Raw genomic sequence first — 72089 nt, forward strand, 5'->3', positions numbered from 1 at the left:
ATTGCAAGCTGTTGGACCTTACGCCGGCTCAGCACAGTGCTCTTACCCGCTCCTCAGCCTGCAGCATCTTTCCTGATACCTGCTGCTTAATTCCGAGCTTGGGCGATCATCTTCCTGAAGTCGCCTTGGCAACTTGTCCAGGGTTTGATGGGTTTTTCCCCTTCCCTTTTTCTTTCCCTCATTTCAGGCTTTCATCTTAATTTCCCTAAGCCAAGTGTAAATATCGAAGTTACAGGACAAAGGAAGGAACTGTTATAAACGCATGTTAAGGATTCACACTGAGGAGAGAGCTGCAGCCTGTGGGTGGGAGGGATGCACAGAGCAGCGGATCCATGCGGAGGGACACGTTGGGAAGGGCTAGAGGAGCGAGGAAAACAGAGGTGGACGGTCTGACGTAACTGCCTGTGGGTTTTACTGAGAGATCACCCCTCCTGTTTACAGTTTACAAGGGCAAAACTGTAAAAGCATGGAATATTTGATAGTTTAAATCACGTCTTCTTGTTCTGCCCACCCTAAATTAGAGTAGCTTTTGCTACCACATTTGCCTCTTGGAGGAGGGCAGGGGAGGGGAAGTGTTGTTATCCCCAGGGGTAACGATGGCAAAGAACAAATTGCAAAAGAGCAGCTGGTAAATCAAACCTCTTCCTGGTCACAGCATGCAAGAAAGAGAAATTCATCTAGCAACAGATTTCTTACATTTACAAAGCACGTACAGAAGTGAGAAATCATCATGCACTCAGCAGTAACACTTCCATAGAGCAGCATCTATTAGATGATCTCAAACTCCTAAAAAGATGCGCATGAATGAAATTGAAACAACCCTCCATTGCAGCAGAAACACCTTGTGCAGAGAGGCAAATGCATCCCTGATCAGGCCGGGCTCTGCCCTCGGGCAGGTGATGTGCCTCCGAGAGCCCAGCATGAAGCATCTTCCAGCTTTTCGTACCTCAAGATACCCCAGAGCTCAGGAATGCCATTACCTTGTGCTCCCTCTTTCCCAAACCACTCTCCATCTTTCCACCTATTTCTTCATTCCCTAATTCCCCCAGCCCCTCCCAGCTCTTCTCCCTTCCCCTTTAGCTCCCACCTCCCTTTTTATTCTCCCTCTCCAGCCCTCTCTGCTTAAGCCACTCCCCTGCTTTTTCCCATCTACAAATAATAATGCCAATCCCTCTGAAGGTGCATTAGAAAAGATTAGAATTTCGTTATACACAAAGAAATATTTTTTACCTCTTTAATTTGTAACTCAATTTTCTGCCCCTGGTACATTCCCATGTAGCTTCCCCTTAGTAAAATATCTCCTGTAGAAGTTGCTTTCATTATCTCGGCTTCCTATACTGTATTTCTTATCAATTAGATAATAAATCAAGTCTCGCACAGTGTTACTTAAATGGAGTTCGTGCTCACAGTGACTCCTGAAGAATCGAACAAAGTTGATCCATCCTGGGCAGTCCTGTTTGCTCCCTTTAGCTGGAAAACCAAGGGACTGGCATTGTTTAACGCTCAGAATTTCTGACTATATCCCAAGGGAAAGTGTGGAAAAGAGGGGAAAGGATAAAATTAGGACCTTGCTCAACAGAGACTTCTTCAGAATAGTCTGAGATTTGCCTCAAGATTAATCACAGCGTCTTCACAATCTTTTTCCTAAAAAACTCATTTTTCCTATAGGCAGCCAAGCCAAAGTCTCTTAAAGTGAAATAAAAAGCAATTGTGTTAGAAAGGTGATGTCACTACATCATCCATCGTGAGAGACTAATGCCACCCATATTTCTTCCTGCCTACATTTTTTCTTTTCTTTCAGAGGAGCGTGCTTTGCAGTTGCACCACAGTCGGTCAGATGTACGTTCGCTAAATTTATGCGTCTGTACTTTTTTCCACCTTCCATCTGCGACAGTTTCCTTGCTCGCAGGTTGTAAATATCTGTGACAATCGCTGAACCTTGCAGTGGTGAAGCTCTTGATATAGTGAAACGCTCTCAGGACTAAAAGCCATTTGCTATAGAAATTTTTTTCCCCACCTTTTCAGGAGACAAGATTGTCTGAAGCTCCTTTTATTTTCCCCTGCCTCCCCACTCTGTAAGAACATAGTGCATTGTATTGCTCTGCCTCTGCAGTCCATCGGGCTGGGCAGCCGGGGCTGATTTCCATTGAAGAAATTAAAACTTCTAGAGCAAATTGCAGCTGTAGTAACTTTCATATGGAAAACTCTTGCTATATGTGGAGATCTGGAAACAGGAGGAGGTAAACAGGGTGAGCCAATGGGAAAACACCAGCAACCGCAAAGGTGCTGTAAAAAACCCAACATATACCCTAATATGAAATAACTTGTACAAAAGAGAAGTTTATTCTAGCAAAAGACATTCCCTAGCTGACAAGGCTAATAGGGACTCAGGGTTTAAAGTTTTATCCTCTCGGATGTACCTTTGGACGTTCCTCTTCCACAACTGTTCTTCCCCGAAGGACGAGGTCTGTGTAAGGACGGCAAGATGCGGCTGGGGCTGGCTTACGGGCGTTCCATCTGCAGGTATAGGCCACCGATACAGCTGGCAGCAAAATCAGTATAACAGACTGCTTTAAGAGGGTTGCATGGCAGACTATAAATGGTTATACCACGGAAACTAAGCTTTGAGTATGTTCATGAGCACCAAGCAGACCAAACTTAGCCCCTCCTCATCTCCAGAGGACAGAGCGGTTAGTCTGTCAGACAGCCACGGCGCACAGTTTATCACCGCGTAGCAAGCTTAACCTCTGCTCAGCAGAGCCCAGGACTTGGCCATAACATTCAATGAATTACCTGCAAGTCCATGTTAAGCAGAGTGATATGATGAACTGGTGTGACACCTGACCTGTGGATATAAACACAGGGCTTCATGCCACAGCACTTCTGGCCCTTAATCTTCAAGAGCAGAAAAATGATCACCTCATTCAGAGAAAATAAAGGCCATTTCTGTGCTCAAAAAAACCCCCACCCTGCCTTGACGTATTCAGAACATCCTGCATTGCACTGAAAATGTCACTTAAAAGAAAATGAGTTTAGTAAAAGCTATATATAAAATTAATGAATGGCTATCAGAGCAACTGATGTAAAATATCACCTAAGGGAAGAAAATCTTTGTCATCGTTTTAGTGGTTTTGTTCACTGGAATCATACAACAGCTAAAAGGCCCATGAGAAATAATTTTATTTACCTCAGGGCGTTTTTTTTTTATTATACATCTCTTGCCCTCAGAGAAATTCTGTATTCACTGTATCAGGCCCCTACCAGCCAGAGGCCATCAAGTGCGTAAGTACTTCCAGGGAGCCTTCAGCGCAATCACTCCTGTTGCTTGAGCTGGGCTGATGCAGGAGAGCAAAGTTAAGCCGCTTCCTTTCAATGCACTCAGCAGAGACGGTCCTGCTCTAAAGTTTCCTTTTGGTGTCTTAATTTCCCTCTCGATGACATGGCCATGCAGAGGCCACGCTACGAGGGAGACTTTGCAGCCCTGATTGCCACCCGCCATTCCCCGCTGATCTTGCATCTCTCCCAAGGAAAAAAAAAACCAAAACAACAACAAAAACCCAAAAAAGACTTCAGTGGAGGGGGAGCATCCTTCATGATGAAGGAGGCAATCTGCACAAAAAGCTTCCTGAGCAAACAGCCCAGGCTCCCTGGGCAGGGGTGAGTCAGGCTTTCGCGGATGGGTCTCTCGGGGGTTTCCACACTTCTGGAGACCAAGTGCTTCATCCAGGCTTCATTAGCACAGAAAACGCTCAAAAAAGGAATGAAGTCTCAGTGCTGACATGTTTTAGTGCTTATGGTTTTGACTTTGGAACCTGAGTCGTTTGTTATTGATTGGGTTTCTTTTAAGCTGTTAAAAATTGACAGAAATTCCACCCTGTAGGTGAGATGTGCATTTACATACACACATTGATGTACATACACACATTGATGTACATACACACACCCATACACACAAACATCTCGATAGTCCTGATGTCTACATGCATACACACACGCACACATGTACGCAGGTGGGTCAGCACCAAATCTAGAACTTTCAGATTCATCACACGGACACCACCACCGTGCACTAATTAATGCAGTCATTAATGCAGAGGAAGAGAGGTAAAACTTGGCGATGAGATCACAGGGAACTGCTGGCAGCAAGGGAATGACGAGGCTCAGCAATCCTCTATTCCAGTCACACACCAGGGGAATCCCTCCTGGAAATGGCAAAAACACTGAGAAGAAGCCATTTTCTCTGTTGTGTCTGCTGCAGGTTGGTGCAGTCTGTGTTTTTCCTTCCAAGCCTTTGCTGCTTTCTCTTTGGGAGAGGGGAGCATGAAGAAGGGGAGCTATTAAAAGAAGACAATTATTTCCTGCATTTCCTCTTATCTGTTATTGAGGCAATTCCGACTCAGTCCCAGGCGTGCACATCACCTGAAGCATGAATTCTTATATAGAATATGTAAAAAGCAGTAGGAAAAAAAAAAACAAACGTAAAAACAAAAGAAGCAGTAGGAAAAAAATACATAAAAAGAAAAAAAAGCAGGAAACATACTGTCCCTCCCAGAGTCATCATATCCAAAAAAAATACCTATCCATAGCAAAATACCAATATTGTATTACTTAGACAGGAAAACATTCCATCACACTGCTGACAAAACCCCTGCTTTCCCATGCATGCTTCTCCCTCCCTGAGAGGGTAAATCCACGTGCTTTCTGCTCGTTGCAAGCATGCTGTGACGTTCACCATCAGCCGGTGACGTCCTGCCATACCCAGCGACCGGGCACCGCAAACAAGCCACGCGGACGCATGCATGTGTGCGGGAGGAAGAGGAGGAAAAGAGCAAGGCACAGGCTGCGAAGGTATCGACTGGCCTCGTCGGAGGGAATCGGCTCACGCGAGACGTGGGCAGTGCCAGGTGACCGAGTTAACGATGGAAACCTCACCGCATGAACCGAGACGTGGCCACTTTGTTTTGTTTTCTGCTCCTGCTATTAGGAGGTCATGTCCTACAACAAACTTCCAGACACTGTTACCAAGTGCTTTGCTTGTTTTGCATTACTGTTTTGGTATTTAAGGGGCTGTTTTTCCTGCAACCAAGCTCCTATTTGTCAGATATCAGCAGTCTGACAACCCAAAATAACAGGTATGTTTTCTCAATCTAATTAGTCCGTTTGAACACAGGGATTCAGCACTACGGTAACACTTTTTCGTATTTCTTGGACACAGAGTCATAAAGCGGTTTAGGCTGGAAGGGATTTCAGGAGGTTTTGGGTCCACTCCATGCAGGGTCACCTTCACACAGGGCGCTGGATCAGAGATCCACAACCTCAGAGCTCATTACACAAGCATCCGAATTCGCCCTAATACATTTAATATTATAAGAAACTGTTTTGAGAACTTAACTTTCAAGAACTGATTGTTTCAGGGAAACAAGCTTTCTTTGCACATTCTTTCCACTACTTGACAGTTTCCTGGAAATTCAGGTAACTCTAAAAATGAGCAAATATTTTGTTTTTAAATCATTCATATGTGTTTTTTAGCAAGTATCTTATTTTGAAAGCCATTTAAGGAAGCCTAATGGGGTGCCATTTGTGTGGAAAAAAACACATATCAGAAGTCTGTTATTCACCAAGAAAACCTACGTGCAGCTGAACCAAAACACACGTTCGGACAAGCAAACAAAGCTGATTAAGTGACTTGCAACATCTAATGAAGTTGTACCCATAACAGCTATTTCAGCTGGACTTGGGAAGACCTGTGTAATGAAATATAAATAAAGATACCACATACCGGATTTCAGACACATCAGTATCGTAGCTCACACAGATCTGGAAGAGGCTGCTAATCAATGAAGTAAAACGCGCTTGATGCTCATAGCAGCAATACTGCCAAGCTCTGCCTTGCCTGGAGACAATCCACCAAGGGTAAAGAGTTTGACCCAACCTTTGTCACCGCAGCCACACTGGACCTTCACTCTTCGTACAATTCCAGTGGGTTCACAGTGTTGTATTGCCATTTCCCAGTAACACGGACCTTTCTAACGATACCGTGCCCTTCCTTCCACCATCTCACGCCTTTTCAGTTACTGTGCCCACCCGGCAAGAAACTTCTATAGGGATAACTTTATACCACATCACTTACAAAACTACCTCTGCTTCTGGGCTTGGTGGGCTCCTTTAACTATGTTTTTTTCCCTAACAAATACTCAGTTAATAATTAGGCCTTATTTAAAAACGAAGGAGATAATAAAACCTAGAAACATCAACCAACCAAGGCAATTACAGCTTATACGTCTCCCTCTAAAAAGAAGGAAAGAAAGAAGCTTACAAGAGCAATCAGTCACACTGTTTAAATGGGAGGTTTTCAGATGCTGCAATGACAAGAAAAATATGAGGAGAATTATATAAAGACTTGAGAACAAAGCAATAAAAGGATCATTTGCTTAATTCCATCATTACCAGAGGCAGGTGTCCTCGGGTTTAATCAGAATATTAATTTGTGGCATTTTTTTTCCCATTGCAAGTGGGAAAAAAAGACAATAAATAGAACACCTTTCCTGTGGTTTTATATTTTTAACCACCGTTACTGGTTTTGTTTCTAGCACCCAGTGTTAGTAAATCTCATTGCACCCACCCCTGTTCTGCCCATGGGATTTCTGCAAGCTCAGGGAACCACTAACATTTGTTCTTGATACCTTTGGTAGGCTTGGTTCAGGTCCCTGACGGGTTCTCTTTAGCTCACATTTTCCAAGTTCACATTCATTTCTTGACTTTGAAACTAAAGTTTTGCAGCACTGAGTTCTTAAAAATTTTTATAAACAGAAAAACTGAATGACTGGTGCAATCCTGGATTCTTGTTGGGAGAAGACACGAGCGTACAGGCCAACTGAAGAAGTTTGTGCCAGGGTATTGGCTTAGAAATTTGGAATATCCTTTTGTTCTGAAGACTTTCCTCCCATAAAAGTAAGGACACAGGTTTGAATTGACCCTTGCATGCATTTAAAAACAACCTTAGTAAGGTGGTTGTAGTCATTTATCAGAAAATTCATTCCCTTGAATGAATCTGATGATGAAAAGCTGATGATTTGTCAGCCACCGTGCAGCAGTGACTAATCAACCCTGAGGTGCACCAGGGCTGCAGAGTTTTGTGAAGTGCATCATTCCAGGGTAAACTTAGTTTTAAGTTTCTTTTTCACAATTCCGCTATCAGTGAGTGGATTTAAATCTTTCTGTCCAATTTTCCGCCTGCTGGCACTGAGTTTTGACAACACACTTGATGGAAATTATCTGCATTGCTGTGAAACTTCAAAGAAAAAGGTTTCCAGAGGTGATCAGGCACCATAACTGAATATTAAGAAAATTAAGAAAATAATGCCTGAATATCTAATCTAACATTTACTTCAATGTTGGCTTTCCCCTGCCAGCTCTGTTAGTGAGGGGAAAGGCTGGAACGACACCGACATTTTCCTTAACTACAACTGTAAGAATTAAATTTAGAGCAAATATTAATAGCTCATCCAGCCTCTGCAAGTGTCTCTGGTTCCCAGCAGGAGAATTCAAGATGTTGTAAGGCCCATTAGCTGCAGCTACACACTAATTTTCAATTTTTTTTATGTTGCCAACTGCTTTGGTAAGATGACATTTTTGAGGCTCATCTCTTCCTTTCAGCCTCCGCAGAGCTCATAAATAGCCATTTCCTTAGCTCTGCTAGTATAACAAACCAGCTTCTGTACGGAAGGAAAAAAAGAAATCAGAGAATTAAGACCTCTTTCACCACAGGATAGAGTACTTGTTTCTGGTACCTCCAATGCAAGACTCGAGAGAACAAGCTGTTTTCATCACAGTTTAACTTTCCAAGAGCTTTTACTAGGAAACCTCTCCACATCCCTCATATTCGAATTCAGGGTTTCCCCTCCTGTTGTTTCTGATAAGTCTCCCCAGCATCACTAACACATTAAACGTTCAACAGAAGGACAGCATGCGTGGGATAAGATGTCCCAAATTATTAGGTGTGTATCAAACCTACTAATGAACAAGTTTGCAAGATCAACACTGAAACAAATTGCCTTTCAGGCACCTGGCTGGGACATTACGCTCATCAATAGGTGAGCAAATACAAACATTCTCCCAACTCAGAAACTCCAGAGTTCCAACATATGATAAAACAAACCAAATTTTGTAACTCTCTTAAAAGACATATGATACTGCTCCTGACACAGTTTCGTTCTTACAGCCTTGATATTTAAGGCTCCGTACAGCTCAGTGCTTTCTTGCTTCTCCAAGCTTTTGTAGCGTAATACGAAGGTGCATCACCACATTGACTTTCTCTCAACCTCTCCACCAGAGAAATTGTTCACTCTTGCATATGAATAATAATTTAAATCCAACAGAGCAGCGTAAATAACAATGTTAGCAATATATAGAAAAAGGAAGAGTCACAAGTAAGACAGGCACAACTCATTTCAAGCTCTGCAATTGGAGAGAAGCATGAATTACCGGCTGTCGTTTTGATCACCCTACATAGATTCCTGGTCTCTGCAACGCAAACCCATAGTCCCTTGAGAAACTTTCTGGATTTCTTTTTTTTTTTTAATACACTTTCTGATGGTATTCTATGAAATGAGCCATCTGTCAATGACAGATATAAGCAGTTTACGTTTCTGTACCGTGTGCTAACAGCTCAACGTACTGTACCAGATCGCCATAGTGTTCGTGCATGGCCAAATTGAGTTGATGAAATTGCTCTTTGAAACAGTCACTTTCACACACTTCTGGCACCTCGACAATATAATTTCTCTTTACTTCTAATTTGCATAGCTAAGAATTTGTTTGGACTGAGATTTTAAAGCTTCATCATAGAGATGATTTTTATGCCCAACTCACAAGCCCTTGGAACTAACAGGTGAGTAACTGCGCACATGAACTTCACCCGCAGTGATTTGAACAGCTCTGATGTGCAGCAATTTTTAGCACTGTGATTTTATTTCCTCTTAAAAAAAATAGTGTCCCTCAGGTGGCCACAGGAGCAAGCCCTCAGGACAGTACTTGGAAATGTTTATTTGTGGCATTTGATATCGCTCTGGAACATACATGCTCTGCTTCACCACTTGGTTAAATTTTAAACCCATGTTTAAGGCAGCCCGTGCGTATGTGCTTTCCTGAAACACCATCATTAAAAAAGCTAGAAACAGCCAAGAAAGAAATGAGGGACAAAAAGATATGCTCCCGGGAAGAGGATACACCTTTCCTTGTTAGATGAAAGACATTTTCAGTTCTACTCTTACTTCACTTAGTGATTAATAGATAAATAATGCAGATGTTTTTCCTAGGCTCTTTACATACTTAACCGTGCTCCTGGTATTGCCGCTCTCCTTTTCCTACCTGACACTTTAACAAATCCAGCTGACGCGTTCATGCTGTGTATGAGGATGACATATCAAAGCCTAATGCTCTGACACGCGGGAGCGCAAGACCAATGCTACATGCCACGGAGAGCTCACAGGTTACGGAGCACACGTGGCTCGCCGCAGTGACAGCCACCTGCCACCATGCTCGAGGGATGTCCCAGCAAATGAGATAGAGAGGTCATGGGGAAGATTACACATAAACTTGACGAGGATTTGATTTTTTGACAGAGTATCTTTGTTTACTATCTGCATGTTACAGAAACCTGTGTCAGAAATACAATTTTTGTGACATCCTTTTCTGTACCAGCATTTGGAAAGTGCCAGTATCTTCCCAATGGAGAGTTCCAACTGTCAGGTGAGGTTTCTGCAGATGGGACGCTGGGGCCACGGGTGCCAGAGGACTTTTGTCACCAAAAAAAGGCAAATATAGAGGGCTCTTAATGTCACGCTCTTTTGCTCTACTCTTTACCTCACCGTTTTCTCATTTAAAAAGAAGTTCAGTTTTTGCTTCAGCTGCCACATTGCAAAAGCCTGAATAACCACATAAACCCTTGAATCCATTCATACTCGACTCTGCACACCGTTCAATTCAATTTTTTGGACGAGACCCTCGCTCAGCCTTCAGCTGTCTGATGTCCGCCAAGGGCTGGCGCTTTGAGCCCTGATTTTTTTTAATTTTGAAGCAGAATTGCAACGCAATAAGAGGTCCTCTTAAAGGGGGTACCTTAATCACCTTAACCACCAGGAGCTCCAGACTGAAACAGTCCCTTCATGAATTTTGATATTTTTTTCCCCAACAGCACCTTTCTCTCTAAAGAAGCTGGAAATTACAGATTTTAACCCAATCCACAAACCGCCACACCGTGAAGATGACAGCCTGCGCGTGGCACGCCACAGCTCGGGCAGGAGCCGGTTATTCTGTCTCACTTACCCAGCGAGACGCACATGTAGATGCTGAGCTCTGAACAGAATAAACCCTCAGTAACTATTCTCCCGTGAGATGCAGACCTTGGACCAGCTTTAGCTCAGGCTCCGAACAAGCCCGAGGGTGCTGCCAAGTCCCAAAACACAACAGATTTTGCTCCTCACTGCAGTGCCACAGGCAATGCCGGAGCATTTCCACCGCGGGTGCATCAGTTGCCCACCCACTACACAAGATGAGCCGGGTGCTGGAAAAAGAGATTTCCAGCACATTTATGGGGCATAAACAACTGCCTCGGCTCTGGACTTCTGGGATCGAGGCCCCAGTTTCTGCTTTTTCAGGTCTCTTGTCTCTAAAAGAGGGCCAGGACACCCCTGCTCCTCAACACGCAGCAAGAATGGATTAATTAATGTTTCTACAACACTTTGAAGATGTGGAGTTCTGTACAAGTGTAAAGCAGATAAGGTTGCTATTTTTATAGCTCAGAGTAAAATTAAAAGTTAAAGGAAAAGGCAGACAACAGCCTGGAAAAAGACATCACGAAAGGTTATTTCAGCAGAGGAGTTGTTATCACTGGCTGCCCTCTTTGCTCAAAAGCTGCATTTGATCATATATTCTTCTGAATTATCTACTGCATTACTTGAATGCTAAAGGCAGAAATAAATACAGGATAAATATTAGAGGGCTCATTTCAGATTGCACTGATGCTTGAAGCTTGCAGTCTGTAATTCCAGCTTTCTGAGTAAGAATTAATTATTCAGTGTTGTAGGAAAAATTAATACAGGTCACTCAGAGAGTATATATGAACGAGAGCTACACTATTATTTTTAAAAAAATATCTCGCTAGTATATTTTGTCTACAAATAGCTTGTCAGTGTTCTTTTGCTTGTCTGCAAAATTTATAGCTTTGGCTGTCTCTCGCTTATGAGGCAGAAACACTTGTGTGTCACATGCATGACAGGGCTTCTCCTTCCCGTCATCCGCCTCAGCAGCAAACTCCCAGCTCCGCTAGAGCCTGACTTTTCAAATGCAATAACAGTTTATCTAGATGCGGCTTGTGAATCCTAAACAGGGGAGGAGTTACAAACTCGCTCGGGGGGGAGGGATCTGCTCTTGTGGGAGCTGCAGAGGGTCCCGCTGAGCATTTGTCAGGGCTCTCTCCTCTTTTTGCAGGCTGATGGACACCCTCAGCTCCAAAAGCTGCACTGATTCATCATGGGGGTTTGTTCTTTTTTTTTTTTTAAATCACATTTATTTGAGAAACACCTTTCTTCAGCTGCTTGTCTGAGAGGCAATGCACGCTGCGGCAAAGAGCATCTCCCCGTCACCCCCTCGCAGGCTGCCCGGTACCCTGCCACGGGGAGCAGGGCTGGACCAGGGCAAGGCAGGAGCGGTGGCTTTCCCCTCTGCCAGGACAGCTCTGCCTGCACTTTGACTGGCACGGCACCCATCTCACTCAATAAACATATTTAATTTCCAGTGAATTATAGTTGCTCGTCATTCCCCAGTAATTGCCAAGCTCTCAGAATTACCACATTTATCCCTCATGACAGGAACAAGTTTCCTCCTACATTGCTAAGTAGTCCACCTCGGTGAGAGGATCAGCTTCTCCAGCGTCTATGAGATTCATAGAAATAAAATAATAAAATAATAATAAAAGCCCTGTCAGAACCAGGGAAAATCCATATATATGCTGTATATTTTCCATCTTCTCTCCTCAGCATTCTTTCATCCCCACTGTGATCACCCTGAGAAGCTGTGAATGCATCTGACAGCCTCTCTATGTTGTGAGCATTGCCCATGAAATATTCTAAAATCAATACAAGTTAAAGAAAACCTGTGCTTTCTGAACTATATTAAATATAAAAAAAAATGGTTGAAGAAAGACTAAAAATTCTTAACGTGAAATATTTCTATTAGACAATCTCCACTGCCAACGTATTTACATTGTTCTCCAAACTGTAAAACAAGTTTTTGCTATTTTCCCCGTAACGTTGCATGCAGGGCAAGAGAATCCTGCTCTGCCCTGGCCACAGCTCCTCTGGGCACGGCAAAGAGCAAGCTCGGCAAAACTACCACAAACAGTAAAAAAAACAGGGAAATAAAAAGTTCACCTAAAATTAGAATAAATATAAACATACAGCAGGCTTGAAGAAATAGAAAAATACACTGGATACTTTGTTTCTTCAAATTCCTAAGTCATTTACAGCCTGTTCATTGTACTGAGAGAAAACACAGTGAATTCATCATCTGCTTTCCTCTTAGCCAAAGTAATAGGAGTGTAAACATTAATATACTCAACATTACTTATTTCAAGAATTAGCGATAATGTCTCTGAACAATTTCTTCATTGCTTACGTTGGTATGTTTGACTGGCTGTTTGTAAGCAAGTACCACATTAAATAAAAGTCAATTACCCTAACTGTATAATAATTATAGTGTGTTCCTGTCAGTATCTGAAAGAAACCCTGAAAATTAACTTTGCTCTGGCATATCTTAATTAGAGCAGTCTCTTGGTATTCTTCCCTCAGCTCGCATGCAGAAAAGGAGTTTACAGCAAGCGGAATAGCAGATGAAAGAGTAGTTTGCTCTCATGAGAGATAAACCAGTGCAGTTTCTGCAGAAACAAGGCGATTAACCGACACAAAAAGAAAAAGCTCCTACCTTGGGCTTCCTTGCGCAGTCCTTCAGATGTGACACTTGCAGATGTACAACCGTAGATAGAGCAGTTTGATTGAGCTGGCAGTGAATTTACCTATAATTTCTCATCAGGCATTTTTTCTGAGATAACATTTTTATAAATGTTTTAGATTTTCATAAACATAGGCATTAAATTTTTCCCTAGGCTCATTTATAAGCACAGTTACCGTAGATCCTCCAGCATCAGCCAAGGTAAATGGTTTTGCATGTCCCCAGCAGCACTGAGACCCCCCCGTCACTGCTGAGCCCGGCGCTCCCCGGGTTGCTCCCTCAGCTCTCAGGTGTTGTCCCCCAGTACATCAGGTCTGACTGACGCCGCACGAGTCACAGCCCAAGAACCTCTCATTTCCAGCCGGCTTTAAAGTGCTGTTACTAAGTTGGCACATCCATCGTGATTCGCAAACCAACAGGTCTAAGGTACAATCCTAAACGAAGACAACAAAAATCACGAGTTGAGAAATTTGGAAGGAAAATTTTCATACACAAGAAGCCAATATTGAAAGAATTCTTCTCCTAGGACCATACCTGACCATCAAATCGAACTGTTTGATGCACATACTGAGGTATAGCACGTCCCTCAAAATCGGTGCTGGCGGAAAGAACTCCCATGCACAGCTGATGCTGAAGCTGATGCTGGCCCTCACCCACCACCAGAAGAGCCCCGTCCCCCCGTTTCACCCATGTGAGGGATTCAGCCGAAAGGGGTGGAAGAAACCTGAGGCCCCCCAGTATTGTTTGAATTGTCATTTCATGCTCAGAGACGTCTCAAAAACAGACCATCCAGGCAACCCTAATAGTTAGCCCCCGTGCCAATTGCAAGAAATGGTCGCTAGACAAGAAGGTTAACATTCACTTGAAGGCTATGCAATTTGTATAACAGAAATTAGTAGCAATTAGTATGTCAATTAGTAATCAACACAAACATTAACCTGTTTTAGCGCTCTCATCATACAAGAGGTCTGCCTTCAGAGACACAGGCGGGATTGTTCAGCCACGAAGGCTTTTTTCCCCCTCAGACACTCCGGAATCATTTGTCAACCATTTTCTTCTTCCAGAAAGGTGAGCACCTTTAAATTTTGTCATGGAGGACCCAACCCAAGGTGCCATGGCAACTCCGGGAATTGCTCAGCTGGGACATGGCCACAATTTGCAAGAAAAAAGGGAAGGAAAACCACTTTGATCTCTATAATTCACAGACTAGTATTTCTACTTTTTTTACATTAAGGATATGTGGAAACAAATACTGTGGGGTTACCTAAGGTCAGAGCCATAATCTAACAACTATAATCTAACGATGTCTAATGAGAAATCAGAGGGAGCTTGGGAGGCGGCTGGGAGGGAAAGGTGAAATCCCATAGCTGCTGTTAAAATTTAAAAAAAAAAAAAAAAAAAAAATCTCTTTGACCGGCTCCTCTGCTTATTTCAGAAAATGCTGTTAAATTACTGCATTCACTCTGAATTTGCCAGGGAAAAAAACATCTAAGAGCTGTGTTCATGAACTTGCAACAAGCTTAATTGGTTAAATACTAATTATCTTCCAACTCTTCAGCCTGTATCTGAGATATTGCAGCAGTAAGACTAATTAGCACATTATTGTTAGATTATCTCTCAGCAGTTCAGACTGGCAATAAGGTATTGATAGTAAGAAATGATCATTTTAACTGGGGCGAAAAAAAAAAGTAGTTGCCAGAAAAGCTGTTTATTATTATTATTATTATTATTATTATTATTATAAGAGAAAGTAGACACTAACAAAGCATGTGTGCTTACCTCTGCTCCCTGATTCACAGGAATGGTCCAGAGAAGGCTCAGGGAGGTCCTTAGCTACGAACAATTTCCATTTGAGGTAGGGAACTGGTGTGTAAGGCTGAGCCCTAAGTTCAGCCCAGGGCTCCCGCCCCGAATGAGACCCGATACTTCTTCCGATGGCAAAGCCTCAGGCTGTCCGAGGCTGTATGTCCAGTATGAGAGCCCAAAGGTGTGCTCCAGTGGGAACTACTATGAACGTTTTCTATTTTAAATGGACAACAATGAATTTCTTTATCTTAATTTTTAAAAAAAAAAGTTACACTTGTATCCCCATGTAATGGCAGCAAAGGATTACTGAGCAGTGAAGGAAAATTTTGGAGCAGCCTACAAAATTTAGGAAGTCTCTCAGCTGCAAAAGGAGTCAGAGCAGCTAAAAGCTTGCCTTGCCATATACTTTTTTCCTATTAAAAACTTCGTATTAATCAAACTGGGAGAAGGACTCTTATGGCAAGAAAAGCCAGTGACATACCTAGGATTACCATGTTGCCTGAGGATCTGTTTTAAAGCATGGCAATTTATTTTTTTATATTCTCTACAGATACCGGTGATAGGGCTGTTGAGACACACTTCCACCTCTCAAGAAGAACTTAGAGAAAAAAATGTTGTCAGGAAAAGTCCTCTATTTGCACTCTGAGGTCAGTCAGAAACCTCCGGAGAGCTCAGCCCCGGTGCGTCTTTGTAAAGTATTGGGGTCTTCCAATTACGCTGTTCAACTAGTAGTCTCACAGATTCGGTAAAATTAACATTATCCCTTTTTCCTCCAAACTGATTTCAACTGCTCCTCTCCTGACATTTTACACTGTTAAGTAGTCATTCATTACCACTGTTGTTTCGCACCTTCAAGAAATGGAACACGAGTTTATCAATTACAGTTACAGCGAGCATCCCTTTTGCTTCTTTTCCTCAGAGGCGTATCTTAATCAAATCACAGAATTGAGGAGATTGTGCCATATTTTCATAACCTTTGTGTCTTAATATGCATAACAAGCACACTACTGATTTAAGTAGCCTTTTTTGTCTTTACAGAAAGACAAAAGCAAATTCCATTAAGCTTTCATTATATTCACTTCTAGTATTTTGGAGCACAGAGCGATTTGAAATGAATTTCATCATCTCACTGACCGTTATTCACTAACTCAGCCAATTTCACTTTGGTTTGGAGCTTTATTTCTTTGGGTTTGTTTCACATTAGGGTTCGGTATTTTGCGAACTTTTTTCAAAAATTAACTTTTTTACACGGATTGTTTTACTTTTCCCTATGTACTGCGTGGTAAAGCGACCAATGATATTAGAAGCAGCTAGATTTATATCTGTGATCCCTTGTGCAGAAAACTCCTAAAGAATCAAGGGACAACATCCCACCCAAAGAAAATTACATACACATTCCCCAAATATTTGATATAAATACCATGGTTTGCAATTTCCAGGAAAGGCGTTCAGGTTATAGTTACATTTTCTTCTTTTACTTCCGTGAAGCCTTGTAAGTGGATAAATCTTTGGAAGTCCGCAGCATCGGACCTGGGAGGACACGGGGAACCGTGGCAGTGAGCACGTGCCCTGCAGCCCAGCACCAGCAGGATCAAGCCCCAGACCTGCAATTGCCAAACGTAACAGAGTCAGGAAACATCACCTCAACAGCAGTTATTTATAGGCGTTACGCCGAGCGGGTTTGTGCAGCAGAGGTATGAGTTTAGACCAAAAAAACCTGAAATAAACCCATAAAATAATACCATGCTTTTCCTTTTTTAGGAAGAATTTAAAGTTTTTATACTGCTGTTCTATAACCTAGAAAGTATAGGCAAATGGCATCGGAGATCAGACTGGGCAATGCTGAGAGCATGGCTCTCCACGCATTTCACTCAAAATATATAAACAATATTTCCAATATCAAGTAGGGAAATATTAACAGTTGTGTATCCGTTTCTTCCTGTCCTTGTGCTGTGAGCTTGATAAACCACATGAGGAGAGGCTGGTCTGCTTTAAACCACGTGCTCATCTCAAATCCCCAATGGCCAGTGCGAACGGCAATGGTAACGCTGGGTTGCTCCTGCCAGGGTCTCAGCCCAAAAACCTGGCAAAGCACGAGGCAGCCAGGTTTGGAGAGCGCACAGGGCTGGGGCAGCACTTAGAGATCCCGTGGCATGAGAGTGGGCGTTCTATTACCGTTTTTGTGGGAAATGCCACCAATTACTCTCCGCCTACCTGAAGCCTTTATTATACCCAAGGTTGTCATCGTTATCGAATGGAGAGAAGCTGAAAGGCGGCAGCAACAACTGCCAAGCTGCTGTACAGCTTCTTCCATGCCACTGAACAGCTACAGGTTAGCAGAGAGACAAGCAAAGGGACTCCCAAACGGAGCTGTAGTGCTGGGGTACTCTCAAGAACAGAATAACCCCCTATAAATAAATATCCTATACAAAAGTCAGAATTAACTCCTGCAAAATATCATCATCAAGGCAGAGGTAGAACTGAAGTTCAGGAAACCTCTCGTTGCTCTCCGTCTACCCGCCAGGGCAGGAGGATGCTTTCTTCCACATCTCATCCCTTCGTCTCAGCCAACATTAAAACAGAAAAAGATCAGGCAATAGGTTTATCAGTTTCCTTTCTGTTAATGAGGTTTTACAATACATTTTCTTCAGTTTGAATAATTGGGACTGTCAGTGGGATAGGTCATCAGATCTCCCATCTGCCTCAGAAGGTTCCCTGTAACGGCCCCGAGACATATCTGTTAAAAAGTTAATCAAGCTGAAATGTCATGGAATGTAATAGCTACTGCAGAAGAGGTTTTAAGTCCAATATACCACTAATTATGTTATTCTCCAACAGGAAATATGTCTTATGGTAGTTAGACCAAGTACTGTTTTCAGTTATACTTGGCTATTTATTTTTGTTTATCCCAGTTTTGCTCCTTTGCCAGGTTGAGAACAGCTCTAAAATTAAGCAGGCCCTTAAAGTTAATCTAATTACATATACACATGGCCTTGCCTCAGGTGTTTACTTGCCTCCTTACTCTCCCCAATTCCCCCTTCATTATGAGACTTTACTTTCACCCCCCACAATGTCTGGCGGGTGGAATCTCTTACCTTTCAACATGACATCTGAGATAGATGACTAACGGCAGCCACTGACATTTATAAGTATTTATAATAAATATATTTGAATAAAATCAAAGCACAAGCACAAAGACAGACAGACTGCAGCGTCTTTAAGGCAGCAGACATCATAAAATGTCATTTCCAACATTACCGCTATCACACAATAGCAGGCATAAATGGTTTCTGGCAGCTTTAAAACACCAGAGAAATGTTTCACCGTGAGCGTACTTTTAATAGGAACCAGCTATTCACAGGCAAGTGTGAATCCCGTGTGGCTTTGTGAATTTTAAATGACTCCATCTGATGTACGGAGCAGAGTCCGAGCCAACACTAAGCATGTGCAGTGTGGGTACGAAATACAGGGCAAGAAAGAACACAAAATCTATATCCCATTGATTGGAGTTTCCATGTCAAACACGTTATTCTACAATGCAGCACAACAAAGTTGTACCTTTCTTTTCTAAAAGAAACCCTCAATGCAAAGCATAGCACTCAGTTTGAACAGATATGAGTAGAGCGTTACAGTGCTGACCGCAGAACAATAGTCAATTATCTCATATGGGCTGTCGGTGTTTTAATTAAGCAAGAAGTACAACACAGAAGAGACACTCCAAGGCAATAAACATTTTTTACCTGGCGAACCAGCTGGACAGCAACGCAGCCCTTTCTGCCACCACCACGCGAGAGCTACAGAAACCATGGCAGGGATGTGAGCAGCAACGGGCAGTGCCCCGGGACAGCCTTCGGCCTCGCTACCGGTGGTGGATATCTTCTTGGAGTACTTTTCCCTTGTACTTTCACTTTTAAACAAAAGTCTCCAACAACTTCTCCCCAGGCTCTGTTCTACAAAAGTTCAGCTTTTGCCTAAACCTTCCTTTTCTTCATCCCATCACACACGGGTACGTCCCTTTCACTCTAAATCTTCTTTGCTGGGATTTTACTGCTGTTACACCATGCTCCTCCTCCGTCTTGTGCCTGCTGTTAGGATTTGTATTTCACATGAACAGTTGGGAGAAATATCTACGACGCGAGGAAAGTCATGGTCCTGAGTACATGTGTTTGCACCAAGCAAGCACCTCCTTCCTCTCATCCCTGTCATGGGGTGGCCTACATCCAGTTCATGAGCGGTCATTGCAGCAGAGAGATCTCCTGAAATCAGACACTGCATGCATGATTGAGTTTTAAGTCTATTTAATAGCATGCAAGTCTTGCTTTTTAGTCTTTGGGCCATTCAGTTTAACTTCAGCTCCTTCCCAAATGCTGGAACAACACTTTGCCAGCAGAAACACCCCAACCAGGAGACGAGAAACAACCAAAATGAGTTTGTCATCAGTAAATTCCACCAAATCAGCCCAATTTTCTCCTATGACAGAACAAAAGCTCTTGTAGGCGGGAAGGAGACAGCAGGTCTCCATACTTTGACTCCAGGAAGATTTTTGACACTGCCCCACTTCTCAGGAACAGGCAGGGAAACACAGTCTGGATTACTTGACCAAGGTGAGGGCAAAAGTGGACTGAGAATTGGAATTATTTTAAATTTGGGGATGGCATTAAGCTAGGAAGAACTGCAGGCAAATCATAATGTTGTCCATCAAACCCATGATATTCCCAGATTCCCTGACTACATTTCCTTTGTTTTTCTAAACTCCGTCTCCTTTTATTCCTTTCCCCGCACTGGCACGCTGCCTGCCAGCTCCCTGCTTAGTAACACCGAGCAGAGTGTTAACGTAGCTGTGTGCTCTTTTTCCCTCTTCCATGGCGTGAACACAAGGCAGGTAAGAGCAGGCAGCACAGCGGGGTTGGTATTTTCTCCCTGGCTGCTGCATCCCTCATTTCATCACTGCTGTAGCCATGAAGGAGCACGGCGTGACAGCGCTCCTGTCCCAGCGGGGTGCATGGGCTGCGCGAGGTTCCACGCGATACGCAGTCAGCATCTAAACACTTTACGTTGCAGGAACAAATTACCAGATTTGTCAGTTTGTTTGTTTTAAAGCAGTGGAAATTGCTTTCACCATATTTGACCATGAAGAGGAAAATGGCCCATGCGTTCACGTGAATTTGTCCTGCAAACTGCTACCGATGTAATTCACCTCCCGCCTGCCTCACTAGCAACTCTTAATTCTCCTATGATGTTTACCATTAAGCTTTTCCTCCTTTTTTCCTAAGTCTTTTGGATTTTCTCTTTGCTGTGCCCATGTACCTCAGGTGACAAGTTAAATTGTTCTGTGTTTGTGTTTTGCCAAAGCCTAAACTTTCCATGGAGAGAGTTCTCATCTGCTCCAGGGACGCTGACGAGAAAAAGCCTTTCAAAATCCCCGTTGCCTGGCCCTCAGCCGAGCACTCGTGTTTGGCCTCCAGCTCCCACCCGGTGCTTGGAAAGGGTGAGTGAGAATTCAGAAAAACCTCCTAGCTTGGAGCAAAGCCTCCCAGGAGCAAAGGACAGCAGAGGGAAAGTTTCCGTCTCAAGTTTCTATCAGCTGTAAGAATAAAACGATATTGCTGTTAAAAGCACAAATCCGAGGGTGTGCCTCAGTCCTGCTGGCAGCTTCGCTTCCCTTTTAATTCATAAAGGAGAAAAAGAAACAGCCAAGCTAAGACCTGGGAAGCTAGTCTAGGTGAATCTGAATTTATCCAACCATTACCCAATGGGCAAAAGTCTCTCAGCATTGCTTCAAATGAGTGGGACCCCGCAGCTAAACAGGGATTGCTTCCTCTTGGCTCCTTTTATTTTCTTTTCAGGATCAATACATTATGGAAGACAAACCTTAGAATACTTCTAAGGTACCTTGAAGCAATACAGGAACAATATTCCTTGACATCTTAGGAGTTGCCAACATTTTTAAGAGGTTTTCTATAACTTAAGTACATTTGCATTATAGGAATTTTTTTTTTTTTTTTAACTGGAAATATGAACTCCAAAGAAATCAGCAAAAAGAGATCTACAATTTATTTGATAGCTAATGAGAACGCTACCGCTTAGCACAGGCTGAAAATCGTGGTTCGAGGGTCAAGGGATGAATCAATAGGATGGTCATGAGCCGTGCCCTCTCAGTAATTGCCAGCTGAGAACAAATCTGACACGACCCCAAATGCCAGCGGAGGCCTATCCATCTCTCACAGGCGCCAGCAATAACTTTTCACTGCTGGGCAGTTTACAAAGTTGCTTAACTTTTGGCATAAAGCAGTTTGCAAGCATGCTTCTGTGGAAATCCACACCAATATACTTATTTATCTGAAGGAAATTACCACTCCTCTCCTTTGGAGTTTATTGGACATCACCCAAAGCACAAAAGGAATTCTTAATGAACAGATTATGGACATTTTGAGAAAATTCATGAAATAATTTGCAACGCAAATGAAAATCTGCTGGCAAAGAATGAAATGTTTGGGTTTTTTTTTTAAAGAATGAGTTTGTTATTTCCTTTAATAAACTTATTAACTTATATTCAAATTAGCTACAACACTGGGAATCTCAGCAAGCATTGATTGCCAAAATTCCCAGAGCTGTTGCTAATTCATCAAACAAGGCTGAAAAGTGCTTTTTTTTTTTTATATATAGATACAGGAGTGCTGAGCTACAACAAATTAACAGACCATTGTGGATTATATCTATGTTCTGACGCAAATCTAGGGCTGATAAATAATCAAAGCTGCTACGTAACATGCATATAACACAATATATTAAAGGTAGGCATCTACAACAGCATTTACCTTGCAGTCTTCATGCTAAAGGACAATATACTCCAGCCTTACCTCTGCCTCGCAGGACTTCCCCCAGCTTCTTGGCATACCAGCTTTTCTTTTTTCTCCTGCTGATTATCCGGATGAACAAGGATGAACCCGCAGCAAGTTCGTAAAGAGAAAAGGGAATTTAAATAAAGTGATGGACGACCGATGTCTGCGAAGAGAGAGTCGAGGGAAACTGAAGAGCCTGGCTGAGCGTCTGCTGAACCCAGCCGCAGTCTTCCCCTCGGCTGCGGGAGGATTTTACATCACCTCCTAAGTGCCTCATGCCAAAGGTTATTTTGCTGCTTGCAAACTCTAATAAAGATTTACGTTAAGCTGTAAAGCAAAAAAATGTTAGTACGTGATTATTATTCCCTTTACACAGTGTCTGGCAGGAGACTGTAAATCCAACATTTACATCAGAAAAATTGCTGAAAATGGAAACCAATAAAATCCCAAACATCTTCATAATCAGGGCAACTTCACGCCCAGGAATCCCGGGTGTATTTTTAAGGGGAAAGGGTGAATCTTGATATTTGCAAGGAGAAAGTATTAAGAATATGACTGCTCTTTTTAAGACCATTTTAAACTGCAGACAAGGATTTCTTCAGATACTTTTAGGCTCAGATTCAGCTTAAGTTTCAAGGTTAAAAAGTCTCATTATTCCTTGTGTGCCGTATTCTATATGCTCAGCGTAGACCTGCTCAGCCGGCACCTGCAGAAGTGCAGAAGAGCTTCCACGTACAGCAAGCCTGGGCACTGAAGCCAGGGGACTCAGCAGCTCTCTTCCCAGGGACCAAATTATTGTAAAACTGTGTGCACTGGGCTCACACAGACTCTGAAATTTCCACAGGCTGAGGGAGACAGAAACACACCCGAAAAAAAAATATCACTCCCTTTGACCTTTATGGAGAGGCCGAGGTTGATGTCCCACATAGGAGGGTGCTGGATTCAGGGACCTTTCCCTTCGTGCCTGATCGAGATAACAGTTCAACGCCATGATAAAAACCCTAGTTCTCCTCTTAGTGCCAAAGGAATGGAGCTACATCGGTATAGAAGAGAGCAGCAGCAAGTCTGCATTAAATTTAACAGGAAAATTGTTTCCTACAGTATTATTTCCTATTTTTCCTGCATCTCCTCTCTTGTTAAAGGGTGAACGAGGCGGCCATGGGCTGTATTGGGTGCTGGAATGAACTGAGGAATGGGAGAACAGGGCAGGATACCAGGGCAGGACTCCAACACCAGTGTCCCTCAGCAGTCAGGGACCTGAAGCCACCAACATCTGCACAACAGCATCACCCAGCAGCTTACGGGCTCTCAGGCATGAAAGACCTACCAAGTGGTAGACAGATATTAACTGGTTTTAGGAAAAAGACTGTCTGCATGAGTTTTAAGAACAAGTAGATGTGACTGCGTCGGTCTTAGCTGCAACCAGGAGCTCCAACCTGGTTGGAGCTGCCCCAACCTCCATTTCACCATCTGCTTTCATGAATGGCACTGATGCAATGAGACCGTTTCAGGAGATGCAGCACATCTCTACCGTCCTACGCAAGGAAAACCAATGAATGGACCAAGGCATTGCAGGAAAATGACCCTTTTTCCTACCCAATCAGTTTTCAGCAGTATTTATTAAGGAGACTGTTTCATGACAGGGCTGCTGAGGCACCACCAGCCTTGTGCTACAAAGTCCTGCTGCACAGCACAGAAATATCATGCAAAGGGCTAAGGGAGAAGGGCCAGAGCTGTCAAGCGGCGACTCAGAGACTTTCAGACAATTACGAGCAGCCAAAAGAGACCTTTGTTCTCTAAAAGAAGAGACATTTAAACACGAATCTTAAATTTCAGTGAATTTTTGGCTGTGTCCTCTTTACTCTTCTGCACATTTGTCATGTATATTTTATGAATACTGCATTAGAATTTCAGGGAGATTTTCTTCAGTCTGAAGTGAAATATTCCATCCTTGGTTTTATGTAGTGTTACGAAAACTTAAGTATTTAGACCATGGTTTTATGTTTAGAAACTGCATTTTTAATGGAACTTTTCTTAGATGTGTGAAGTTTACTCTCATGCAATTTTTTAAAATTTTATTTTCAGTTCTGAGATATTTTAACACCTTCTTTAACATGCGGTAGTATTGGTATGATATGTAATTTTTTTCTCCATGGAAGTCTGCATGATGCTGCAAAGAGGCTGTACTTATTAGTAGACTTTTACTGGAATTATGGGTACTTTTAACATTTTTTTTTCAATCTTTTATGAATATTTTCATGAAAATCTCTGAAAGTATCTTGGAATGCTTCATTACTATTTTAGTGCATTAAATGCAAAGATAGCATTTTCAAGTAACTTTTTTTAATGGAACTTATATTAAACTTTTATGAAAATTCAGATAATGGGATTTTCAAAGTACTTTTTTCCCCAAAAGTACAAAATATCCTGTATGACTCTAATTACTTCTATCTCTGCCTGTTCATCTGTAATGTGGGGTTTAATATTCTAAATCACAAAAAGCCTCTGTTTGAGGGGGGAGAAGGAGAGGTCCACTGCCTTGACTCACTAAATCTTCACTGGCCCACCAAAATTCAGAGGCAAGATCCATTTGTGATCCATCTACAACCATTTCGCGATAACACTAGAAATTTTTCAAGCATATCTGCTTTCTCGACTTATGCTTCAGATGCACGAGTCTGAACCTACATGGTAGCTGGGCAGATATTTGTAAAGGGTGAACAAAGGAAAATGATGGACACGGATTCCCTTCCCAGCTGCCGGAGTAGCTGGCCAGGCAGAGGTTTCAGTGGCCACCGGCAGCAGGACTCTAGGAAGAGGGTGAGCGATTGCGTCTGACATGCTACGGCCATTGCCAACGGCATTGTTAAATTTTATGGGAATTTTTTTTCACCAGGAGGAAGATGGCTGGATACCACAAAAGCTCTTTCAAAGTTGCCATGATAAAAGACTGGGGACTGCATCTGAGTTGCAAGTGTACTTTACAGAGTTATGAAATGCTGCACTATCGGTGCTATGAAAATGATAGCCTCAAGCAGGGCATTGATCAAACTGGAGACAATTTAATTTAAACATGGCCTGTTGTTACACTGCTCGAACTTAGGACAGAGCTATTTTTTTGAAAGGGAGAAGAAAGGGGCGTATCTTTGGGGGTTCGTGGAGAGCCTCTCAGTTCTCCCCAAGCCAACACTTTAGATGGTTTCCCACCCTTGCTCCAACAGTACAAACAGCACCCGGAGGATGCGAGGAGAGGGCCCTATGCCCACGCAACGGTTTGTCCGCAATCCCCAACGCCACGCTTGGGAGCTCACTGTCTTTCAAACCAGCCTTGCAAACCATGGTTTCTTGGCAGTGAATATGCACAACAAATCGCATCACGTGGTTGTAGGTCCACACGTCAACTGCACACTGCAGACCGTACCACCACGGATGACGAGGCTGTATATAGACTCAGTGCCTAGCACAATGAAGCTTCAAATTCTGCTGGGGCCTCCAAAATCTGTTATTTTTCATTTCCATAATGCGTTAGCATATCGGGCCTGTGCTGCCAACAGGAGAAAGAGAAGTGCAATCCAATTTGACTGTGCACATATCTGTAACGCCACAATAACCTTCACAGTTAAAATCTGGTAAGGGACAGCCTTTCTAAGTTTTCATGTAATGCAGATATGATTCCTTTTTTTACATAATTGAATTTGCATAATTTGCTTGATGTTGCAGCCTTTTCATGGTTTATATATTAAAACAATGTTTTCTCTTTAATAAACCCCGATGTAGTGTCAATGCCCATGAATTCTATTGAATTAGACAGATTTTTTTCTCACACTAATAAGTATGAGAAGCAGTCCAATTTTTATGACATACTGAAGTTTAGATTTTAGATTTTAAACAACTGAACACTGAATTAAATTTTGTATTTAGCAGAGATACAAATCCCATAACCGGTAGTATTAAGTCTACAGAGGTTTGACTGTATTGCTTTAAAGAACCAAAAGACAATTATTGGCAAAAAGTCATTTTAGCTTTAGTGTTCCCTCGTTACACAGGGCTGTGTTATAAGAGACTAGGATGTTTTTATTATTTTTCTCTTACCTTGATGTCAAGCCCATTGAAATTCTCTATAGCTACACATTTTATGATATAATGTTTAATACCTAACACAGACACTAAACAAAATAATTTAACGAGGTGATACGATACATCATTCTGTTTCTTCTTCCATTAATACAGCAAGGTTTGCTCGTAATATAAACCATTTTAATTAGACAATATAGTCATTGCTCTGACCCCTTGGAGCACCTTAGAATTACAGTAAACTTAGATTTTGAGGAGTGTTGGAGTAACAGCCCTGGTGAGGAGACATTCACCACAAAACACTGCAACCTCCCTTTCCATGGTCCTTCCTTTCCTTTGGAGCAATAGGAAAATGGACCAAGGGCAGGCCAGATAGGGCACAGTGCAGTGAATCTGCATCCTTGATAGGGTTCAGTATATGACACCGCTCACTTTCTCCACCTCACGTTTAGTCAAGAGCACCATGTCAATCAAATTTACTGCAACAAAGCACGTTACCAAAAATCCCCCTGTAAGATACAAAATTCTCCGACCACATAGCTCATACACTGCAACACTAATACATTATCTTTTCTTTCAGTAAAGATCTTCTCCCTGCAGCGCCACTGGCGAATTCTTACAACAAGTGCTTCAACAGGAAAAAAAACCTAAAAAAAGATTTCTTACAATGTCAGTAGAAGTTTTCAAGACGACTGCATGCAGAGAGTCCCAGTACTGGGCTGGTGCGGCTGGCTGCAGCTTTACAGCGTCCCATGGCGCTGCCGAGCTGAGCAGCGGGCGGTGGGAACTCGACCAGGAGCAGCACCCTCTCAGCTTCACGAGGAGTTGAGTGTTTGCGCCCTGGGGAAGAATTGGTCCTTTAGAAGAAAAAAAAAATTGTCATCTGACAAAATTTCTGATTTATCTGAGCAAGAGGTGACTTACAGTTAACCTCAGGGGTTTTTTTCAGCTGAATAGAGATGGATTCAAACCAACTAATGAGCACATGCCTTTGAACTGCTAAAGAGAAATAAGCTCAGGATCCAAATCTGGGTGCAAATTTCATTTGAGGCCCATTTCTAGCTCTAAACCCTTTCTTCAGCATGGTTGCAAGACCAGACAGAGTGCACAGGGCTGCCTGGCAGAGATGCTGACTTTATGACGATGAACAAACGAAAGATAGACTAAGGATAAACTTAAAATACGTTTTCAAGTGGTGTTTTGCCTCCTGCACTCTTTTTAGTAACATCCTATGACTCCAGCAGAGCCGCACTGTTAAACAATAATGAAAGAAGAAACCTTCCAGGCAGAGCTTCCCATAAGTACAGACAAAATCAATGAAGCACAAAGAAACCCAACACCACAACATCCACGGCAGGGATGGAAAAACCCCGGTTTACAGACCTCTACCACCTCCTTACCTGGGCCCATGTGAGATCGTCGTAATTTCCATGCAGCAGCCATACACAGCCAATGGATTTATAAATGTTTAATAATAGAGATGGTGAAATTTATACCCATCTCAACATTTTTTCATAGAAACCGTTTCCTTACAACCCTGACAATTCAGTTTTAAAGCCCCTAGTAATTTGTAGGGGAGGGTGACTTTTACAAGTATCCTTTGGATTGCAATTTGAATGCATTCAAGAAAATTGTCTGTAATAAAGCAGCTTGTGTGGAACATGCTAATATTGAAGGTGAAATGAAAAAATAGCAATGAATATGAAATATTCTGACGTGGCTGAAAATAAATGCTTTGCAGAAACATCAGTTTCAGCAAACTTTAAATATATTTTTCACTCGGATTGTATTTCAGGGAGTACTTTGATTAAGATGTCATTGCACACGGTAGACCTGTCAGTGCGTGCAGATACAAACTGGGAGTTTTGTCGGCCGTGAGGAAGCGAGGCCTCCGGCCGCCTCTAGCAAATGCCGGCCTTTCCCACACCAGGCAAGCTCCAAGTGCCTCGTTAGCTCCAGCTCCTACCACATTTTGCTGCGTGCTGCGTATCGTAGAAAGCTCTTTAGCTGCACTTTCGGTGAGGATTTCCAGCAGTCATCAGGAACCATGCAATCCCAGCCTGCAGCACCGCAAAACCAGCCCAGCTCGGTCCTAGGGAGCCCGGGGAGCGTGCCACCACCTTTCTTGCACTTTGTGCTGCGCGCGAGAGCTTGAGGCAAGAGGAGAGCCTGCTGCCAATAGACCTGAAAGGCTTTTACTCCTCCTTAGTAGCCAGGCCCAGAGCTGGGCTGCCTCTAGCCCATGTCCTGCACCCATGGGAGCTTTGTGGTCCCCCAGCTGCCCCCTGCACCATGCCAAAGTCCTGGTCCTTTCTTCCCCACAACCCCCAAGAGCCCCACATCCTACCCAGACCCTCTCACCTTTATCTGGAGCACGGCAGAGCTGATAACCCTTACAGTTTCTTGCAATTATGTCTCAAAACACCATCCAGAAACCTGCAAGCATTGCAACGTGTCCTACCGAAAAGTGATTTTAGTTTATTGCAGCAGGTAAGAAGTCAGCTGTTGGTCTTCACCTCAGCTGTTGAAGTCTTACTGAAATGGGAAAGCTCACAAAGACATGCAGGACAGTTCCCATTACAAATACAAAAACTCTGTGCCTGGGTTTTCAGGAGTGACTCATCATTCCATGGTGTTGGGGTACTTAAAGAGAAGATTTTTGAAAGGATCTTTGTGACGTTTCTAATTGCATTGTTGAGACCAGAGGCACTACAAGATCATCTATTCCTCTGGAAGGTGTGGGTCTGCTACTCCCTGCATCAAGTCTCTATAAAATACTCTGCAGAACCTACAGAATAAAACACAGAGAAAGAAAAAAGCAAAATAAAATGCTATGAGGTAAGTCCAAACAACGGGAGCGCTCAGCTGAGCAAGTCTGCTCAATGAGGAAACAGCATTTTTCTGCAGTCGCTGTTGTAACTGCAATAACTTTAAGGGAACACAAAGCCTTTCCATGCGGTTTGTCCCAGGGAAGCTTGAAGCACTCAGAGCGCAGAAGGAGAGATAGTGAAACCCAGTCAGGGCCTCACCCTGTCCGTCCCTGAAGGAAGCGCTCCTGTGCAGAGTGACTTGAAGATGCTCTTGGTATGCACGTGTGGAGCCAGATTTTGCAAAGATTTTGAACAGGGTTTATTCTTGGGAAACTTGCATCTAAATCACAAGCAGCACAGCTCGCCTGTTGTGTTATCAGCACCTGGACAAGAGCATCTCCTGCTGGGGTTGGCCATGGGCACCAACACAATCCTGAAAGTGGCATGTACTTCCTGACCTGACATAATTAACAGCGCTTTCATTAAAGGGGTGATGAGGCTCCAAATGCAAAATTCGCAAAATTCACGAAACAGGTTCACAAAATCCTGCATCCACGAAGTAATGCACCATTGCGTCTTTAGTAGGCACAGCATAAAATTCCCGCTCCAACGTAGTGGCTGTCTTTCAGCCACCTCCACTCTCTCCATCCCAGTTGTTGGAAGATGATCTTAGGAAGTGTCTGAGGGAATCCCCCCTGCCACCGAGCATGGGGCTGGTGGGACTGCCCACAACGCTTCCACCCTGCACCGCTTGCCTATCCGATCACCCACTCTAAATAATAAAGGCTTTTATTTAGCAAGTAAAGTAGTTACAAGAGCTACAGAAAATCCTGCTGAACGAGTTAAAGTACAACGCAAGCTGGTCTGTAACCATAAATGCCTGCCTTCTTGTGGATGATAAGCATTTTTTTTCCAAGCAAGCTTCAGTACCAATTTTCACTGAACCCAAACTAAAGGTATTTTAAGCCAATATTCTAATTTTTAGACAGGCACAGCAGCGGTTATCCTCAGCTGGTTTAAATGTTGATTCCTTTGGATGAGCTGCTCATTCCTGTTGCAGCTTTTACAATTTTTGAACGAGGTGCTCTCAGATGAAATTTTGAAGCAAGAAGTATTTTAAGATGTTCCATATTCCCTCTTTGCTGATCGTACGGCCTTTGAACCCACCACCTATAGGCATTAATTTCTATTTAAGGATTCCTTCATAAACTGATACCTTTCATGCTTCTGACACTGGGCTTGAAGCAAGGTTTGATTCCCCAGCCCCCTACGCTCAGCCCCGTGGATCCCCAGCTCTCAAAACAGCCCGGCTCACGTCCCCAGATTTAGCAGCCCAACGTGCTGTATAATCCCCCAGGCCACCTCCACAAACCTGGAGCAGGGCAAGGGACAGGATTTTGTACTTATTTGTCCCTGTCCTCCCACGGCCCTGCCCACGGGCTGATAACGGGACCAGGCAGGGTGGCTGCATCCCTGCTCCAACTGGCAGGCATCAAGAGGATCGCTATTTTATGAAAACACCGGCACCTTTCATTTTCAAGACAGACGTTCACTCCGTTTCCCTTCATTACAAGATTATTTACAAAGGAGAAGGGAGAAAAGCGTGTCCCATTTTTCTGGAGCGGGAGGATGGATGAGCCTCCTGCTCTACAGCCGGGCACTGAAGGATGCGCTTGTGCACAGCTCGGAGAGGACGGGGGAAAGCACAAGGATATTTCTCAAGCTCCAGGTCATTACATGCAGCGTTTCAAACCTAAACCAAATATGAAGGATGTTTGCAGAAGTAGGAGATAGTTTTTCACTAGTTTTCAAAATGCAGGTGCTTTTATCAAGCTGTATAATTTTTTTATATTTAGGCAGATACTGTCCTCAAAATGTATTACAGAACCCATGGCAATACATACATACCATCCACCTCATTCAAGGATAAAAGCAAATCAGTCTTTGTCCTCCACGCTCATCCCAGGCCCAGTCATGCCTGTCTGGTGTGACAGGTATAAAGTCTTTTCTTCAGTGTTAAATGTTATTGTTTAGCCCGGAATTTGAGGGACCTGAGGTACTACTCACCGGTCAGGGGACATGTACGGAAGATGAAACATCTGGCCTGGGGTTTGCACAGCCCACTGCTCCATGCTGAGCTTTTTGTAATGACTAAGGCACAGTGAGCCCTTTCAAAACCCACCTTCAGCTGTGGGTGTTGGATGTAGCCACAGGATTTTTCTTTTTTGAAAAAATGTCTCCCCAGTCTTGTATTAGCAATGGTGAAAACAAGTTATTTAAAGCTTTGATGCCTTTCTGACAAATCTTCTGCTCAGAGAATGTTAGTTATATACAAACAAAAATGAATGCATCCTCCTGTGACACTAAGGAATTAATATTGCTATTTTTAGATAAACGTTTGAGTAAATATTTTCCTCCCATGAAAATAAGATCAATTTTTAACTTTCTTAGTATATTTTACAGGGGAATTTACAGTGTTCACAAGTCATAAAACTCATCTCTCACTTTAACACAAGAGTAAGTCTCATGCAGCCCATTATCAGCACTTTGGAGGAAAGCATTGCATGGACTGCCATGGTGCAGACTGGGACAATATTATCTCTAATAACGCTGTCTTAGAAATCTCTAAATGAAGGTACATAATGATGGAAGCACACTGCTACAAGCACTCTGTCACAATAACATTTTGCAACGCTGTGGGCAGTGGTACCAAATTAAAAACACGCACTAAATTCTATTATCTGGCAGTTTATTTAGCAATTTGCGCTTGCAAACACAGCATGCTTGTAATGCGTTAGGATGAACATTGCAAAAACCAAAAAGCTCTTACTTTGTAGTTGTGCTTTAAAGGCAAAACCAAAAAAATCCTCACGGAAAATAAAGCACTTCACCCCTTCTCCCGAGCAGATTTTCTCAAGCCTGCGGAAAACTTTGATCCAGGCAAAAAATTTACAAAGGACTTGGAAACCTCCACTTCTGATGCTATCGCTAAGTCCCCTATTCTGCAAGTAGCTTTATAACAACCTGCCGAGAGCATGAGCGGCAGTTTTCTCCAAGCCAGGTATTCACAAGAAATCAGAGATCTTGGCTTATTTACAGGCTACTTTGTTTGCCCAGGTGGTGGAAGCTGAAATGGAAGTGAATGGGTGAGAGCTACTGAGGAGAAGGAAGAACTACAAAAGAGTCCAAAAAGTACTTTTTTTTTTTTAAACCATCTGCTGTCGCTCTGGGTTTCTCACTGATTTTTTTCCTGTTATTGGTTCCAACAGACCCAGTGCCAGCACAGCAGAGCCCGGTCCCACCGCCTCGGTCTCTTCACCCAGCCACGCACCTTCCCTTTGGGGCCAGAGCAAATGCTCCTGCAGAGCTGGACCTGATGGTCTCCTGGTGTGAAAAAATATATGACAATTTGTTAACTACTCCCCACCAGTTAATAAAAAATGAACGCTAAGTTATCCAAAGTAATTGCCTTTCCTTTGTCCCTATTACTGTAAATTGCACTGATCTATTTCTACAGAAAAGGCACTCCGACGGCACGACGCTTTGTATGAATTTGGTGACCCATCAAGCGTTTCAATTACATGACGTTTGTCGCGCTGAAAGTCATGAATAAACAAGTCTTAGCATTTTTGGTACTATCCTGCTCAAGCAGTGTCAACATTTCGCATCGTTTTTCTTTCGGTGCTTACATTCAACACGTCCCGCCGTGGAGCTGCAGCAGAACGAAGCGCAGTTTCAGTCACTTAGCCACAGTGCTTTACTTTCAATTTACGTTGTAGCTCTTTGACCCCAAACTGATTGCTGTAGCAAAGAAGACCGTATAATTGGAATAAGTGTCTGTCTTGTTCATGATTTGGCAAATACTACAGTTCACCAACTGTCCAAATTAAATGTAGGTATTTTGGCAAATCACTGTCTAACAGCTGTTCTGCCCAGCGTCATGAAGTCTCAGTATCGATATGCATTAAAAACACTTCAGTTTATTATTTCTGCTCTAATTAAAGCACCAGGACTCATCTGGGATTTCACAAAACTCTGCTACAACTGTGCACAGACCTGCAGACCATTCAATAACAGCCTTGAATCCTATTTACTATTACCTCTGAAAACAAGGAGTCATCCCTTCCGTTTGTTAAGGTCAAGGAACTCCAGGACGCTAAAACAGCCAATTCATAAAAGATAGATGAAAAGCGTGGCTACCAGGGCCGTGTTTCAGCGAGAACGGATAGGGAGCTGAGAGGCAGTGCCTTTGGCTCTGAAATCACAGGGGTCTGCTGCGAGGGCGGTTTGCATGACCTGCACACTGCCGCAGCGCTCGGGGGCCGGGGGCCGGCTTTGGGTGGCTTTTCCTCCCTTCGACACCTCTCTTCTTGCCCCAGTCTGCAGCAGGAGCCGCGCTGAAAGTCGGCTTCGCCAGAGGCAGCAGGGACCACTGGAGGAGAGCACCTGTAACCTGTAACCCACCGATAGTCCAAGCCCTTGCTCCTCCTGCCTCTTGCCAGGGAGCCCAGGAGAGCTCAGCCCCGCAAGCATGCTTCCCGGCCGCTCCTGACCTCGTCTTCCCTGAGTACACCCTCTGCACAGCAAAGCCGAGCATCCCACGGGACACCGTGGAGCCCTGTCCCCCCCTGCCACTTGCTCCGCTGGCACAGCCAGAGGGATGTATTCCCTATGACAGACCGACAACATTTTTACTGTCGGATCAGTTTTATTGCCTGGAAATGGCTCATGGTTAAAGAATGGACCACATAATTTTTTTACTGCTGCTTCAGGCTACAAACGTTCATTAGAAAACAAGAAATGGCAAGAAATCTACAATCTGCAGCATATTAGAAATATACACATTTTAATAGCCCCTTGCTAATGCCCTTGTAGCTTTTGTTTGTAAATACTTGCTGTTTCCCTCAATCAACTGAACAGCAGGGAACAGCCGTGGGCCAAGTCAGTGCCTCTGCAAGGAAAGCTTTACAAAGCCCCTCCTGGCTTTTTGGGGTGTGCGAGGAGCGGTACACCTTCGCAAGCCAACAAGCTGTGCCCAGCCTCGGAAAGCATTAAGCCCCTTAGGCAGGCAGATCCCTTTGCGCCCTTCTTCCTTAGGGCTCCTGCTTTCCTGAAAGAGTCAGGACTGTGCCAGAAAAATTCAAATTCCCCATTTTTCCAATGTAATTGCAGTCTTTTCATAACCCCTCATGTGAAGCACCACAGAGCTGAACTCTGATTCTTGCAATATCACTCTAGTCTGAGACCGCCAGCTTCTTCCCTCTCAAATCCACCTTGTCATTTTCTGGTGCGATCGATCATCTTTTTGAAAGACAAAATAGATCAATGCAGGGACGGAGAACATAGCTAGACTCTCAACATCTAGATCATTGCACAGATTTGTAGCACCTTCAGCTGCAGAGAAAGGGATTTTCAGATTTATATGCCGATTTTTTTGTACCAATCAGTCTTTTCTGGCCACAGAAAAAGGAATTTTCACAGGAAAAAGAAACCAAGTGCACGACCACACTTACCAGGACTCCGGGAAACAAGAACCTGTGAAAACCCGAATATGCCAGAACCAAAATTGCCCCTGAACGTTTTGTTTCTTCCCTTGGAGATTTAGAGCAGCAGCACCCTGTGCGCCCAGTGTGAGAGCTGGGGCAGAGCCACGCACAGGCTCCGGCTCTCCCACACCCCACCCCGGTAACACACATGCATAAACTACTCCAGGTATTACCGCTTCCAGCCTTTCCTCACTCCTTCCGAAGGAGGGAAGGACTCTCAAGAGCACATAATATGTGGTCACGTAATTACACACCGGGGAAGCAGAGCTCAGTTTTCTCAATTGAAGTATCACTACAAAATAAAGAAAAACACTCCTTTCTTTACTAATTTTAAATTGATACAAAGAAACAAGATTGCAGACAAAACCCAAAACACGTAAGACAGAATACAGAGCAAAGACACCGTTTGATACCCTTCTCTGTACCAGAAGCAAGATTGGGTCCACAACTAGAAAACCTGTAAATTATGCTGTATCAAATTAAACAAAGCTTTCCAGAGTTGAGGTGAACCTCGACTAAACCCCCCTCAGCACCCTCACCTTTGGCAATCCCCAGAGCCCACCGGACGTACTGGAGATTTCACAGCGACCTGGGTGAGATTTGCAAAACTAGGAAAAGGCTTTGGATGGCAAATTGTCATTAAATTTAATGGAGGCTTGATCCGTCAAGCAGCTTTAGGAGACTCACCACCAACCTCATCAAGCCTTTCTCTACGCTCGGAGGAGCAACATGGCTCACCATGCTTTGCACCAAAGGGCTGGCCAGCTTAGTCACTGCCTGCTTCATCTGGAGCTCCATCCACCAGCGCATGAAGCTCTCTAATCATCCCGGTTACCAGCAGAAAAAGCCAGCTTTCTGAATACTTTACATGAGTTCCTTCCAGGGAATTTCACCCCCATCTCACAACATCACCGCTCACAAGCACTCATCTTCCCACTGCAAGAAAATCCCCAGATTTTATGTAGAGTTAATGTTGATATTTCCCTTTGCTCTTGATATTTGTCATTGCAAACCATGCCTTCTGGGGGTCTTCTCTGCACAAATCAAAACCATATATATGTTTGAGATCAAGTATTCTCCTCATGCATGACACAATGTGCCTTCAGGCCAGTATTTTTACAAGTGGTCACTATGTTAGGTGTTTTCCTTTCTAACTTTTAACAGCATGAGCCTGCCAAACAGCCAGTGCCACTTAGGGGTTTCCTTTCGAGAATCTGTGGGGCTCATCATGACCTACTGCTACTTTTGAGGATTTGTTTGCCTATTTTGTGTGCAACTCACCTGTCCCTTCCCGGGGTGGCTGCTGCAACCCACGCTGCAGGGCTCCTGCCCAGAAATAGCCGTAGAAATGCCCAAGGATGCAGGAAAAACAGCTTGTCTTTGTAGAAAAAAAATGTATTTTCTTCCTCTGCTTTCCCCTGAGGTATCAGAGAAGCAAGAACAGAGAAAGCCAGAAAACTCTCATATAACCGCAGATCCCCGTCCAAGGCTGCGTAAAGCTCGGGGCAATGAGGTCTTATTCAGGGTGGAGGAAAAATGAGTTTATCGTAGGGACAGTGCTTGTCGGCGGCATCCTCATTACAGTCTAGGTCTCACAGTGATACTAGACAAAAACAGGGTGTTGTTAATTACGTTACTGTGTTGTGAACATATTTATGAATAAATATTTAATAACACGAGAAGCAAGCCATAAAGCTATGGCTATACTAGTAACTAAACAGGCCATGGTCTCCTCTTTGAGCCTTCTGGCAAGTGACACAGCTCATATATACCTCCCCATTCTCTTCCAAAATTGGTTGTTCTCACCCAGACTGGATTTATTAACAGCCCCAGGCGTGTGCTGTCTCCTGAGCCACGGCGTTATTTGGGACTGAAATCCATGGGATGTAGCGTGGGAAGGCATCGGTTGGTAGAAGCCAAAGCTGTGCCAGGGAGGGTGCTGGGAATCCGAGCGATGTCCAGTGCTGGGGCAGATGGTTTCCTCATGTTTGACTTGCTGTTAGACACACACAGCTCACACGGCAAACACGCAGGCCTGCTATGCTGAAACTGGAAGCCTGGTGTTTGGAGATAGTCCAGAAAACTTTTATCGCTAGGAATTCAAAGAGTTCACATTGAAGAGCTAACATCTGCAAAACATCAAACATCCTAAAACGCTTATCTCAGGTCAGCTTTTCTTTAGCAATTCTAGAAACAACCTGTCCTAAAAATAACCTGACAAGGAAAGGTCAAATGGAGTACAGCCATCACATACCCCAAGATCAATACTACTGAAATATAGAACAATTCAAAATACATCACCTCGATCTTGCTCCTCTTTATCCATCATCAAACCAACATAACATTGATAATCCTATCAGTGCAGAAGACAAAGAATAAAACACAGTAAGCAGTTTTGAGTTATGGAACGACAGGAAATAAAAAAAGCTGGGTTTGAATGAACACATTTTCTTTGAGCTAGAAGATATAGAACTTTTTTTTTAATATAATCATACTCCCTTTTAGCCCCTGTAATGAAAATTTGAATTCAGTTTAATAATGGCACATGAATGCATCCCTGACGGTGTGAGCCTGATCCCCTGCATTTATCACGTCCACGGACAGAAACCCCGTGACCGAAGCAGACTCAGGAATCAAAATGCAGACTTGGGTTCTGATGAGATCCCTCACGCTCCTCTGTCCACTTCTCTGTATTCTGCTAAGGACCGTTTTATTTGTGTTCATTTTTTATCTTGCATGAAACTATTCCAATTTCAGGGACGTTTCTCTTTCTCCGAGCACATACACCAGTAAATGAATATATTGCAAGGATTAAAATAAGCACAAATGATATCAATAAAATCTCACAGAAGCATAAAATATTACTTTCTGTAAAAAGTAAAATATTTAGAAGGGCCATTTCTAAAGCTGTTATTCTCTAAGGTCTTCAATTAAGATTGCTTGTTTCTCTCTTCTTCAGGCACTAATAAATCTCTGAAAGAAGAAATGAAACAGGCATCCTATTATATTGCAAATATATAACTCGTACGTAAAATACCTGTTTATCCACTAGCCAACATACAATTTTCTAACCACTCCATAAACCAATTTGTTGCTATGACCCATCCATGCTGCGAAGTTCCCCTCTCATGAACTATTTTCCTGTCTCCATAGTAACCAATACACTCAAAAAGGAAGGAATGAATAGGGTGATGTACCAAAGTGGGTGACAATGCAGTCAACATAAGGAGCACATTCAAAAGCTGGAATGACCACAGATGCTTCATTTTGTCAGGCAGACCTGCAGAGCTCCTGCTCAGGAATGTTCTCATCTCAGAGCAGCAGGAAAATGGTCAGAGCATTACGCTCTAGTATCCTTTCTTCCCCCTATTTTTCCCTGTTGTAACCACAGTAACAAGTACTTCTACTGCACTTAGCAGCACGGTATCAAGACATCATATTGGACATCATTAAAGCATTGCTACTACTGATGCCCACATCCACAGCCCTCAAAGTTCAAATGCTCGTTGGATAAACAGCACAAGTCCTGCAGCAGAATTAATTACAGGCACCGCACATGGATCAAAATACACAACTTGTCTTAATGCATAATAACACAGAAGTGTTAAAAACATTTCCATAAAACATGAGAACAAGTTCTGCCTGTCCAGAAAAATAAAATTAAAGAAGCGTTATCATTAAGTTTAACAAGTCCCAGACACGGCTGCATAAACAGAGCCTGTGTTACCCAGCAAAACACAGTGCTGGAAGATTTTCACCAGCCTTTTGCACCAGCAGCCATTGAGAGCATCACACCCGTTTGGGTGGGCTGTCAGCACGCTGTGCCTCGAGCCATGCTGTTGTCATGTGTTGTAACGGTTTCCTCTCTTTAAAAAATGGTTCTAGAAGGAGAAATTACTTAGATATGTAAAACAAATGTGTCTGTAGATCTCTGCATGACTCTGGCCTTAACGTCTAGTCTTGCAACTCGGTTATGCTATTTTGTGATCTGTGAACCATTTTCATTCTTTCTAAAAACAAAAGAAAGTGCTAGAAACAATGTTCACCCTTATAACCAGGGATTTCAGGAAATATTCTCAAAGCATCCTTTTCCAATCCCTTTTCTTAATGTCCAAGGGAATTTGAGGCAACAGAGGAAGATACATCCTTATCTACTGTACAGACAAGCTGTTTTCTCCTGAATACCAAAAATATCTTACTATCTGAAATATTTTTGTTTAATGGGGAAGAAAAAATATTATTCACTGAAGACACACAATCAGAGAACCAACTCCAAAGACATTCCCTGAGGAAATCCAAGACTCCTTTGAAACCACACTAAGAGAAGAACTATTGTGTTCATCCAAGAGCAGTCGGTTTCGCTCATGCCTGGAAGGCCGACGTCTCCTCCCCTGCCACCGTTAGCGCAGGCTGGTTAACGAGCTCCTGCGCTGCCTCCAGCATCACTGGCCGGGCTGTGCTGCCATGCCCAACGCCATCACCGTCGTGGCAAACTCTGCAGAGCGCCTGTTAAGAGGTGGCACCAGCATTCACACCTTTGGGTGATCAAGGGACGGTTGAGCTGTCGATACGGTAATCTGAACACATCCAGGTTAAAGTTTCAAAAGAGGTGCTTCTTCATCAGCTGTTTAACTGATGGAAATCTGAATGTAAGAGATAATGTTCCAGGAAAACAAGCCTGGGGTTCGTGGGGCTGAGCTGGGACACCAGCCAGGAGCGAAGGGGATGAACCGAGGAGAAGCCTGAGCTGCCACTGAACCCAGTGCCTGCATTCGTAGTGGGAAGAGGAAGCACTAAAATTCCCCCCCAAATCAAATCCCCTGTTTCTTGCAGATTATTGCACTGGTAGCAGGAGTGAGGTGAACACAACACCTCGTCTGCCAAACGTAGCAGTAGGGAAGCGGGCAGAGGTGTTGTCCCCCAGGCTGGGAAGCGCCGCTGAATATCCCCACCGGCCGAGAAACAAGCCAGGAAACCAGGAGGTAAAAATCAGGATTCTCTGTATCTCATCACACAAAGCATTGTATTTCGGTATATCAAAAACAGGAGTTAAATTCAAACTAGCCCTTATGTTGAACAGTGATGGCCACTATCATAGAAACTTTGTCATTCAGGAAATACACTTTAATATTGTCTGTCTCTTTGAAAAGACGATTTCCCACTCTGGCTTGACTGAAGTGAATCTCTAAGTATCTGTTCAAGGCTGAGAAGGAAACTGATATTTTACATTTATTGAACTTGTCATTGCAAGAATCACTTATTCTTTGGTTTCTGACAGAAAACAATCCAAATGCAAAACCAGACAGTATTTAAGGAGCAAGGAAAAAGTCAGCTCCCTGGTCCTGACATGCCTCACTCCTCCTGCCTCTGCAGCACGGCAGTGCTCATACATCAGTGCCATCCCTCACAAGGGTACAAGCTGTGCCGTGGAGGTAAATAGGCTTTTTTCCCCTCTCCCGTAGTAACGAATTTCTTAAAAGTCTTCCCAGGCAGAGCTCACGACCAAGGAGCCTGCCAAACTCCCCGACCAGAGAGAGCACTCACACCTGAGCCAAACCTCCTCTTGCTTTTTCAAACCATCTGCTATTTCCCTTGGGGAAAAAATAGGAAGCGCAAAACAAAACCACCATTCTGGCCCTTGCTGGAAACACAATCCACTTATTACTTTTTCTCTTTTTTTCTGGAAGGGGACAGACTGCCATTTACCCACTCTTCATCCTCCACGCTGCAGGAAAAGACTTTCCTATTTGGCCACCATGAAATTGTATGAGCTGACTTGATTTAAAAGTTGAACTGTGTTATATCTCATGAACAAAATGCTTAGGATGAGCTAACAGTGTCTGTTTCTTCTGCTGCAATATAACCTTTTTGTTGTTTTTATTTTTTTCTTGTTGCTGTTGTTTTATTTTTCTCTTCAAAGAAACTATACCTTGAGCAGTTCGTGTATTTTGCTTTTGCTTCAGAAAGACTCCCTGTGCAAAGGATGAAACATCACCTACACTAATAAAAAGTACTTTGTTGAATAACCCATCAGAATTACTTCCTAAAGGGCCTTCCATAAACAAAATAAGCTCTTTGGTTTGGACACTGTGTACCATGCAGACTCTGACAGCTACAAAAGGAATAGTTAAGTTTTTTAGTACGTGCGGGTTGCTGATACACTGTTCCTTCCCAGAGGAAACTGAACTACCCATGCAACGCACACACCCCATTCAAATATCCATAAACCCCCAAAAATTCAAAAGCCAAAAGAGCATCTTTGATACCTCCTGAAATATGAAATATTTGTATGGAAATGAAGAGCAGAACATTTAAAAAGCCTATCTTTATGCAGCTACAAATGCCCAGGCCAGTGCGTATCTGCTCCCACGTGATGCAGCGTTAGGTATCTCTATCTCATCTGATTCAGATGAAAAATTCCCCGTAGTCATTGACAACGGCTGCCATCGCAACCAAAACACTGGGGACCGAATCAGGAATCTCCAGAAGAGAAAGCATAAGCACCGAATGCAGTGGTTTACCCATAGCATACGGATGTAACACCACAGGCACTGGTGCAATAATGTATATTTCTGTTTATGTCACTAAAACTGCTCCGTTTGGTTCTAATTCATTGATTAAATTTTACTGCTGCATACTACAGTCCCAAACTTTGAGCTATGAGTGGCTGAAGCTTTAGGAGTGAGCAACCACTGCCAGTTCCCGCTGAAGTTAAACATTAGCATCATCTTATAGGCTATAGGGAGCAAGAGCTTTGTCTTAAAATACAACCGAGCAGTGATTTTTTTTTTTTCTTAAAAAGCCGACATGAGGAATCTTCACAGGCACCCCTGAACTGTAAGAAGTGAAGCCTATTTAAATTAGATGGGAGTTTGGAAATGTGTTTAATTACAATGTTGATAAGAGCTAGTTTTCACCAGAATGAATTGGAGAGGCTTTCTGGATAATTTTGCTTTTTTCTTCATGGTTGGCCTATTTTGCTGGTAATTCAAAAGGCTCAGAAGCACACACACACAAAAAAACCTTTTTCTGTTTTCTCAAAAGCATCTGAAAAAAAGATGACATCTTCCAGTGATGTAAGCTAGCTTTGCTAAACCTAGTGGAACTTCCCTGATTTATACCAGCCGAATACATTGTTGTTTATGCTTTGGGAATTTTATCAGAAGTTGCAGTTTTCAGAAACTGATTGCTGTTTTCAGCAATCTAATCCCCGTCAGGTGGTGAGACCCTTCAGCTCCCATTCACATCAGTGAAATCCAGAAAAGTACTGTCAAAACCAGAGACCAATTGCCTGCAGAAATGCTGGTGTTAGCTAAAATTGATCATAAAATACTTATTGAATTGCTAAAAGATGCCTAGCTAATCCTTTCAAACTTTATAAATATATTTCTTGCTGAAGAGAGAGTCTTTATGTCATTGGCAAATTGGACTACAAAGATTTGTTGGTTGCAGATGTGCTTCCTAAAGCCCTTGCCGGGAAAGGTGGTGGAGCAAAGCCGAGAGCTGCAGGTGCAGGTACGGGGAAGCACAGCCGGAGGCGCCTTGCCCAAGGGCAGAAGCAACCGGCCCGACAGGATTTCTACCAGATTTCTGTCCAACTCATCGCCCCCGCCGCGATGGAGATCCCACCACCACCCCCAGATCGCCCCACTCTTGCTGCCGGAGGGATTGAGCACTCTGAAAGTCTGATGCCAGCATGTAAATCAAATAAATTAAATAGTAAAACTGTAAATTAAAGGGCTTTGTTAGTTTTCATTCGCGTTGCAGCAGCATTTTTGTTCACAACTGCTTTTCTGAATTTGTTTTCATAACTTCATAATTTTACGACAAAGAAACTCACTCATTTCTGTAAACCTTTCCATGCCGGTGGTTAAAGTGCTCTGGAGCCATCTCGGATGGAAAGCAAAGTCTCCTGCTGCAAATGTGATCAATTCTCAAACTCCACTGAATTTTACTAGATTTAAAGCACATCATTACAGTATTCAGAGCTTTAGAAGAAACTTGTCCTTGAGTAAAACCCAAAACACTTGTGTTTTTTGAGAATCCATTTTGATAACAACATCAGGCAGTCTGAATTTTGGAAAAATGAAGTCAGAAGTTGACCGGAATTTTGCGGGGACGGGAAGAAGGAACCAATACACTCATTTTATTTGATATTAAGAGATTTTTCTTGTCTTCTTAAACATGAACATTAAACTTTCTAAAGACATACAGAGCACCTTTCATCACATAAACAGGAAGTGGGAATTTTATAATAGAATTGCTTATTTAACGATTTGTGAGTGAAGCTTGCTTGAAGTAATATCTCATCTTATTTGTCTCTAAAATTACTAACCAAAGTGAAGGTCTATGGTCTTCTACATGTGGTCCCTTCTTACTTTTGTTTTTACCTTTTCTTCTTACCTTTTTCACTCCGATCTCTCCACAGTGAGAGATTTTCAAAGATTCTTTCCTCCAGAATAAATAGAACAGCCCCTTCCCTCCATTTTATTGTTAATCCTCCAAACTTGAGAACAAAAACCTGAGTGGGTTCTTACCTTTCTACACGCTTGCACCGGCAGAAGGGCTATGTGTTGCCTTCAATAAAACCACTGCAATTGCATCAGAAAAAAACAAATGAGGCAGCTACATACAAAGGGGGAAAAAAAAACAAACCAGAAGGGCTTATATCTTCTTTTCTACATTCACACAGAGCTGAAAAGCAGAGAGCGTCTGCTGAACACGTCCTGATGCCGGGCTCTCCTTGGCAGAGAGCACTGGGGATACTCACTGTTCCCAGGTCTGATGGGTACTCTCTGCCAGCTTGAGCGTGACTTACAACAGCTTCAGGACAGCTCTAATTTATTCTGCTGTTCGAGGATCCTTGTGGGAATATATTATCTATGGAAGCTCAGCGATGCAGAGCTGTATCGCCGCTCCTCTCGGCCCAAGTACCTCGTTATTATTTGCATTAAGGTTGCTCCAGGGAAGCCCAGGGCCACGCTGTGCTTAGCGCTGCAGAAAGACAGCAGCGCGGGCCCTCTCCCAGCAAGGGACAAGAAGAAAATGGCCGGGGACCGGTTGCCTCTGGGGTGTGGGGCTGCGGCTGTGCAGAAAAGGCTCCCTCCAACTAAAAGTCCTCTTCTGCGAGGGAAATCTCTGCTCAGCGCTCACGGGCACAGTCAGCAGCCCGGCAGAAAAAAGCAGAAAGCCAAGCAAACTGGGTTTGCTTTTTTCCGAAAAGAAAAAAAAGGAGAAAAGGAACCACATTTTCATGCTTGGGCAATGTCCTAACTTGTAATTATTTGATCTTTACCTGAATGAGGAGACTTCTCCAAGGAAAGCTTCCCTTCCCTCAAATTGGAGGCCAGGACTAAAACCGCCGCTGCACAGACTTGAGGATGATTTCATCTGAAAACTTTCAGGTGCTCATTCAACATTGCAAACTGGATTTCAGGCACCAGAAGGGGAATACTTTCTCCTTTAAATACAAAAATCTAGTGGGATACCTTTGTAATCTATACTTTTCTCTAGGCCTTTTGAAGCATAACTTTAGGCTGAGTTCAAGCGAGTAGTCTTTATTTCTGCTTCCTCACAGCATTTTTACTCTGGGGCTCTCTGTTGCTTTGTTTGCTTGGGAAGGAGGATAAAAAACAAAGAGTGAATAGAAATCACCCTCTAAATCAATGCTTGGCATGCCCGCAGTTAGCCGAGAAAAGATTTTATTTATTAAAGATGTGAATATCCCTGCTTCCATTGCACATCTAAATTTTCACTTAAGCAAGATAACTGCAGTCCTGAAAGAGGAACGACCGGTGCTTAGGAGGAGCAGAAATGGGTACTTTGAGATCATCAGTATTTTATAATGCAAACTGAGGGAGAATAGAGTCTGAAATATGGTCTTAAAAACTGCTTCATCTATGCAACAGCAGCTTTCCCCATTTGCCTGGAAGTTTTAAAGATGCACTTGTTCCAGCAAAAGAAATAACATGGGTATTTGTCATACGAGGTCACTGGCTATTTATTCCCACAGTTTAGATTTTATGCTGTGCAGCTCAACTTCTGACTCATTCAGAAATCAAAAAAGCTTGTGACAGACAGAAGATGACGAAAGACGTGTGCAGTGCTGACCCACAGTATACCATCCACTTCTCTGATGTGTTCCACTTTGTTCATGCATTGCCCTTCCACAAGTACTTTCTTATTTATATTGATATACATAGACATTTATTTAGTTGTATTATTTCGTACCTGTAACAGCATCACTTTAATATTAATCCATTCTCCTCTTAGTGAAATTAAAGTTCTGCAGTGGCTTTCCACTAGTTTTGGATGAGAAAATTCCCATTTTAACTGAATTTACTTAATTTTAAATTTATTTTTCTCATTTTAACTCAAAAATTCCCATTCAGCTCAACACAAAGAGTTTTGATTTTAGTTTATCACGTTTGCCAGTAGTAGCGATGTCGCTAGCAAAGCAAGCAGCTACACTGGCAGTAAAGTTGGGTTCGAGTCTTACTTCTCTATTAAAGAATCCTTTTTCCTATCTGAGAGCAGGTTTTTTGCTACATGGACTCCTCACCTCACCTAAGAAACCTCTCTCACCAGGCAGATGTAGTTCACTCAGCCAACAGCCCACATCCAGCTTCCCGCTGGCTCTCAGCGGGGGTGTCAGTGGGAGATTTGGGGGTCATCATTCCGGAAAAGCGGAGGATTGGGAAGCGTTTTATTCCTGCAAGGAGAGCAGAGAAAGCAACCATGAGAACACATTCCTTAAACAGTAGCATCAGTCTGCACCCCTACTGCTGTATCTCAATTGAATGTTAAGGGGAAACAGCATGAGTAATTTATGCCTGGCAAATCTCTAAAAATAAGCGGGGAATTTATCATAAGACACAGCACTCGTGGTAAAAAGGATGCAGTTTTCTGCTTTTGGCTAGCAAGGGCTCCTAACAAGCTTCAAGAGGATTAAGCCTCCCTATCCTGTGGATATTTTAACGTAGAGGTACAGCGTAAGTATAAGTCTTTCTCTCAAGAAAACATCCCACGCTGCTGATTGAGAAATATTAAGAGGCTTAAATAAATGTTGTCCTCTTGTTGGATTGTGGTATCTCTGCAGCACACAGCGAAAACCACAGGAAGCACCACTGCCTCCAAAACGTTGAAGAAAATAATATTATAGTGCAAGTGAACCACTATCATGAACAAGCTGTAACAATTTAAAACATTTACTGAAAGCTAAATTTTCCATATTTTCAGCAAGTTCTTGTGCCCTTTGGGATATATTGTGTAGCTCAAACAACCAGCTACTGTCCCCTCCAGCAATAAAACGTTAATAGACTGAAACTTTTCAATTGCATTACTATGAATGTGATGCAATTTAATTTTATAAGGTGCTATCAATAATACATAAAAAATATTGTAAAACATAACGTGATGATTTTAATTCCTAGAAGCAGATCTGGAGAAACAGCAGATGAAGTGCAATACTAAGCAGGTGCCAAACACAATTATTTACTCATGTTAAACTCCACATGCCCAGAGCTGGTCAGGCGATGCCTATGCAAACACCTTGCTCTGCCAACCACCTCCCTTTAGTCATGTTAATTAAATCATAGTCCTAAAAGACTACTTCTGCCTAGCAAACTACTTAAGCCTCTGGTTTTGAAGGTTAATTAACCGTGCAGGAAATAGGTTGTAAAAAGTGTTACTTTCAACCAACTTAATATTTGCTCTTAGGGCAGAGGCTGGCGCTTGACAAAGAGGACATATTTTTCTATTACCCACACAGGCTCTGGTCTCTGGCCTGACGACATAATGGGAGCACATTATGGACTTGTCACTGGGGACAGTCACAAGTATAAAGTGCAAAGAGAAAGAGTTTTTTAAAGACATTTTCGCCTCTGGAAGGGTCTGATCCTTGGTGACAGAAGTGGGACAGCAGAGACCTACAGTCAGCAGTGCTCTGAAAATGCATCCCACATAACTGCTATCCTATTTTTCCCATGCCCATGGTTCCCAGGGATGAAATTAGCCTTTTTCATTCAATGAGATGAGATGAACCAGGTTGCATCAACCAGATGTGAGGGACCAGGTTGCACCAGATGTGCAGCCTGTGGCATTCTCTGTGGCTGCAGCCCTCTACAGTCACCCTCTGCCTCCTCCTGGGGCCCCTTTTGGGACCTATCATATACATCTCAAACATAGTGAAAGGACATTAAATAATGTAAGGGAAGGAGAAAGATGGGGAGGAGACTTTTAATCAGCATGGGAGTTCATGGCGAGACAGATGTCTGTTAGAAAGTGTAAATGTAGAATTTGGCTCTCCCATTTGTGCCTTCATGTCGACTGAATAGCAGGGTAGCCACTAAGTGTTCAACTACAGACTGACTTTTAGTTTACTTACCTTTTAACTAAAAAGATAAATGATTGGGTATTTATCTAATATATGCATATGTAATTAGCGTAGAATCTTTATTTTAGCATCTGTAAGAACCAAAATCCAAGTGGAAGCACAAACCTGCTCTGTCATTCAAGTACAATTAAAGCTACGTTTTTTTATTTGATGTGATGTGAATGCACATCATAAAGCTAATACAACATAAGGCGAGAGATGTGCTTTATCACTGCAAAGCAGAGCCCAGATAACCACCGAGCCTAAATTGCACTCCAGACTTTCCAGTACAGTCAGGAGGAGACATTTCTATGTTGGGACAAGGCCAACATATCCTCCAGTTCCGTACAGCAGCATAAAAATACTTTGCTAGTAAGGCTCACTTTGCTTGCCAAATCAGCATTTTTCCCTGGCATAAACTTGCCCAAGTGCATTATTTACAGAAATAGCAGACAACTCGGCTTCAAGAGGAGCTTTGGGACAGGTCCTCAGGCAATATAAGCAGCCTCCCCGGACTGAAAGCAGTGGGTTTACTCACACTGAAGATATGGTCTGGAAAGGACATGCCAAATGCTTTTATTCAAAAAGAAAACCTGATATTCACACCTGCAGATCTTTTCAAGCCAATGTGTCCCACAAGCATAAACATGGTCTCGCATAGGGGACATGGCAGTGATCAGGCACCTGGAGAAGATAGCAGCTGGAGACAAACAAGACCTAAAAGATATCAAACATTAGTCTTGTACTTGAAACAGCCCTGCATGAGGCAGGTATCATCGTACCACACCTATTTTCATCTAGGAAAGCTTTTAGAAGAAGTACCTGGTCTGAAACATTCTGTGAGAAGTGGATCTAAAAATAAAAGCTCTTCCCATAAGCTGCTTCTTTGAACAACTCTCACATGAAGACCAAGCTTGGCAGATTTGTGGCTGATGTGCTGGGTTGTGACATCTAAAGTCAGATTGTAATTTGACATTAGAGATCCAATCTGACAGGACACATCAGCTTAAGATGCAGCAACTGAAGTCTTAAAAATATGGTTTTCTCTTTGCTCTGCAGTTTTGACAAAAGCTCCACTTACAAAAAATGCCCATCAGGTACTCCCTGCCTCAGCCCTTGGCTGACTTTAATTGGCACGCTTGGTCACAGAATCCTGGACCGCTCCTCACAAAGAAACGTGATGCATTTTTTGACATTTCACAATGTCTGTTCCTATTTCAATACCCAGATCACTGACTACATTTGCTTGAGGAAAATACATTCAAATTAAAATAACACCTGTGAAAGTGACAAGTCAAAGGTCTTGGAGTGCAATGTGCCAGCTCTGTCCTCCCCCTTTCAGACCAGTTTGTATTACTTCGGATGACAGATTTTATGTGCGGATAGCAGCCCCATCCCCATACCTTTGGCTGGGCTCCTTCCCGCAGTGATGCCATATATCCTTGTTTCATCATAGCATCAGTGAATCAAATTACATTCTCCATCCACAATGTATGAACCTTCACACGAAGCATGAAGTATCCTCTTTAAATTAAGCCTGTTTTGTAACACCCCTCATGTGCAGCCACTTTCATTCTATTCATATGTGAAGGAGACTAAACAGACACAATTTGCATCCCAAAGAGTCAGAGATGTGAGCTAAATCAAAGAGATGTACACGATAACTTGCAAGTAGTTAAACCTTTTTCATTATACCAGCATAGATCCCCACTGACTTACCCTTTAGTATATTAGGTGTAATTATGCCAAGAGAAAACTAGCTGAGCCTAAAAAGAAAGTGAAACCTACTGACAAGCAATTTACAGCAACTTGCTTATTAGCATCTGAATTTGGGTGGGGAAGCCTGGAAGCTCAAGATCTTCTTTTCCACCCACAGAGCATCCACACCCAGCCCTTTATGGTGGCTCTGACCCCAGGAGACCGTTTTTGGGGCTGTTCAGTGACTGCAGGCTCACATGTAAACACCAGAGTTTTGCCAGTTCTCAGTAGCTAAGATTGTCTTCATTAGTATGGAAGTGACCAAAACAAAAAAATAAAGGCTGCTAGTGAGGATTTCTCTCCACTTTCTTGGTGCAGCTTCAAAAATTAGCAAAAGCCCAAGAGCAGCTGATGGCATCGGCTACCCTACGCTGAGGCAGAGTGATTTATAGAGAAAAAGCATCCGAACAGAACAACACTGACATTGGTCAAGGGTAAAGTGAAAAAAATCTTTCACTCAGTGGTGACCAAGTAATCCAACTCAGCTATCGATCATAACAAAACTCTTGACTTCATCTCTTATTTAACTTTCCAAAGGAAGTTTTGATGACATCTAAGACCGGCTATGTTTGAATATGATCACAGACATACTGGCTCTTTCCTGGCTAAACCATGTGAAGCTGGAGAATAGTATCTGCCCTAAACAAGCAAATAACATAAAAATCGATCACATCCATATCCCTATCATTGTGGTTAGAAAATATGCTCGGGTAAACACTACATGGAGCAATCTCATCAAATTCAGAGCTAGGATTTTGTGCCTTCAACTGGTTTTTCCTGCCTATGAAGACCACAGTGTTTCCATGCTAATTCATTTGTGTCTTCATAGCGACAAAAGGAGGAGACAGAAAAACCTAAAAAAGAGAACAGCTATGGAGGGACTAATACAACCACCCTCAAAATCATTTCAGGTTTTGAATCAAGGCTTATGTCAGCTTGGGAGATCGGTCCCACATCCAACCCCATCCTGCTCCAAGTTGCTGAGACTGGAAAACGCACCCTCAGAAAGAGCAGCTTTAGACCGTTGCTTTATGTGCTCTGTTGCTCACCTTTTTCTCACATTTCTTTCAAATATCCTAATTCATACAGGAGATAGAGGAGATTTAGAGGATAATTTTTGTTAATGATACACTCGTAAGCTTACCCTCATATTGATAACTGGTTTTGAGTAGCAATTGTGTTATTTGCAAAAAAGTAGAAGCCAATTTAGTGAATGAGTAAGTCATTAACTCTCAGGGCACGAGCACTGCTATAGGCATCAGCTCACCCTGGGCACACCACGAGGAACCTTATCTGCAGGAGATCACAGCGATGGGAAAAGAAAATTGCATGTCCATTCCCAGAAAATTAAATACCAATTTGAAAACTCATCATGTGTTTTTAAAGCTATTTGAAAACATCAAGTGTGCAAGGAGTGCCCTGGGACAAAGTGCTTGTTCAAGCACAGGCCGTACTACAAGCACTGCTTGTGCCAGTGGGAATTTATCCACCTTTGGGTCCTTGAGCAGCCCGCGGTGGGAGGACCACCAACCTTTCACTGCTATGTCCTGGCCCAGCTGGTTATCGATGTTAGGTGGAAAAGAGCAGACATTTTGCATCACACACATGGTCAGATCCTCAGCTGGGATGAGCTGTCAGAAGCTCCTTTGAAAGAAACTGTGATATTTCGCACCCACAGAGATGCTGACACTCTAGGAACGGACAGCTTTTTTCCCAAAAACTCACGTCATCACCAAAACTGAAGTCAAAAGGAAACGTGAGTGTTGAGCAGGTCCACGAAGCATGACCACCAGCTATAACCCAACTTACCTGGGCTACTTTCAACATCTCATCAATGTTTGGTCCTGGTGGCATCTACGGTACTTTGCTCACAAGAATCTCCAACACCCATAGTGTAGCTTAAATCCCCAAGCCAATTTCCAATCCACACGAACCATCATGAGAAACAACGCCATGTACCAAGAAGCCCATGCAGCAACTCTGGACAGATTTTGGGGTGAGGTTTTTCCGCTTGTGCAAACACCCACTGCTTCCCTGAAGTCTGTCCCTCCCTATGGTTAACAAGGACACAGCCCAGGAAACATACCACGTTAACCATACTTCAGCTTCGTACAAGAAGTATAGACCCACAAGGCCACCGTGTTTTGCCTTTTCTGCTCCAGGGAGGAACTTGCCATGGATGCAGCAGACCCAAGTTCAAAGCGCTGAGAGCTGAGAGGACAGCCAGCGGTCCCAAGCCCCGTTAGCCTTGGTATGTTGTTGTTGTTGTTCTGCTTTCCAGCGCAATTGCCAGAATGTAAAAGCAAACATGTTTTCTGCATGAGAAATGTGTTTCTAGCTCAGACGAGGAAAGAATACTTCATTTTTTTGAAGAATAGTTAGAAATTTGGACATTTCTGAAAAATGAGCTCTGTGAATATAAACTAGCTGACTCCCTGAAGATCTGCAGTTTCCCAAGGAAACCTCTATGAATCTTGCCAAGCACACAGTATGAATAATTCCTAAAACAATTATCGGGTGAAGTAAATAGGTGGCTCAACAGTTTGAAGTACGTGCCTGCGAGGGTGAGGGACTAATTGCAGGGAGACAAACCCGAGCTGTGTGCCGCTCCATGAAGTTCAGTGACATCTCACGGAGGTTCTGCCCGTCCCGCGGGGACACGGGCGGTGAGATGCCCCGGCAGCAGACCCCCAGCCTCCCCGCCATCGAGCCCCGGCATTCCCCCGAGCAAAGGCTGGCCCTTTGGTTACATAACATAGCGATTCTGAGATGCTAATAGTAAGTTAAGAGGTGCTCAAAATTCATGAGACCTAGCGCATCATTTAGCGCTAATGACAATTGGGCTGTGCCTGCACTTTGTCACCCTCAGGAGGGACCAAAGAAAGGATTCCTCCACACAAGGCCAGGGGGAAGAAGGGATACGAGGAGCGAGGGCTTCCCTAATGTCTGCTGAGAAGGCTGTAATCTCCTGAATGAGAATCATGAGAGAAATTAATTTCATATCAAAGATATGGAGGGGTTTATAAATATTCATGTAAAACCCACAAAAAATACATGGTACTGCATAAATAAAATATTTTTTAAAACAGTTAAAAAATGACAAGTGCTTTGTGACAAGCACGCGGGATTTTTTTTTTTTTTCTGATCCTAGAGGCATTCAGGCAGATCTGGCACTGCTGTACTGCACTTGTATAAATCATCGTAAGAGATACTGGCGAGGGAATAAAGGTCCAGGTTAAAGAGCTGTGTTAAGTATTTCCCTCCTACTGTGCTCTACGGGTCCTCTCTGTCCCTCCTCTGCCCTCCCAGCAGGTCCTCACACACACGATACTTCTCTACCAACATAAAGAGAGCGAGACAACATTGCCTCAGCAAGTTCAGCTCTCTTACAGAAAACAATTTACTTAATGTAAGGCTGAATTAGGAGGGCTTGAATCGCCTTGTCCCGGTGCGAGTGCTCGGAAAGGGTTCTGTGGCCTCTGGGCAACATTTCTGGGGAACATTTCTCTCCAAAGCTCAGCTCCTGCAAAAGGAGTTTGAAGGCCAGTTACATGGGCTACTAACAAATCCAACCCACAATGAATTTAGGCGGAACTCCGCTGTGTGCACATTAGCATTTGTGTTTATGCAGCTGAAATGGAGGCAGCCGGCAAACCTTTTCCCTTCTATTTGCGTGCCCGCCTGGCAGCACATGCGGGTGGCTGCACAACCAGCTCCAGAGCACACCGCAAACGCAAGCTTGCCCCGTGGCTAATACTCCCCTTTTTTCCTCCCCACCTTCTCCTCCCATTTCTCCAAATTCAAGTCCGGCATCTACCAAACGGCAGAGGCACCCTTGCAATTCAGGGTAAGGCAGGAGAGGGGCAGGTCCCCTGGGAGCAGACACTGCCCAGCCCAAGCTCCCGCAGGCGTGGGAAGGCGTTGGGGTATAGAAGGGGGGGTGAGGAGATCACAGCTCCGGCTCTCGTCGCTCTGCGTTCCTCTGTCCACGCACGCACCGAGCGACGGCTCTGCCTGTCCGAGCTGTTAAGGAGCCAGCAGCGGTTCTGTGAATATCAGCCCCTTAACAATTGCCAGTTGAAGCAGTTTGGTGAAAGCATTTGCAGGTTTCAGGAAAACCAAACGTGTTTGCCAGGATAATAATAATAATAAAAGTAATTTATACTGATGCCTGATAAATTCCTATGAGATTTAGAAGTTTAGACTATGAATTCGAATATCCTCAGTCCAACAGAATAATTTGGTAGTTTGTTCCTTACCTTTCACTTGAGTTTTATGATGCATTTCTAACAGCAATGAAAACCACTGCAAAGTGTCAGTGTCTTGTGGATGTCTAAGAGCGCGCTCTCCTCTGAGCTCTTTTCCTATTAGGAGATCTGCATGCATTAAAAAAAAAAAAAAGAAAAGAAAAGAAAAATATCTTATTTATAATTTTTGCCAAAATACTTGAATGAGGTGCAGTGGTCTGGTCTGTTCCCTGGCTGCCCAGGGACCCCACGATGGGGTGACCGTGCCGCGGGGCTGCCCGCAGCCTTTTTAGCCCCCTGTGCACGGAAGAAATACAGGGGAAAAACCAAACCAAAGTACCCAACCCCTCCGAAAGCAAAGACCTGAATATGGGTCTGAACAAAACCCCCAAGTTTCACCTTAGAAGTGTCATTAACAAAACAATCACACCAGCAAAACCCATCTGCTCCCCACAGTCCTGTGAGATCTTGTCTGAGTGTCCGGCCACTGCCGTGCACCTAAAGGTACCGGGAGAGGGGTCTGGGGGGACAATTTGTTGTTGTTCTTATAAACGTATATTACTTATCCAAAGGAGTTCTAACCCAAATGTCTGTCAGCACCGAGCTCTGAGAATGCAAAGGAAAAGAAAAAAAATCTCTGTGTTTTCCTTAGAACTGAACAAGTCATTTTGCTTTAAACTCAGTTTTTCAGTCCACTCTATTTCACTCCACTCACTATCAGCTCCACACAGACTGTGTTTTCCTTCTCAGATTCAGTATACAGTTAGGTGAGTAAAATAATCAATAAATAAAATGGTTATTATCATCTGGATGTCATTAGGAGGTTTAGAATTACTTTGTGCCACTGGGTGTAACTTATCACAGATCATCTGGGACAGATGTTATTTAAGATATGTATTAATTATAATCACGTGTGTTAAAATTAAGAAAGGGCATAACGAGCTTCTTAAATTACAGGGAATGTCACTATGGGAAATACCTGATTTTTTTGAAGTAGCCCAGCTGCCTGACTCAGGAGTTCACGATGCTCCACCCAGACGGTTCATCCTTCCACACTTCATTGCTCTCAGCCTTTTCTACATTTAAAAAAAAAATACATAATCTCTTTTATTCTACCATTATCAGGACATCATTAAAGCGTACAGCTCATTAGACTGCGTAGCTTCATGTCTATAACAAAGCTATTAGACAGAAATTGGTATTTCCACAAGTGGTCCGTGCTAGCATTCTAACTTCTGGGACAAAAAAAGCAGGAGGAGGGTTCATCTCTGTGGAGGATCAAGGAAAGATCTCTCTTCCGTGGGATCTGTTCCTAACTCTGAGAGGGGAACAGCAACATTGCATGAGGACAAGACCGGCAATATCAGTCATTGAATCCCAAGTAGAGAACTGCCATTTGAAAACATTAGAGATCCATTGCATTTTGAAAGCCAGGGCAAGAAAACACTATTTTCTGCAAAAATGTATTTAAGACAAATGACATTTTACACACACCAGCCTAAGAGGGTTAATGGTACTAAATACCATTCATGATGATGTCTTATGATTTTTTCTACCTCAGTGAAATTCCATTTACTGGCAGAACAGACGCACATGTTGTTTTGACCACTACAATGAAAAAGAATAGCAACTGTCTGGCTGATGTTGATGGTGGGTTTCCTGAGCAGAAAACATTGGAGTTACTCTGTAGATGGAAGCTGTGGGTGCCTGGAGTTCTTAACACTGTCAGATAAAAACAGAACCTAAGTCCCTTTAATTACTGTATTAATTCCCATATTGTATCCATTGAATCTAGACTAAATTTATTCAGTTTTTACATAAGCCTGACCAAAAGAAAGTCGATAATAAAAGTGAGAGGCTCACAAAGGAATACAGGCAGAAAAGGAAAACACAACCAAGGACTGTCTGTGAGCAGAAAATACCTCGCGATGGAGGTTGGGTTGGTGGCCTCCGCAGCATCGTTCCTCTCTCACGGCAGACACCCGTGTGCCAGTGCTCATCTCAGCATCAGTCAGACAGAGAGGGGCTTCCTCGGGGTTTTCCCCAAACCCCTTACCCAGCCTTACCTTATTCTTTCACAGTCTTGGGGCCTTATAAAATCCAGGTTTGAAAAGGCACCTCTCCACGTGTGAGGGGAGGGAGGCCAGGAAGGGTGAAGCGAAGCCATTTTCACGCTCCGTCCAGCCCGTCCGCTCCCTTCCCAGGCAATCGCTGATGCCGCAAGGTGCCTGCTTCGCCAGGACTTTCTGCCTTTGTTCGGGTTAGAGTCACGGACATTTTCTCAGGGCTCCCGTGTTACTCCTCGTGGAAGGCAAAGCAAAGGAAATAAACATTTATTGTGGCTTTGATGGTTATTTATTTTATTACAGTCAATTGCAAACTCCCCGGAGCGGTGCGGTGAAGAACGCACATCCCCGGTAATGAGTAGCAATTAGGAAAAACAGGTAGCACCATCTACAAAGACTTTCTTTTTAATTAGAATAGGTGGCACTAGAGCTCGTAGTGGTCCCTGTAGCAATGCATGGGAGCTGGGTCCCAGGCACGGGGAGGATGCCCCAGCCCAGCTCCCAAAACCCGGCGTTCCCCTGCCTGGGAGCAGCACCACGAGCAAAGCCCCGGGAGGGAGCAGCAGCCAAAGGCAGGACGGAGAGGAGCGAGAGCGGCTGCTGGCCCCTGCCTGCCAGGACGGCTGTTTGGAAATAAAATAAAACTAGATTAGGGACACCGCGTGTTTCTCCCAGAAATCCGTGTGAGCGGTCAGCAAGGCAGAGCGCTTTTCGAGTGCTGCTCCACGAGTGCTGGCAATTAAAAACCTTGGTTAAGCGCGTAAAACAAAGCGCTTCATTCTTTCTGTCTCATTTTAAATTGTTCGAACGGTTAATTGTTGTTAAGATTCGGCTTGTTCACATAAACGCATGCTGTATGTAGGAATTAACTATACAGCAAGCTATATGCCTGCTCAGAAGAGTTTGTGAACTCTTAGTTATTATAATAAAAGCTAAAAATTATTTGCTGGGGTAAACCAGCAGCACCGATATTGTTAGCAATCGGAGAGAAGAAACAAAGGAAAAAAGTGCAAACGAAAACCCAGCTAATCCAATTACAGGAACGCATTTTCTCAGCTAAAAATAAGTTTAATTAATTCATTTCTTGTATTATGTCACTATGTATGAGGACCTCTGTAAGTTGCAGCTGTAAGCATACAAATTTTCAACAAATTTCCATAGTAACAACTGCCGACAAAACTTTTACAGCAGTGGTCATTTTAAAGAGTCCCTTCATGCAATCTGTTGGCAGGAGCTGTTGGGTATGGTAGCAATTGACTTCAGATTCACATGAGCACCCCTCAACAACCATCAACAGCCGCTCTAGCAGCAGCCCAAAAAAAATCCTTCCTCCCACAGTATTAGTGCCTGATCTCACGAGCTCCTTGGCAGGACCAGAGTCCTGCATTGATAAATTCAGCAACAGCAAACTGTATGTATTTATTGTGCATTCATTACTAGAAGAATGATATTATATATGATCATGACCTTTGGAGATCAACTATTTATTACCAAAAGAGAAGCAGTCCTACTGCAACTCCATGAATATTCTTGCTTTCCATCCGGGCAGGCAGCACTGCCTGCGGCTCCGTACACCCTGCAAGAGGCAGCCGCGGCGGGCAGCGTGGCCAGCACATCACTGCTGCCGCACCAGCAGCACTGCTTGGCACCAGGCTCATCTGAAGGAATCACCTTTACATTTATCAGATGTAGCATCCATTTTAAATCTCTCCCTGTGCTGCCGTAGAAAAAGAATAGAAGATTGAAAGCGTCCTATCTGAGTTACCCGCATCTTTATTTGGTTATTGCTCCCACCCCTCCTTGGAAAAGTCAATCATCTCGGCCGCGTTGAGCAGCCCAGCCCGGCGTACAATGCGAAGAAGTCGTCTGCAGCCCGAGCGCCTCTGACGCCGGTTACAGCACCATGGGCTCACTCAGCGAGAGCTGATCTCCTCTGCATCCAATATCCCTTTCCTGCTAGTATGGGGTTTTTTTTATTTTATTGTTTCTGAAAATCAGAAACATTTTTAAATCATGACACACTGAATGCCAAGCAACAATTTTTTGGGGAGCTTCTCAGGCAAGGTCTGGATGAAAGAGGGGAACTGTAACCCAGTCTGTACTTGAGAGGACTACATTCTCAATAAACGTGCCAGCAATCATTCCTCTAAATTCATGCAGATATATGGGTTCCCTAGAAAGAGGTAAAACCTATATTTTCAGGGGTGCCTAGTATCTATTACTTCCATTTCACTTGTGCCATGGGAAATGAACACCCCTAAAAGGCAGATTCAGGTGACTGAGAACAGATTTGATGAGCTGAGTGTAGCCACGTATGTCTGCATAGCTGAAGATGTGCCTCATTTTTGGCAGAAACACCAGAGTTTTGTTATAAAAAACAAAGCTATGGCATTAGTTAATTAGCTTCTGGTACAGAAAGCTCGTTCCCAGAAGGACTGCGCTCACAGTAAATTCCTTCCTGACCCACAGCAATATATGTAACGGCAGACAATTCAATCATGACAGCAGAAACCCGATGTGCACAACTCTCTCATCTTTTCAGACATCAGCCCTCAGCAGTGAGACAGCCTTGGAAGCTGAGCTAGGAAAAGATGGATTACATTACAGGACATGGAAGATCTGCCAGCCACCAATGGGAAATGATGTTTTTGAAAAGAAGATGGAGGGACTTAATGAATCCATAACTGAATCTCATCACAGTACTGTTATAATGGGACGCATCAAAGGTTGCCATCAGCTGCACATTACTGTCTCAGCCCTCTTCCTTTTTATTCTAGTGGATAAAGTGAATTTTTTTCCCTGTTGCTGATGTGGTGGAGGAACCTGACGCTCCAAACGGGGAGCTCAGCGGCAGGGGCTGGGCACCCCTGGGCCACGCGGGGCCGGGCGCTCCTTCAGCAAATGCAGCAGGAGGGCAGGGTTTGGCGGACTGCAGCTGCACGGGGCGGGCGACGAGGGGCAAAAAAGGAAAAACCTTGTCCTTGCAAGGAGATTGGAGACAATCTGAAAGGGCAAATATGAGCCTTTCCCTCACAAGTTGCATTCATTGGCCGTATGTTTCCAAACACACAAAATAACTCCTGTTCCTTCTGTCCTAAGAGGGTAAATTATTTTATAAACAAGCAGGACTCTGTTAAAGAAATACCAAGTCACAACATCACTTTCTCCTAAGAAAAATAACCTAACAAGGGCTTTAATTTTGGGGAAACCACATGCAAAAGTTGCCCAGAGTTGCAGTTTACAACAGGATAAAGGATGAGGATGGTGAAACTATAGACACCGAGCACAGGTTCTTGCTAAACAAACTCATTACATCTAACTTTGCACTACTGCTATATAACAATATTTATATCTAGTTGTTAATAACGTGGTATGTTGTAACAGAAGGGAAGACACTCAAATCTGTGCCGTAACAGACAACGGCAAACTGCAGCCTCATATGTCTGAGATGGGAGTCAACGGCAGCGCTGCCCTTAGGTCCAGCCCTTCCCCTGCCTCACTGGGGGTCAGGGGACCCCCATCGTGCTGGCACACACCCCATGTCCCCCAGGGGATGCAAAGAACTTCCAAGACACATTCACAGGCTCCCTGGGACTCACAGGTTGTTCCCCACTTTGGGTTTCCACTCTATGGCCAACCTATGCAGCTGCCCAGAGTTTAAATTGGGAGAGTAAATCCTTATCTTTTATTTTAGAGACTTTTAAGCTGGTATTCTTCACCGCCTTGCCTGATCTCCTGCCTCATAAAGTAGAATAAAATAAAATCTCTAAGGGGCTCCTTGGAGCTCCTGTTTCAATAGTGGAGCTACTGCTGAGAATAATTCTGTCAATGTTTTGGGGGGCTTTTGTTGGTCGATATGACACACAACCAGCTTGGGATTTGAGGCAGGGGATTTTTTCCCCCATCTGAAGAGGAGGTGAGGCGTCTATTCTAAAAACAATACTCACAGCCATTGTGGTAGGCATTTTCAAAAGGGAAGGTTCAGCATTTTTTTCCGAGCACAGCCACTCTGATTTCACCTTAAAGTCCCCCAGAAATGTGTCCTGCTCCTGAGTAGCACAAACTAGACAGTGCAGAGCCAAGACCTGGTCCAGGAGGGTATTTCTGACTCAGCAGAGGGAATTTAGTATCTATTCTTTTTAACTAGGAAAGACGGTGGCAATATTGCTGTTTGTTCTGCTTCCCATTCAATGCTCCATCCTGCAAGGACTTCGGCGCATGTTTATCTCTGCAAATATCCTTAGAGACTGCAGTAGTACAAAAAAGCTGTTTGTTTGTTGGGGCGGGGGAGGCACACACTGGGGTTAGGATGCAAATAATCTACATATATATAACCTTTCTGAAATGAATTTGTTTTCTCTGAGATTTACACTGCCATCCTTGGTAGCAGAATAACATTACAATACACAAGAAGTCCAATAAAGCCGTTCACTTCTCCTAACGCCTGCTGAGCCACCTCCTTTGCCACTGCAAACTTGCAGAGAAAAAAACCAAACCAACAGACAAAAGAATAACAAAAAAAAAAAACCAAACCACACACAAGTCTCAAGATTCACAGTGTTTTGAGCTCACAGCAAAGTCCTGCATGTGGGAAAATTTCCACTGACTTCATTTCCAAGAGGTGTCTGAAAGTGCTCTGGGACTGCCGCTCACCCTGCCAGCGTGCACAGCTCCTGCGCCAACAAGGACATCAAACTGCAGCCTTCGGCCGGTTGGCAAAGAAAAATCTCTGCTTTTTGTCACAGTGAATAATCTGGGTAATGAGAAAACCCAATTACTTATGGTTTTAAGGAATGAGATGTTGCATGACTTTAACAGTGGTTCAAAGACTGTTTACATTGCTGCCCAACGCTGTTAAAATGGCACAGGCTTGTTACCCACATGGACTCTTCCTTTTAACTCCATATCAAGCTTTCATAGCTTCAGCGGTTATTTATGAATCCCAACGTTATTCATCAATATTTCTTCCTCACTGAAGATAGGATCGGCAAATTTAGCAACTTGTGAAACTCTTTCGAGACCATTGTCTCAGATCTGAACAGTGCCAATTTTGATATATGAACTTTCTGCCTTCCCACTCATCCTCTCTCTGCTTGCTAAGCTGCTTCCTTCTGATGAAAAAAAAACCCTTTCATCTCATTTAGAAGCAAAACACAGAATTCTCTTCATCATGGTGAGACAACCCGTTGTTTGGTTAGGCACTGTGCAAAGCCCAAATCCCTGACCAGGGACTTCTCGCCCTAAGGATGAAGCCCCAGCCCCACCATGGCAGTGGCTTCACTGGTTTCTGGATTTCGCCCCGAAGTGTCATACATAATATGTAGGCATTGAAGGCTGCAGGGTGCTCAGGCAGGGTTACTATTAATAGACTGGGGAAATATCGCAGCATGGAGCACTGTGCCGCTTGATTTACGGCAGACTGCTGCCTGCACGTACAGCGCCTTATAGCCGAGCTACCCAACGCCGGCGTGGGCGCCTCGTAAACTTGGTGTGCGGAGCAAACAGGGAAAACTGACACTGATGCTCCAGGTCAAGATTGGTTTATCTTTTCCTTTGCATCTTCTTTGCAATTTTTAAAATTAGAGGAAGTGTCTTTTTCCTAAAAAAAAATCTTTCATAACCACTTCTCTGCACAGCACTACAAAGGCCTCATAAGGTTATACTCTTCGAACATATTATATTATTGGAAGCCTTTGATATTAAAATTAACTGCTGTAAGTAGTTAATTCCTGGGTGTTTAAGAATAAAGACCATCCCTGTGCAATGACAATCTGAGAACAGAGCTGAGCTGATGTTCCTCAAGAGCTCAGGCTCAGGTGTGTCTGGCTTTTTGCAATCTCTAAGGCTCAAAGAGCATTTCAAACCTATTTACTGGGGCAGAGAGGGGGGAGAGTTTGTACAAGCTTTGAATGACTTGCATTTCCTCAATTATTTATTTCTTTTTTTGGAATTAGAGAAATACTAGCCCCCGGTAACTTGTTATAGGGCACTTGGGCATTTCATAGCTCTGCGTGTAAGAGAAGCAGATAGGAACTGCCCGCTCTGGATGGAGACCTGTGCTATCAAGAAGTGCAGCAGGAGTTTTCAGGACTGGAAACCAGAAACTAGACGTGCACCACTGCAGTTCAGCAGACCCAGAGTAAATCAGTGGTTTGGTTATCTACAACTTGCTGCTGCTGCTTGGTCACCATTCAAATCCTAAGCAGTAAAATAAGGTCCATCCAATCTAATTTCTTGAACCCTTCTGAAGAAAACGGAGAGTGAACATGTCAGACTGACCAGCTTTGCCATGATGCTTATTGCTTTGTGCTGTCCCCACAAATCGCTCATAATACTTAGCACTTAAAAAATAGGTTATGAACACGCAGTGATTAATCCTCCCAAAGACCCCAGGAGATCCGTAAACAGATATTAGCTTCCCTATCTACGGAGAGTGAAACTGAGCTAGCAAGGATTAGACAATAAGCTGACCCAGTGGCCAAACTGATGCCCTGCTTTATTTACTGATCCTTTATCATATGTGCTCTGTCTAAGATTTAGGTTGGTGATTATTTTAAGCCTTATTTTAAAAGGCAGGTACAGAGCTGTGGAACAGCTATGGCTATCACCAGAGCAGGCATTAACTTCTCTCAATAGCAAAAACTGGCTTGATAAATGCCTGAAAGGCAGGTTGCAGCACAAGGAGGGCAGCGCAGGTAATCGGCTTCGGCAGCGCGGTCCTGAGCCCAGTGCCTGGGTTGACTCAGGCATCTCCAGGCACCTCCACACTGCAGGGCTGACAGAAGTGCATCTTAAAGCATTCTTAGGTGATATCTATCAAACGCAATGACTAAACCTGTTCTACTTAAAAGCTGACACACGGCACTTCACGTACCCTGCGACCGTCTCCTCTCCTACTGCTGCCCACTCTGGAACGAAGAAGCACACGACAACGTGTCATTTTTCCACTTTCTAAGCACCGCCACGCTGACATTTTGGGGGAAACGGCTGTATCCAGCACACCTCTGGGCACTCAGCAAAGCCCACGCTCAGTGCAGAGTGGGATGACCAAGACCCATCTCCTCCCCGAGAGGCAGGAGCTGCTGAGCTGCTGCCTGATGGCGTCTCTCCGGGGCAGAGCAGCTCTTGGCTCTTTTCTCCTGCCAAAATCCCAGTCTGGGAAGCGCTGGAGGCCAGTGCCCCTCGGAAAGGCAGGAGCTGCTGGCGGCCCGGGGCAGCTGCTGCTCGCAGACCTGTCAGCTGCCTCTGTCGGAGCCTTTCTCCTTGCACCCTCACTTTGCACTCTCCCCGGTGAAAGATGGCTCTGCTTTCCCAATTCCCACCGAGCCCTGAATATGGCAAAGGGGTCCAACGTGGAGTACTCCGAATGCATCCGCTATTTCCCCGCATGGTTTTTTGTTCCCTCCTGTGAGACCAGAGATACACTCATTGCTGCTTCTGAAGACCTACTGTACAACCCATTTTGAACCAGCTGCCGCTGAAGCAAGATCCCCAGCTGCCATTTCCTATATCAAACATCCAAGCCTCCTGATAGGTCTTTGTAAATATGCGTTTCGTAAATATGGCTTTATACACGTGCACAACCACACCAGTATCTCCCCAAACTGGCAAAATCTAATTTCCTGCCCAGTCATGACAAGCCAATTGCCAAGTTTCAGTCTACAGTGTTTTCTATATGGCCAGCTGTACGTCTGTAACAATAGTGGTTTATAAGAGACACGCCAAGAATTACTTAATCAAAGCTTTGTGCAAATATAAGTACCGTGATATTATACACAAATAGCATATTTTTCTTTCTCAGTTTATAATGTTTGGCACAGCTGCACGTAACATACCATATAAACTCCAGCGTACGTTAAGATCATTCATATAGCAGTTTCTTCAGGATAATCCCCTGAAGATGAGATAAATTATATGATTTCCATGTGTGGGATCTAAACCAAATTCTTTTGATTAATCATAAGCCATTAATGGTAATGGTAATGAGTATGCCACTAAGCATACTATAAAATATGTAAAGCCTGGATGACTCTCAATAGATCTTGGCAAGTGCCTCATTTAACCTTCACAGCTCATGAAAAACTGTTCAAACTTCTTCGTTTTAGACATGAAAACTATTGATTGTTTACAGCATTGCATGACCTTTTCTGACAAGTGGGAAAAATTATGAGATATTAGGTTGTAATTCAATCATGCAATATGCTCTAAATTATGTTGGGTTTCAAAATGCCGATGTTGTTTCCGCACATTTATTTTAGCTTTGAGTCTCATCTAAGTCTTTGGAGAAGATATGTATGAAACTATTTCAAACTGCAGCACTCCTTGAATGGCCCTGAGTGCAGATAAAACTGTTAATGTCTGTAGGGCATCAGATCTGAAAAGTTACTCTTAACTATAACAAATAATAAGTAATTTTAAAAACATCAACTAAATGAGGCTTAGCAGTTATATATGAAGCAGATTATATTTTATAACATGGACCAAGATCCTATTTTATAAAACCTGTGCAAAGACATACCCAGATGCAAACCACTAGTGATGTCTAACCGCTACGATGTCTAGCTAACATAAAGTCTAACAGCATCTGTAATGGTCCACTTGACCCATTATCCTGAACTTAGCCTCAAATGAAATCTTTCTTTCACTGCTGGTCACACAACCCACAGGACTTCAAGAGTTAAAAATATAATGTGACAGTAATCTGTCCTCTCCTGTGGGATGTCATTTATCTTCCTCCTAATCATATTTTCACTGTTTATTTTACTTCGAAGTCTTCTACCCTTTCATCATCAGAACTATGCCTCCAACGACAGGGAATTATTGTACCTTATTATAGACCTGTAATTACAAGCAATAAGTGACCACTGAAATGGATCTTTGGGAGCACAATGTTAAAGAAACATTTAGAAACTGGGTTGTGTTAGAAAAATCTTTTGTTATACATTCTTTCAGTGGTGAATGACTCTGTAGATCCTATACATGCCAGAGACGTTGCTGATGGTTGTCTCTGATTTTTCTGATAGACCTTTTCCCTTATATCAGTAGAATAATTTACTAGGAGCAGATGACTTCCTGGCCAACACTAGCAGATGCAAGAGAGAAAAACCACATGAAAAGGTCCTACATTCACTAATTGCTTTGGTCTCAAACAGGTCATTAAATTTTTCAGAACTCCAGCTCACCCCAGGCTCCCCCGGCAGGCATCCCACCAGAGATCACTTCCCATATATAAATTCACGTTTCATATATTTTGCGGACTGCTCAGCCCATTTCAAGTGTTATGACTTAATTGTTTGTAACTAATAAGCTTTAAAAATTTACAACAAATAAAAAGTTTTTGATATGCCCATTGCAGTGAAGGAAGCTCATCCTACCTTAAAAGACTTCAGAGAGGTGGCAGGCTTTATTCTGCTTTGTCAGACCTTTAGCTCTCCATCTGGGATTTTTTCCAAACCAATGCCTATTGAATCAAACTTTTCCCGTAAGTGACTCTAATGCTCAAACTGAAGTCGAAATGATAAAATATGTACATACAGTGGAACATAAATAATAGTAAGAGCTGGGATTTGAGGCATTCAAGTGACTCATCAGAGCAGCAGGCTTTCACAAGAAATGATGAGCAGTATGCATCTTCTGGGCTCTTTTGAGTTAGCATGTTCCCATCCACACATAAGGCTGTTAATGGGATAGCTCTACTGTATATACCTAAGAATAGGATTGGAACCATTTTTCTGCAATGGACATCAAAGGTTTTGGCCTACTGTAAAACAGTAATGGCTTTGGTCTGCAAAAAAGCTGAATATAGACAGGTTTTTTACAGCTGATAGTTTAACAGTAATTGGTCCCTGTCATTCTTACCCATTTCAGGCATTGAGATTCCTGAACATCCTGCTGCATAATTCAGGGCTGACTTATAGGAAGAAGGACAAAACATTACCAGTCTCAGCGGAAACATACTTTCACTGGAACTGGAAAGTTCAAATTTGCTGAAAAGAGGTCATTCGAGTTTGTATTACTGTGCTCCTTGCCCTCAAATTCAGCCTGCTCTTTCAAGAGGGCAGGTCTTTGAGGGATTCACCGTGTAAAATATTGAAGAGACCTCAAGCCACGGTGAGGAGCACAGACTTAATAGGAAGAACCAGCCGTGCCTCCACGTTGCTCAAACCCACTGTACCAGGTCCTCTGAGGAACTAGAATGAGTGTGGTTTTTAAAAAGGAGCCACGTAAGTTAATTTTACCTAAAAACCAACAACCTTCTGCCGTTGGGCACAAGTTTCGAGGTAAGTTCTGTACAGAGACATTTCTGACAATGACTATTTGGTAAGTCACCAAGTTGCTGATAAGCTAATTTAGGGATGTCTCACCTTCAGAAACTTCACACTGAGAAAGGAAGCATCTAAGCCATGTGCATAATCACCTTTTATATACATTTTTTGCGGAAAAATTAGGCAAAAGACATGGAAATGTATATCAGCGAAGCAACTCAAAAGAACATGTGTACTTAAGACAGATTGGTGATTGATTTCACATGATTTTACCATTTCCTTATAAAGACTTGGCAATCATTTGGAAAGGCGTCAGCGTTGCATAGCTTTGATCCGTGACATAAGAGGACATTTTCAGCATGCCACCCAAAACAGGTTACAGTCAAGTACTGGGAAGGCTTTAGAGTTGGTGCAGGAAGGGTTTGACCCGAGAGTGCCAATTAAGGCACAGGGTAATTGGCTCTTTAATGGCAAGCAAGTCCCCTTCGCTTTCTTAATCTGCTCTTAACACAAAGCCACATAAAATATTCCAGTACAACTCCAGGCAACACAGCTTGGATTTCAGACAAGTGAGTTCAGTTTCAGTGAAAACACAAATAATGCAACGCACTAAGTTGAAATACGTCTGGGAGGGGTAGGCAGAGGGGTCATTTACAGCTGCCTGGGGTAATTACTCTGTAGGTATCAAATTCTGGTGTTTCTGAAGACATATACATCTGTCAACATCTCCTGAAGGCAAAAAGAAGATAAAAATGCTGAGGTGGAGACATCCCTAAGGTAATAAAAAATAAGTTTATAGGCAGAAGTTATCATTTCTGCTTCATATTTTGATTTTCAGCATCCCAAGTCTGAATATACACTCAGAAGCACCAAGAAGGGATGCAATGCAACATTGCCTGTGTAAAACTCCTAGATCTCCTCAAACCCTTTTTTTGTTTCCTTTTCCCCCCCCCTTTTTTTTTTTTGCGGGGCTTGGGAGAAGGTATACTCAGGTCTGATTTCTTTAAAACAAAGAAATCAAACCCCTGAACTATCGATCCACAGTCATGTTAAAGGTTATCATATTTACCGCCAGGGATGCACAACCAAGCGATCCATTTCCTAATTAACAAAAGGTGCAATGTGTTTCTGCCATCAGATTCAGGTAGTTGAAGAAGCTAATCGCAGCTCAATTAAAAGTTACTGCTCCCAATTGGGAGTGATTGGGTGAGCACATCTAATCCATTTAAAAATAAAGACAAGCCATACCATTTGAACAACCACTAAAAAGTAGTGATGGGTGTGTAAACCCATAAACAGCATACGGGGCCGTCAGAAAGATGCTGCCCATGGTTAATAGCATCCGTGAAGGCTACAAGTGGGGTTTCCAGTGCAGTGCAAAGGTCTGAGCCATTTAATTGTAAAAGATGGATAATGGATAGACACTGAGATTGTGGAGGACACCAAGACTGTGAAGAGAACTAAATCATCCACAGTGTGACCTGATTGCCTCTGAACTTCAAGACAGTCCCATTCCAGCTTGGCCATCTCCAATTCTTGTACAAAAACTGTGGATGTGAATTAATAAAGAGCAGAAATCAGGGAGACAGAGGATGGATCCTATTCCTACTAAAGGCAAAAGGTGCTTCAATTTTGATTGGCACTAAATGCAAAGTATTTGGAGGAAGGAAAGGAGGGAGTTAGAAAAGAGAGAAAAGATCTGAGAAAAAAAGAAACTATGGGACAAAACAGAAATGGAAAAGAAAAACAGCAAGTTCTTGCTCATCCTGACACCTTGCCTGTGGCTTCACCTTTGGAAGGCATAAGAGGTACAGAAAAGTTTTGTCTTCTAACAAGAACTTACGTTGCCAGGACCCGATTCTGCCGTGGGGTCCATACTGGTATTTCAAACAGAGCAGGAGTCCGACACCCCACATGTTTGTGAAATGCCTTTGGGCTTTGGTTGAGGGACACAACCTCATCTTCTGCTCTTTGTGCTGCCAGTAAACCATCAAAAAAATCATTTTGGTCAGTGCAATTGATATTTTCACCTCTGTACAGCAGTCTCCTTTATTGTTCCACACTCATCCCGCAGGAAGCACTGAAGAAAACTCTCGGAAACAAGAACAGAAGTGAGGAGAAGAGGCTTCTTTCCAAGTCTGTACTCTGCGGTAGCTGATGGGCCACTGACTAATGGAACCACCAAAAATGGAGACTCCCATGGCATGGGGGGAAAAACAAGCTCGGAGAGTGACGCAGCCGCAGGGGCCAGCTCCCAGCTACTTACTCGCCTGTGACTCTCCTTCCACTGGTTACTAGCTGCAGACAAGGGCTTTTTGTGCCAGCTCTGAGCCAAAAACAGTGGTGGGGGAGAGCCAGAGGATCAGAGCACGGCACAGCCAAAACGGCAGAGACTGGTTCTCCATCAGCATTGCCAAGGAAGGGGCTCTGGGCACAGCCAGGACAACAAGGGACGAAGCACAAACTGGTCTGGAGCCTAAAAATGCACAAGAAATATTTTTTTTTTCTTTACAAACATTAACTTCAACGCCGTCCACACTGATGAACGGGGATCTAACATTCACTCTGTTTGCCTTACTCTGTACCTACAGACTCACTCTTTACTTAAATATATCTACCATATTTACATCATCACTGCAAACAGACAAGCCTTACAGAAATGCTTAAAAGTGAAAGGTATTTTACTGTACTAAGTAGATATTTTCTGTTGACGGTGACATCTTATTTGTATGTGGAGTGAAACACAAAAGTAATAGCCATATCTGAATTTCTTGCAGGCAAAAAGTTTGATGGATACCTTTAACACAAATGGCTTCAATATTTTTAAAACACTATAGAATACGAGGACAAGTATTTGAAGCTAGAATGCATTTTATGGAAAATTCAGAAATAGTTGGAAAAAAAGAAAAAAAATTACAAATTGTTGTCTACTTGGGGGTATTTTTTCTAAGGCCTGAAAACAAAAAAAAGTTGTTATAAATTATAAAAATTATAAAAGTTTTAATAGTATTTGATAATATATAATTTAAAATAAAACGGCAAAAATAATTTTAACTATTCTGTGCTTTGATTCTTACGTGGGAAATGGAAAAATATTCATATATCACTTTCTGCTAGGCAGATAAATAATAGCAGTGTGATGCATTGCACAAGTTCCTCCAAAGATTACTCCCCTGAGTTTGGAGCAATTTAAATACTCGCCAAGCCCATGGCAACCTGCACTACCTTTTGTTACGCAGAGGTCCTGGTCTGCATGCATACAACGGCGGACCAGGAAGAATATGAGTTCAGTAACCAAAGGTACCTATTTTAGCTCTCTCTCGAGTTCCGTATCAATAAATTGCAGCTGTTGCCCTTGGCAACTTGGGAAACTCAGACATTAACCACCCCTTCCTCCCGCTGGGAAGGTGATGGTGGCCGTGACCCGCAGTCAAGAGTGCAACACCACAAAACAAAAGTCGCGCACTGCGGAGCAGGTACGCTGCTGCCTCGGTTGTTTCTTGTCATGATACCTTCTAAACATCTCCTAAATAAAACAGAAAAGAAAGCAGTTTTGTTCTAGCCAAAAGACTGAAATGACCAATTCTCCAGAAAAGGAAACATAATCCTGGTGAATAAAAAAATCTTTAAAGTATGTTTTTCCCCTGCCTGCAGAAGTGACTCCCTATATTCCCAAAGTAATTCTTCCATACCTTAACTGAAACATCCTTCTTAAAGCAGAAACAATTCAAGAGCAGGGAATGGCTGCAGATAACTAACTTAAAAAAAAATGAAGGCAGACATCCAGTATATGTCAGAAAAATGGAAAGTACTGAGTTTCTGGCAGGCTTCTGAAAAACACTTTAACAGACTTTTTATATAATATATATTATGGTGATAATGACACACATATATATTTATGTATATATAAATAAAACTTATAATGTCTTTTCCATGTGAGCAGTTGGCATAATGTTTGATGAATTTTACAGATTGCACAAGCTGCATATCAAGATCATTTTCCCCACTATATCTTTTACGGTTGTTCCTGCTGTAAAATGGAATATTTCATAACACAGGAAAAAAACGGTCCCTCTTTCCAGAGATAAAATTACTGTGTTATACATCTCATCGCCATGGAAGACTGAGGTAAGTGCAATGACAGCAGTGAGAACTTCTGACAAGGCTCCCTGCCTTTGGAGAACGTGCCTTGGCACCTCCAGAGGCTGTGAACGGTTTGCTCCTCACAACTTGGTCTCAGTTACTAAAAAACACACTTTCGGGAGGGTTTTATCTCTTAAGCTCATTTTTTGAAGACAAAATACTCATGACTCAATGCCCTGAGCTACGGCTTGGACTTTCCTTAAGGAATGGCTTTACAGTGCAGCTGAGCCAATCCAGCCGCAGGCCACCAGCACTGCTGCTTGTCTGATCCCACCACCACCTGGTTCAGAAAAAACTGCCCTCCAAAACCAGCAGGCATTTTTTTGCCCGTTTAGCTCCTTGAATTGGATTCTGGGGTCATCAGACAAGTTGTAGCATTGTTGCAAGGCAAGAAATGGATGGTGCAGCTGTCGACAGGGAAGGACTTTCCCTCTTGGCCACCAGTAACATCTAGAGAGGCTTAACTACACCAAGAAATTGAACTTTTGGAAGTCTTCCTTCCAAACTCAATCAGCTCTCAAAAAACCAGATGCTCTTCTTGCTCTTATTTCCACAATGCTCCTGACATAACTTGCTGCTAAGTGACTAAAGACGTCAGCTACTCCACTGACAGAGCAGAATAAATCCCGAGGTGGGGAATTAAGTAGGATTGCATAGCCTTAGTGTCAGAGAAGCTTTGTCATTACAAGGATTTTCAGCTTAGTTCATTGACGACGGACTCTCTGAACCTTTTCACTAAGAAATCATAATGCAAATTTTATAACTGAAGTGAGTCTAAAGTTACGAAAAAGTATACTTTTCTAGACAACTATAATTAGTGACATCTTAGGCAACAGTAAACAAAAACGCCATAAGTAAATAAATAAATAAATAGCATCCTTTCATAGTTGTAATGCAGACCCACAGTTTAGGATCAGTGTTTCTTTATTTAGAGCCTATTCCAAAATATTCTGAAGCCATCAGGAGCTATACATTAACTTCAGAAGGCTCTATCCACCTCTCTTGAACAGAGCAAGAAAATGCAAATCAAAGAAATAGTTAGAATTTAAATGTACTGAAGTGAAATGCAGGAAGTGAATTCAGAGCCCAGGTCTCTCAGGGCCCCCTGCACAGCATTTATTTTAACTTCTAATGTTGTGTCATTACGTTTAATGAACAGGAATCATACTCAGCAGAGATACTACAGCAGAGATTCACCAACAGAACTACTTGGGAAAGAGAAAATCATTCAGCTTATATTATTTTAATATTTCTTTAGCATTCCTAACAGAATCTCCCTCACATGGAAAATAAAAATAGCCTCAATTCGACACAAATTATGTGCAAAAATCTGCCCCAAAGCAGTTTCAGCAGAGATTTAGAAGTTCTCTGACTGTAGACCCTTGATATTCACTCCCTTTGCTTTGAAAATATAACCATAACTACTTTTTAAAATCTATTTTATTATGACAGACTTCAATGACACAAAATTCTTTGGGTTACACCTGAACAAGCCAACGAAATTAGGTACCTAAATAACAGTTTGAGTAATCGTGCTTAACCTTACTAAGGAAATCAAAGCGATATCCCGGGTCACACGCTTCAGCCTCATTAGGAAAACGATCTTGCAGGGCTGTTGTTTGGTCATTGTTGCAAAGCAGAGCTGAGGAGGAAAGGAAAGGAGAGAGTCTTTCAGTGGGATCCCTTGCACAGAGAAGCCAAGGCACCAACTTTCTTTCGAGGATGACCCAACGGAGCATCCTTTAATGAATGCTGACGGTTTTGCTCTACGAGAAACCCAGCTCAGCACCCTTACAGGCAGCAGCTCTGCCAGAGCCCACAAAAATAAAACTGGTTCAAGAAGCAGAAGAGAAAAGTGAATGCTAATTATTAATTACTAGAGCTTCAGGCAATTATGTAACTATCAATGGAAAGCTCAGACAGATACATGACAAAATCAGGCAGAGAGGGAAACAGAATGACAGGATGCGGGGCCAAACCTGACAAAAGTATTGTTTCAGTCTCCAGGGAAATTATACCTTTCATGTCCATTTACATTTGATGTAACAGCAAAGTACAATAAAGAAGAATAATGATTCAGTCCCACTAAAGGAACTCAACATGACGTGCCTTCTGCTTCTAGGCATCCGTTCCACAATTATTTTAAATCTCTGGCGTCTATGTGGCACAGATGAAGTATATGAACATCAAAAATTAATGTGTTGAAAACCACGAATCTATTTGCTTTCTTTCAATTCACTTCTGCAGTTAAACCCTCGGCTGGAGTACAGGCTTCCCAGCCCATCCATCTAGGCTCCAGCCCCTGCCTCTCCTCCGATGCAATCCCCAGCTGGATTCACCCTGCCTCTTCACCGGTAGCATCAGTCCAGAATAGGCTACAGCTGACCCGAGTCTATTGCTAGGACTTTTCTATGCAAATCCTGGAGGAATTTGGCTTGTTCTTTCCAGCAAATCCCGTGTCACCCTATGGCATAAATGAAGCCGAGCAAGAACATCTCAGGAAGAGAAGAGCTCTCCTCCATGTCCATTGCACATCCCTCGCAGCTCAGCAATGGCTCGTTGTGAGGTTACCCAAGGGCAGATTCCTGCTCCGGCTGCTCACGGTAGAGCATTTGCTTGAAGCATCAAGAAAATGACTCACCTTCTTAACGTGCAAAAGATATTTCATGTGTTATCCTACGTATTTTAAATGTATTCACAATAAAAAGTTTATGAAACAACCAATAAATTACCGCAAAGTTATATTTTCTTCTGCACGGAAAAGTTTTTAAATCTTGCATTCAGTGTGAACCAGATTTTCAAGGACATTTAAGGACAAACTTTCAAGGCACAGTCCACACACATGCATGTCTCAATGGGTGCATCCCACACTGGTTTACACAAACAGATGTCAGCACTTGCCCATCCAAAATGGATTAGCACGTAACTTCTGCATACAAATCAGGCATTTTTTTGTATTTTCCCATAAATTCCAGGAAAAAAAAAGGGTGAAATGGAAGTGTTCCCCACTTATCAGCAAATCTGTATTCTGTATAAAGTACAAAACAATCTTTGTGATTGATGTCCAAACCGAGCATCTTTGAAACACGTTTATGGTAGAACACAGCACTGGAAAACTAATGCCAGATTTCTTGATGTTGGAGATTTTTTT

The sequence above is a fragment of the Gymnogyps californianus genome, chromosome 6 (assembly GCF_018139145.2).
Source record: "Gymnogyps californianus isolate 813 chromosome 6, ASM1813914v2, whole genome shotgun sequence".
Classification (NCBI taxonomy): Eukaryota; Metazoa; Chordata; class Aves; order Accipitriformes; family Cathartidae; genus Gymnogyps; species Gymnogyps californianus.